This window comes from Gossypium raimondii, chromosome 5 (genome assembly GCF_025698545.1).
Source record: "Gossypium raimondii isolate GPD5lz chromosome 5, ASM2569854v1, whole genome shotgun sequence".
Taxonomy (NCBI): Eukaryota; Viridiplantae; Streptophyta; class Magnoliopsida; order Malvales; family Malvaceae; genus Gossypium; species Gossypium raimondii.
In genome coordinates this window covers 48,190,318-48,262,406 of record NC_068569.1, presented here as the reverse complement: position 1 = coordinate 48,262,406, position 72,089 = coordinate 48,190,318, and the positions used below count along the sequence as shown (strand labels likewise).

Here is a 72,089-nt window from a genome sequence, read left to right as displayed (position 1 = left end):
TTTGATCAGTGATTTGGGGAATCTGCACTTAGCAACCCCTTACATTCAATGAATCTCGGTCTAATCTGTGTGTTCAATCGGGAACCTTATTTTACAACATTTTACCAACTTTTTCAAATTTTACCACATTTTTGTAATCTACATCAAATATTTATTCTATATTCAATCATATCTCAACAATATATTAAATAAAATTAAAACAATGCATTATTCACATACAAACTTATAAACACTCACATTATTCAATCTAGTCCAAAAATCACACTTTGGAAAAATTACATTTTTGCCCCTAGAGTTTCACAAAATTATAATTTTGCCCTTAAGCTTGTAAAATAATTTTTATTCAATTTCCTTACATTTAGGCCTAGTCGAACCATTTTCATAACTATAGCAGTGCACAGTACTCACTTATTCACACACCTGTGACATATTTTATAACTTTTACAAATTAATCCTTTAGGGCATTTTCATTGAAAATCACTTAGTAAAAGACGTTCATCACACCCCAAACATTCATATTCTTCCATAAAACATCAAAATACATGCATATCATTCATGGGTAAATTTTTAAACACAAACCCTAGTTCAAAATAATGGTAGAAATAGCTAGATCTTGTTACGAGGATTTCAAAAACATAAAAATCACTAAAAATAGGGCTAGAACGGACTTACAATCGAGCTTGAAAGCTTGAAAAACCGTAGTCATGGTTTCTTCATGCAAAATTCAGCCCCTAGCTTGAAGATGGACAAAAATTGGCTTTTAATTTTGTTTTTAATTCATTTTAATAACTAAATGACCAAAATGCCCTCAATGAAAAACTTTGGAAACATGCCTAACCATTCCATTTTTGTCCACGAATTTAACCAATGGTCTAATTACCATATAAAGACCTTCAATTTAAAATTTCATAACAATTGGACCCTTCTAACATGTAGAACTCAACTTTTGCACTTTTTATAATTTAGTTCTTTTTACTAAATTGAGTGCCCAAACTTCGAAATTTTCGAACGAAATTTTCACAAAATCATAACGTGAAATTATAGACCATAAAAATATAATAAAAATAATTTTTTTCCTCGTTGAATTTGTGATCCCGAAACCACTGTTTCTACTAGGCCCAAAATTGGGCTGTTACATTTCAAGCCTAACGATAAAGCTAACCGGTATGCAACAGGTCTGATTCTTTCAGTAATTTCGTATGGCCCGATAAATGGTAGACTCAACTTCCCTTTGCAACCGAATTGAAGAACTTTCCTCCAGGACGATAGTTTCAAAAATAATTTGTTGCCGACGTGGAACTCTATGTCTTTATGTTTAAGGTCTGCATACGAATTCTAATTATCTGAAGCTGCTTTCAAACTATCTCGAATCACTTTCATTTTTTCCTCAGTCTCGCGAATCAAATCAACCCTGCGTATCTTTTTCTCACTGAGCTCGGTCAAAAATAATGGAGCACTTACAACCATACAGAGCCTCATACGGTGCCATTTTTATGCTCGATTTAAAATCATTGTTATACACGAATTTGACCAATGGTAAATATTTCTCCCAGTTGCCTTCAAACTCTAGTGCACAACATTGAAGCATATCTTTGAGATTCTAAATCACACACTCAGATTGACCATCAGTCCGAGGGTGAAATCCAGTGCTAAAATGCAATCGTGTATCCTAATATTACTGCAACTTTCTCCAGAATCGCGATGTGAACCGCAGATCTCTATCCCAAATAATACAGACTGGCACTCTATGCAACATGGCAATCTCCGAAACATATAACTCAACTAATCTGTCAAGTGAGAAATCTGTACGTACTGGAATAAAATGTGCGAACTTCGGCAAACGATCGACGATAACCCAAATGGCATCTTTCTTTTTTCTAAGATAGAGGTAACCCTGATACAAAATCCTTAGTAACTCTATCCTATTTCCACGTTGGTATCATAACTGGCTCCAACAGTCTTGAAGGTCCTTGATGTTTAGCTTTAACTTGTTGAAATATCAAGCATCTAGATACAAATTCAGAAATCTCACGTTTCATTCACGGCCACCAGTATATCTGTCTCAATTCACTGTACATTTTATTGCTCCCTGACTGAATAGACTAGCTACCACTATGAGCTTCGAGCAAAATTTTTTGAATGAGCTCTGGATTCTTCGGTACACAAACTCTACCTTTGAATAACAAACAATCATCAAGTCCTATTTAAAATTCTAAATCAGAAGTCGACTCACACTGTACCCGCTAAGCTAACAAATCACTATCACAATTCTGAGCTTCGCAGATCTACCGTAAAACATTGATTTAGCTTTTAACTCGGCTAAGATCGATCCATCATCAGATAACGACAGTCGAGTATTCATCGCTTGCAGAGCAAACAAAGACTTTCTACTTAAAGCATCAACAACTACATTTGCTTTACCCAGGTGATAATCAATAATCAACTCATAATCTTTCAACAGTTCGAGCCATCTGCATTGTCTCAGATTCAGATATTTTTGTGAGATATTTTTCGCCAAACAAATGATGTCGCAAAACTTTTAACGCGAACACAATAGCTGCTAACTCTAAATCATGAGTCGGATAGTTCTTTTCGTGTGGCTTTAACTGTCTAGAAGCATAAGTTATCACTTTGTCTTCTTGCATTAAAACACATCCTAAACCATTTAAAGATGCATGACTGAAACTCACGAATTCTTACTCAATTCAGGCTGAACCAGAACTGGTGTTTCAGTCAACGGTATTTTCAACTGGTTAAAACTTTGCTGACATTTATTAGACCATTCAAACTTCACATATTTTTAGAATAATTGTGTCGTCGATCTATCTATCATTGAAAACCCTTTGATGAATCTCTGATAGTAGCCAGCTAATCCGAGAAAAATTCTGACTTTAGATATGTTTCTCAGTGGTTTCCAGTCAACAATTGCAGAAATCTTACTCGGGCCAACTCTGATTCCTTTAGCCAATACTACGCGTCCCAGAAAACTAACTTCTCTGAGCCAGAACTCACATTTGCTAAATTTAGCAAATAATTGTTTATCTTGTAGAGTTTGCAATACAATTCTCAGATGCTCGACATGTTCAGTCTCGTCTCGGGAATATATTAGAATTTCATCAATAAATACCATAACAAATCTGTCTAAATATGGTCTGAAGATTCTGTTCATCAAATCAATAAATATTGCAGGTGCGTTAGTTAAACAAACAACATCACAAGAAATTCAGAATGTCTGTACCTAGTTCTGAATGTAGTTTTTGGCACATCTGAATCTTTCACTCGTAGCTGATAGTAACCGGAATGGAGATCAATCTTCGAGAATACTGTGGCTGCTTTCAATTGATCGAACAAATCGTCAATTCGAGGCAGTGGATATTTGTTCTTGATTGTAACCTTCTTGAACTGACGGTAATCAATACACAATCTCATCAATTCGTCTTTTTTTAACGAATAGAACCAATGCACCCAAGGTACAAAAAATGGGTCGAGCAAAACCCTATCTGTCAACTCTTGCAACTATGCTTTCAACTCTTTTAACTCTGTAGGAGCCATTCTGTAAGGTGCTACCGATATCGATGATGTTCCTGGTACAAGTTCTATAGCAAATTTGACTTCTCTGACCAATGGTAATCCAGGAAACTCCTCTAGAAACACATTAGGATACTCGTAAAACACTGGAATTGATTCAAGCTTCAATTTTGACACTTTAGTATCCAGTACATATGCAAGGTAAGCATTGCAACCTTTTCTCACATATTTTTACGCTGACATAGCTGATATCACAATAGGCAACCCACTCGAATCATTTGATTCAATACAGAGCGTCTCACCATCTGGTGTTTTAATACGATAAGCTTTCATCTATAATTTACCACAGCATCATGCAGAGTTAACCAATCCATGCCCAAAATCACATTGAATTCATCAAATCAGCCGAAAAATTGTAACCCCGAGTCATCAAAGAACAATTCTTGCAAACTTTATCAACTATTACATATTGACCTAGGGGGTTCGATACTTTAACCATAAATTTAGTGGACTCAATAGGTAAACTCTTACTAGACACTAAATTTGTATAAACATATGAATAGATTGATCCGGGATCAATCAAAGCAATTACACCATTATCATAGAGAGAAAAAGTACCACAAATAACATTTGGCGCAGAAGCATATCATAAGACCTAGCTGGTGCTCGTACCTCGAATCTCATAGTAGAGTCTTTCATCACACAACGACTGACACTCACATTTCTAGGATTACGAGGTGGTTTACCTATCGCAGCTGTGTTGTTCGGCCTCGACGTCTGAACTTTCTCTTTCTCAAATTTCTCAGGACAATATCTAAGATAGTGATTAAAAGAACCACATCTAAAGCACGCTATGCTTTTCATTCGACACTCACCATAATGTGGCCTGTTACTGTGCTTGCACTCGGGTCTGGTGTTTCTAACACTACCCACACTTGCTATAGATGTAGCCTGAGTTTTAGGACTGGAGCGTCTAGTATCTCTATAGTGATGTTCTTTAGATTTCTTCGATGCTAACTAGTAAGATTTTCTCGTCAATCTCTTTCTCGAATCTCTGGCTTCAATCACAGCGTCTCTTTTCTCTTCAATCAGCTCTTCGTCTTTATGTGCCCCGATCAACCAGTACAGTAATTTTTTTCAACTCAAGGATCCCGACTAAGAGATTTATATCATCTTGTAATCCATCTTCAAACCGTTTACACATTGCAGTCTCAGTCAAAATGCACTTTCGAGCATATTTACTCAAACGAGCAAATTCTCACTCATAGTCTAATACGGTCATGCGACCCTGTTTGATCTCTAGGAATTCTTTACATTTTTGATCCAGAATCCTCTGACTAATGTATTTCTTACGAAACTCGATTTGAAAGAACTCCCAAGTGATAAGCTCTCTTGGCACTACAAAAGTTAATGTATTCCACCACTGGCAAGCCTAATCTTTTAGTAGAGATAATGCACACTTCACACATTCAGGTAGTGTATAGGATAACTCGTCAAAAACCTTGATGGTATTCTCTAACCAAAATTTAGCTCTCTCAAGATCATCCTCGATAGTGGCTCGGAATTTTTCAGGCTTGTACTTACTGATCTTATCTATAGGAGGCTTACTAACTCGAATAGGTTTTGTACCTTGAGGAATAACGGGAATTGGCTAGGGAACAAGAAGGGTGGAGGTTGTTGAGTAGCCGAGTTCGTTCGTACAAACTCGGTAAACCATTCATTCATCATCTGGAAGAAGGCTTCCTTAGCCTCTCCTTCCCGGCCCTCAAATACAGGCTTGAGCATTACTCTCTACTTTATCAGAATCTACTCAGTTGGATGTCATTGCTATACGAAAAAACATGTTTCAAAACAGTCAGGAGATATCACACTATCATAGATTATATAATGGCATGTATAGCTAGACTCATATACAATATGTTAGTCCAAGAATCGACTCAATCGTAGCTCTGATACAAATAAAAGTAACACCCGTAACCCAAATCCATCGACAGTGTAGGATTATGGAGCATTACCGGAGTTTACAAATCAAACAAACAAAAAATGCAAACATTTCATATCAAATAGCAATCATGCCAAAACCAATCTAAATCATACTTATTGTCCCTTATATGAGTCCTCGAGGCCCAAATTACGCATTAGAAACAAATCGAGACTAAATTAGAAACTTAGAAAAATTTTTGGAAACATTTAAAATTTTCAACACTACAGGCTTTACACGACCGTGTGGCTAGGCTGTGTGACTCACACGATCAAGTGGCACCCCCGTGTCTCAGGCCGTGTGGACATTCGAATTAGGGACATACGGCCATGTCCCAACCCATTTCTGTGCCAGTGTAACTCAATGACTTGTGCCATACGGCTAAGGCACATGCCTGTGTGCTAGGCCGTGTGAGCATACTGACTTGCACCCTTTAAAAGATACAGAGGACACACGGCCGTATGTCACACACGGCTGAGACACATGCCCGTGTCTCTACCCATGTGCACGAAAATAGGCCATTTTACAAGCCACATTTCTTACCCAATTTGGCACCTACCTAAACTTAACATTTTGCATATACACAAGTCATAAATAGGCATCTAAAACAAGCCAAAATCAAGCCTGAAACATGTAATATCTTCACATACAACCAATATGCCCTTAGGCACCTCAAATGACAGCTTATAACATGTATATCTAAACATTCAACATATCTAATTTTTTAACTAACTTATATGCATATTTGTACTCAAAGGTTACCAAGCTAATGTGCATCATTTCAAACCAAATCACTTACCTTACATATCAAAGTACCGATTCATGATCACTTCATCACATCCTAAAAAACATGTATAAAATGCACGTTTAACTAACATTTTATCTTTCACTATAAAACCATAAACCAACCACACATCAACCATAAAAGGAAAATATGCACAAACCAAAATGTGCCAAAACACAAGACAAACAAGTGGCTAATCTCAACAAAATAAATATAGGCCAACATTAGTCAAAACAACCTATTCATGCCATTATAACCGAAAATAACCAACCAAAAGTTCTGAATGTGCAAATAGATAGTGTGGTATAGCTCCGACAAGCTTCCAGCCAGAACGAGCTTCCAACTCGATCGAGCTTCTGGATCACTATAAAACACATAAAATAACACAGAGTAAGCATATAATCTTAGTAAGTTCATATAACATAGAATTTAACTTAGCTTTAAACATAGCATCTCCCAACCAATTTGACCAAAAGCCTAAACACATGTTCACAAACATATTAGCCAAGTAAATCCCATATAAAATCCAATACACATGGATAAATTCAACAAGTAATAACATTTCATATGCATGTATTATTCATTTCATATATCAATGTATCATGTAACATCACTTTCATGTATTTCATGTAAAAACCTGTAATAGTTCATATCAAAGTCATATAATCTCATAACAGAACTGTGCCCGTTGAACCATTTAGAATATCGTTGGATACGCGGGTAGTACACACGAGGTGTACTAACTGTAATCCATCAATTCCTGCACATGTATGCTTATACGAGCTCTGAATCAGTATGCTCTTACGAGCTTTAAATGGTAAGCTCTTCTGAGCTGAATAACGGTAAGCTCTTTCGAGCAGAATAACGGGAAGCTCATGCGAGCTAAGTATCAGTAAGCTCATACAAGCTAAAATCGGTAACCCTAATGACATGTCATTCGTATCCTACAAATTCCTAAGGTTCAAACAGGGCTCGGTAGTTGTCGTACGTCGTCAGATATGCAATCCGTATTCATTCATGGAAATTACACAATTCACAAACATATAATTCAATTTAAAACATATAAATGTACAATTTAGTTACACGAACTTACCTCGACAGCTGCATGTAAATTTGGAGGCGACTAATTTGAAATTTTCTCTTTCCCCGATCTAACTCTGTACGAGGTGTAACCAGATCTAAACGAATGAATTTAACTCAATTCAATATAATACACATTCAATTTAGTCCAACATATAATTTTGGCAAAATTATCATTTTGCCCCTATGTTTTAATTCCTTTGCAATTTAGTCCCTAGGCTCGAAAAATAAAATTCATGCAATTTAATCCATACCCAAGCCTAGCCGATGTTTATACATATTAATAGCAGCCCATGCATTTCATAAATTCACAATTTTTCCACATAGTATTCTCTATTTTTCAATTTAATCCCTTTTTGACAATTTTACTAAAAATTCCTTTACAAAAGTTGTTTATTTAACAACAACCATTCATTTTCTTTCATACTTCAAAAATAAAGCATGCTCATTAATGGCAAAACCCTAATACTTTAACAGTTTTGCAAATTAGTCCCAGGCTAGCTAGTTTAAGCTACAACGATCCTGAAAATATAGAAATCATCAAAAATGGATAATGGAAGCTTGGCCGAATGTTAATGACAAAAATGGATTTCTTATTCTTCACAATCAGTTGAAGAAACAAAATTAAAGATGACAACTTTAATTGTTTTATTTATTTTATCTTTATTTACTAATTTACTTAATTAACCTATAAAACATTAATAATTACAAAATTACCAAGACATCATAATCCACAAACTCATTAATGGGCTAATTATCATATAAGGACCTCCAATTTTAAGTTCCATAGCTATTTATACATTTAGCTATTAGAACTCAACTTTTGCACTTTACGCGATTTAATCCTTTTTAACAAATTGAACATGTAAACGGTAAAATTTCTTAACGAAACTTTTATATAGTATTTATATCATGCTTTAGGAAATAAAATAATAATAAAATAAATGTTTTAACCTTGGATTTGTGGTCCCGAAATCATTGTTCCGATTTCATTAAAAACGGATTGTTATATTGAAAGATGGTATTTATACCCCCTAATAGCTTTCCAACTGTTAATATTGTTGGTGTAGTTAATATGGCCATTCGGGATGAAAAATCAGAGCATTTATTTCATCTACAACTTTGAGTATCGGTACCTCCAAGAAGGGTATCAATATTTTTTGTCATAAATGTTGATTCAGTGACCGTTGGAATGAAATAATCGATACTTAGAAAATAATTGATCGATACTTCCTAAAATATGTATCGATATTGGATCGATACTTTTCAAGGTTTATGAGAAACAAAATACAATTTTTTTATTTTTTTAAATAAAAGTATCAATTATTTTCAAAAATTATAAATACCAAAAACATGGTATCGATAATTTTTAGGGTTTTTGAAAACAAAATGCCTTTTTGGTCTCGATTTTTCTAAGGGTATCGATATGTCAAAAAATTTTGATACTTGGACAAATGGTATCGATACCTTTTGGCTTGGAGCAATTTTGACTTGTTTGAAAAACATTTTTTTGTGTTAAAATGATTCTAACTTAATTTAGCTCATTTTCACTTGATTTTAAATTTGTTTCAAAATTTTCTAAGAGTTTATTGTAAATATTCAAAGTTTTATCTTTTAGAATTTCAAATTTAAAAATTATTTTTTCAATTTTAGATATTTACTTCTACATTTGTCCAAGTTGGAGATCAAATCAGAGTCATTGTTATCAGAAGTGAACACCCTAATTTCAACAAAAAAAAGGTTGATAATTGTAATAAATAATAGTAATACTATGAGTAATAACATTTGAATATGAGTTTGGCAGCGACGGGAGTGAGGGGACCTTTCATATTTCCTTTCACAACCTTCTCTTATGATTATTCCCATATCGTTTAGCCATTTTGATCTACCTACTCCTTAAATACAAAATTTCCCATTTCTATTATGAACCAAAAAGTTTTCCTGTTTTTTTCAATGTTTCTAAAAAAAATAATGATGGCATTTTAACTTTGATATTAAGAATGATGTGGACCTTGCTCAACTAATCCCTTACTTATGACGTTGGGAGTTGGATCCCTACCCATGGGAATGGAGCACATTCCATGGCCAAGGTTTACTTCTTTGAAGAGAACCTATGACGAAGGGATTAGTCATTACTACCGACAATGAACACCGTGATTTTCTCAATAAAATATTGATAATTGTGAATAATAATATTGTGAGTAGTCAAATTAGAATATATTAAATGGTGTTGGGAGTAGGGACCCTTTCATATTTTCTATTACATTTGTCTATTAAGAGTAAGGGATCCATTGATATTTGCTTCTACATTTGTCCAAGTTGGAGCTCAAATCAGAGTCATTGTTATCAGCAGCGGGCAACTTGATTTAATAGAAATGGTTCATAATTGTAAATAATTATTTTAAAATTGTGAGTAATCAAATTTGAATATGAGTTTAGAAGCGACGGGAGTGAGGGAACCTTTCATATTTTCTTTCATGACCTTCTCTTATGAGAATTCCCATATCGTTTAGCCATTTTCATCAAACTACTCCTTAAATACAAAATTTTCCATTTTTATTATAAAAATAAATAATTTTCTTGTTCTTTTCTTTGTTTGTAAAAATAATAATAATGCCATTTTAAATTTGTTATTAAGAATGATGTGGCCCATGCTCAACTAATCCCTTAACTATGACCTTAGGAGTTGGATTCCAACCCATAGGAATGGAATACATTCCATGGCCACTGTTTACTTCTTTGAGGAGCACCTGCGACGAAGGGAGTAGACATTGCAACTGACAATGAACACCATGATTTTGTCAATAAAATATTGATAATTGTGAATAATAATATTGTGAGTATTCAAATTTGAATATATTAGGCAACATTGGGAGTGGGGACTGTTTCATATTTTCTTTTGCATTTGTCTGTTACGAGTTAGGGATCCATTGATATTTGCTTCCATATTTTTCCAAGTTAGTGGTCAAATCAGAGTCATTGTTATCAGCAAGGGACAACCTGAATTCAAAAAAAAAAAGGTTTAGAAGCGATGAGAGTGAGGGGACCTTTCATATTTGCTTTCACAACCTTCTCTTATGATAATTCCCATATCGTTTAGCTATTTTCATCAAACTACTCCTAAAATACAAAATGTCCCATTTCTATTATAAACCAAAATAATTTTCTTCTTATTTTCTTTGTAACACCCAAACCCAACCTACACGTTATGGCCGAATCTGACGATATCACATGGTAGTGCTTTTCAAAAAATATTTTGTTACTAAATCCTCTTTTCTATTTAACCATTTTTTTATTATCTTATCTTAACCTCAATCTGTTTCGTTCATTTTCAAAACATTTTTCATTTACAAATCGTTATTCAATTTCAAAACGTTTATTTTTATTTTTATTGCAGAAGCTTTTAAACAGTTTTCTTATTCGTGGTATTTGATAAAATATTAATTTCATTTGAAAACTCAAGTTTTACTAACACTAGTATATTTAAATCATAAAACTGTATAAAATCCAAATTTTAAACCAAAATTCATAAAGGCCATAATTACAGCAAAATACTCCTAAATAAAAGTACAATAAAAAACTGGTAGTAAACAGTGTAAAAGAAATCGTGTGGCCACCACTGAGTCCTCCGCTGCACCGATCTACCTATATCTAGGGATTACCTGTACAGATTAAACAGAAGGGGTGAGTTTACGTAAACTCAGTGTGTAATCCCCATACAAATGAACAGACAGTACACAAATAACCACAGTCTGGGCTTAAGCCCTTTTCAGTGTCAGTATTAGTCCAGTTTGGGCCTTAGCCCATCTCAGTACAAAACAATTATGTAGTAGGGCTTTAGCCCATCACAGTATCAGTAGCAATGACAGATATGCAGTCACAAAAATCCTACCCATTCAGCCTCCACACACTATCTTCGTCCAACCCTACACTCCATGTGGGGATATAATCAACCCACCCATCCCTACACTCCAAGTAGTACCAAATGCGGCACTAGACAGTAGTTTCTGGTTGAGCTGTGAGTAAATTAGGCTCAAGGCCTTTCAGTACACTTCCTCCGAACATTATAATCCCCCAACCCAATGCATTGCAATATACAAATATGACATGCTATAACATAATATTATGCATGTAAATAGGGCATACTGTATCAAATCAGTGGGACATCATCATGCTTAATCATATTAGTCATACAGTCATTTCAATCAATTAGGGGTCTAGGTAAACCTACCGACCCTACAGTAGGTTCATAGCTGACTTGGGTGACCCATGCAACCTTATCAGTCAAACAGTGAAAATGGGCCACCAAGCCCATGATGTTCGCCCGTGTGGGCCCACACCCCCGTGGGGCCCACATGACCCAAATTGGCCTTGACCTCGTGATCCATTTTAATGTAACCTGTGCTAGTTAATTAATCATATGTGTTTCCACTATTTGCTTATAAGTTCATTCAAAGCTGTCTACTTGAGTCACTATTACTAAATTATTTCTATCTTAAGCTACAGAATTTCGAATTAAGATCCGCAAATTTTCGCTAAAACTAGATTCACTATCTTCTTAGCATAAAATTTTTAGAATTATTGGTTTAGCAAATAAGTACAGTTTATTCTTTCAAGTTTCTCTATTCTGCTGTCTGACAGTTTCGACCTTTCTGCACTAAAAATTATTTATCTTCTTGCACAGAATTCAGATGATCCCGTTTATTTCTCTTGAAAGTAGACTTATTCAGAATTATAAACATATAAATTCTAACCTATAATTATTTTTATACAATTTATAATAATTTTCCAAATTTAGGATAGGGGATTCCAAAATCATTCTAAACCTGTCTAACTAAAATTCAAATGTCTCATAATATGAAATTCTTTGCTTATTAGTTTCTTCTATAAGAAACTAGACTCAAATATATTTAATATCATATTTTTTTCATCCTCTAATTCAATTTCCACAATTTATGGTGATTTTTTAAATTTAGCCTACTGCTGCTATCCAAACATTAAGCAATTTCGGCTATTCGTCGAATCCCTTAATTTTGTGTTTCGGGTACACACCTGGTTTTGCTTAATGCTAAAATAGTACCTGAGCACTCTGAAGTCTATAATTGAACAAATAAAACCATAATCAGTCTTACCTCGTGATTAATCAAAATCCCGAAACTAAAATACTTACCCATAAAACGATGAACACTTACCGCAAAACTTCAAATCGGTACGTTTACGAAAATCATGAGGAGAGCCTTAACCTTTTCGAAAAGCTGCTGCCAACACCCTGGAATTAGACTATTGAACACAAAATAATATCTTAAAATTATACCCAACAACTTACTAAATTTTCACAAGTGTTGCTTAAGGCTACGAAATCAAGAGGAAAGAATGGCTTAGGGGAAACAAGGGAATTTCGGCAGTAGTAGAGGAATGAAAAGAAAAGATAACCGAGTAAGAAGCAAATAAGAAGAAAATTTTGGTTGAGATGGGGGAGAGAAAACATCAGAAAGATGGAGAGAAAAATGACTTTTTTCGAAAAAGGAAAAAGTGATCAGGTTTTGAATATTCTCCCCCATAATCCCCTAATTCACTCCCAAAATCGCTCCCTCAAGTCCCACTACACATCCACCACTCAGAAACTCAGTTCAGCACAACTCTTGCCGAAGTTAGGAGTAAAAATACAACCCTTACCATCCCAAAGATTCGAACCCATGACCTCCCTCACACCAACACTCCACTTATCCACCAGACCAGCAGGCCCATTCTATTAATTATTTGCCAACTTTTACTTAACAGTCTACTGACCAAAGATAGGGATTATTCATAAAAATACCAAAATTTTCCCAAGTCCTGGTTGAACTTGGACCTCCCAAACACACTCAGAACACATAACCACTAAAGCAGACAGATATTTGTATCGCACATTCATAATAACCAAAATTAAAATTTTGGGGAGTTACAATTCTACCCTCTAAAGAAAATTTCATCCTCAAAATTTACATGATCTGAACAGATGAGGACACCTCGTATCCTTAGGCTCTCATGTGGCCTCCTCAGTTTTATGATTACGCCATAGAACCTTTACCAGTGGAATGAATTTCCTTCTCAGAACCTTAACGTCACAATCCAAAATCTGAACCAACTCTTCCTCAAAGGTCAAATCTGGCCTAACCTCGATCTCTTCAATAGGGAAATATATGTGGGATCAGAGCGGTAGCACCACAACTTGTCCTCCAGCATCTGAATCACCCTCTTAGACTGACCATCGGTCTAAAGATGGAATGCAGTACTGAAGTCTAACCTTGAACACAGATCCTCATGTAACTTTTCCAAAATCGAGACGTGAAACGAGGATCCCTATCAGAGGTGATCAAAACCAGTACTCCATGCAGTCTCACTATCTCAGAAATATAAAACTTTGCCAGCTTTTACAGAGAATAATCAGTACGAACAGGTATGAAGTGGGTAGACTTAGTCAATCGATCCTCAATGACCCATATTGAATTCTTCTTAGTGTGTGTTAGAGGCAACCCATTAACGAAATCCATAGTAAGACGCTCCCATTTCTAAAGAGGAATCTTAACCGGCTGCAGAAAACCCAAAGGTAACTAATGCTCAGCCTTAACCTGCTGGCATCTTCCCACAAAATCAGTAAGCTCAAGTTTCAACCTTGGCTCCCAGTATACTCACGGAGGTCTCGGTGAATCTTATTTTCGCCAGGATGCATAGCATAAGGGCTACTATGCGCCTCTCTCAGTATGGCCTGTCTCAAATCAGTATCATTCGGAACACAGATTCTCCCACGAAAACAGAGTACCCCATCACTATTTAGTCTAAAATCCGTAGTACTACCACCCTTAATTTGCCGAAATCGAAGACCCAACGACTCATCCTCCAACTGCTTACCCTTAATTTGCTCTATCCACGTCGGTTTAACTTGTAATTCAGCCAACAGACTACCATCATCAAATAAACTAAGGCGAGCAAACATCGCCCTCAAGTCAGTCACAACTCTACGGCTCAGTGCATCGGCCACCACATTGGGCTGACCAGGGTGGAATTCAATAGTACAGACATAGTCCTTAAGCAGTTCAATCCATCTACGCTACCTAAGATTCGGCCCTTCTGAAGGAGGAGGTGCTTGAGACTTTTGTGATCAATGTGAATGATACACTTATCACCATACAAGTAATGCCTTCAGATTTTCAGTGCGAACACCACTGCGGCCAAATCCAAGTCATGCGTTGGATAATTTTCCTCATGAGTCTTAAGCTGACGAGACGCATATGGTACCACCTTACCCTCTTGCATCAACACACATCCTAAACCAACATGTGATGCCTTGCTGTAAACAGTAAACTCCTTTTCAGAGTCTAGCTATATTAGAACAGGGGCATCAGTCAATACAGTCTTGAGCTTCTCAAAGCTCTCTTGCTACGCATCAGTCCAGTTAAATTGCACACCCTTACGTAGCAGCTTAGTCAAGGATGTGGCAATCAAAGAAGACCCCTCCACAAATCGTCGATAATATCCTTTCAGTCCCAAAAACCTGCGGATCTTAGACACGTTCCTAAGTTGTTTTCACTCCAACACAGCCTCAATCTTTCGAGGATCAACTTGAATCCCCTCGGTCGAAACTACATGACCCAAAAACATTACTTCACGTAACCAGAACTCACACTTACTAAACTTGGCGTATAGTTGTTTCTCTTACAGAATCTGTAGAACCACTCTGAGGTGTTCATCATGCTCATCCTCATTTTTCAAATACACCAGTATATCATTAATAAATTCCACTATGAATCAATCTAGATAGGGGTGGAACACTCGGTTCATTAGATCCATAAAACCTTCTGGTACATTCGTCAGTCCAAATGGCATCACTAGGAACTCGTAGAGACCATAGCGAGTCCTAAATGTCGTCTTATGCACGTCAACCTCTTTAACTCTCAACTAGTGATACCCTAATCGTAGATCAATCTTAGAGAAAGCCAAAGCCCCTTAGAATCGATCAAAAATGATCATCTATCCTCAGTAAAGGGTACTTATTCTTGATGGTCAGCTTGTTCAGTTGATGGTACTCAATACACATACGCATAGATCCATCATTCTTTTTTACAAACAGTACCAGTGCTCCCCACGGAGACATGCTAAGGCGGATGCTAAATTTGGTGCCTGTCGGTAGGGGGCGATAGACACCGAAACTGTACCAGGAAGGAGTTTTATCCCAAACTCCACTACACGATTTAGAGGTAAACCTGGTAGCTCATCAGGAAAGATGTCTAGAACATCCTTTACCATTCTGATATCCTTAACTGTAGAGTCCCCAGCATCTGAAGCACTTACATAGGCCAAGAATGTCTCATATCCCTTACGAACCAACTTCTCCGCCACCAGTGCATAGATCACATTAGATAAGTAGTTCCAACTATCTTCGATCATGACTACCTCTATATCCTCCTCGGGATTTTTGCCTTCTCGACCAGGGTAGAAAGATCTCTCTCCCCCTACGGGGCTAACAGAACTCTCAAATTATCTCTAAGGCCATCGTCAAAGCGGACACATCGCTTATACTCAGATGCCACCATACCTCGCGCATAACGGCTCAGTCTCAAAAACTCGGCCTCATACTCGACCACATTAGGGCCACCCTAGTGACACCCTTGAAGAGCTTAGCTCCATTGGATCGGGGTTATTTTGTAATGAACCCTCAGCCCCTAAATCCAGTATTGGGCCCAACAACCCTCTCCAAATTCCTTAGCATAGCCTTGGACAATGCATCGTCCCTAGTCATGTGATTTTGAGACCTAGTCTCAGGAGCAGGCGACACTGGCATCTCACTCGTATCCAAATTAGGCAGATTTCTAGATGACGAAGACCCGCTCAAGCACCTCTACCGCCTCTACCACGGCCTATTATACCCCATCCGCGAGTACTTCTGGTGCTCATTGTCTATTTACGTTTTATCGATATTAACAGTTTTATACATCAGTTTATAGTTTCAATGTTTATTAACAGATATTTTATAAAAATAGTATCAGAAATGTAAAGTTTATTTCATCCATCCCAGTGTCAATCAATGTCTATCACTTTTACTACAGTCTCAGTATACACTATTTTAAGGGTTTTTAGTATAGTCCATCTATAGTAGTCTTAGTATATACTACCTATAGCAGTTTCAGGTTATACTATTAAAGACAATTTCAGTTTCAGTTTAAACATTTCACAGTTTCAAAAAACTTACTGGATCGGAGCCAGAGACTCGGTGTACCACACTTTCAGTAAAAATATTTAGAAATTAGTTTTCAGAAATCACGTATTAAAAAACCCATATTCACAGCCAAGTTTTGCAACCTGGCTCTGATAACACTAAATGTAACACCCCAAACCTGGCCTAGACATTATGGCCGAATTTGACGATATCACATGTTAGTGCTTTTCAAAAAAATATGACGTTGCTAAATCCTTTTTTCTATTTAACCATTTTTTATTATCTTCTCTTAACCTCAAATCGTGTCATTCGTTTTCAAAACATTAGTCATTTACAAATCGTTATTCAATTTCAAAATGTTTATTTTTATTTTTATTTTTATTACGAAAGCTTTTAAACAGTTTGCTTATTTGTGGTATTTGATAAACATTAATTTCATTTGAAAATTTTGAGTTTTACCTAACACTAGCAGATTTAAATCATAAAATAGTATAAAATCCAAATTTTAAACCAAAACTAGTAAAGGCCATAGTTACAGCAAAATACTCCCAAATAAAAGTAAAATAAAAAATAGGTAGTAAACAGTGTAAAAGAAGTCGTGTGGCCACCACTGAGTCCTCCGCTGCACCGATCTGCCTATATCTGGGGATTACCTATACAGATTAAACAGAATGGGTGAGTTGACGTAAACTCAGTGTGTAATTCCCATACAAATGAATAGACAGTAAACAAATAACCACAGTCTGGGCTTAAGCCCTTTTTAGTATCAGTATCAGTTCAGTTTGGGCCTTAGCCCATCTCAGTACAAAACAGTCATGCAGTAGGGCTTTAGTCCATCACAATATCAGTAGCAGGAACAAATATGCAGCCACAAAAATCCTACCCATCCAGCCTCTACACACCATCTCCGTCGCAAATACTTTCTGTCGCAAAAAGAGTTGAATCTGAGACAAAGATGATGGATGGAACTTTTAAAAGATTATGATTGTGTTATAGATTATCATCCAGGAAAGGCAAATGTCGTAGTAGACGCATTGAGCAGAAAAGTAGCGGTTGAATTACAGGCAATGTTTGCTCGGCTTAGTATTAATGATGATGGAAGTTTGTTAGCTGAGTTAAGAGTCAAGCTGGTAATGTTTGATCAAATCAGAGCAGCATAACTAGAAGATGAAAAGTTGATGAAGAAAAGAGAAATGGTACAGCATGGTACGGTGGAAAATTTTAGTATTGATAAGTATGATTGTTTCAGATTTCAGAATCGTATTTGTATCCCAGCTACTTTTGAGATTAAAAAGGTGATTCTCTTAGAAGCACATGATAGTACTTTTACTTTACACCCTGGTGGAATGAAGATGTATCATGATCTACGAGAACTGTATTGGTGGCCAGGAATAAGGAAAGATATAGTCGATCATGTTGGTAAATGTCTGACTTGTCAGTAGGTAAAAGCAGAACATCTGGTATCAACAGGTTTGTTACAGCCCATTACTATTCCCGAGTGGAAATGGGATTGCATTACCATGGATTTTGTTACAGGATTGCCATTGTCAGTGAGTAAAAAGAATGCCATTTGGGTAATAGTTGATCGACTCACAAAGTCAGCTTATTTTATAGAAGTTAGAACAGATTGGTCACTATAGAAGCTTGACGAGGTTTATATCCGAGAGATTGTTAGATTACATGGTATTTCGGTATCAATAATTTCAGATAAGGGATCCTTGGTTTACATCAAGATTTTGGAAGCAGTTACATGAGTCATTGGGTACGTGACTTAATTTTAGCACTGCATTTCATCCACAAACTGATGGACAGTCTGAGCTGATAATTCAAATTTTGGAAGATATGTTGAGAGCTTGTATCATCGATTTTGCGTCAAGTTGGGAACGATATTTTCCATTAGCAGAATTTTTTTATAATAATAGTTTCTAATCTAGTATTCAGATGGCTCCATATGAAGCACTATACGGTCGAAGATATCGATCACCAGTATGTTGGACAGAATTAAAAGAAAGAAAAGTGATTGGACCGAAATTGATTCAAGAGACAGAGGAAACAGTTAAAAAGATTAAAGATAGACTGAAAGCCGCACTCGACAGACATAAATCTTACGCAGATTTGAAACGACGAGATATTGAATATTCCTTTGGTGATAAAGTATTCCTCAAAGTTTCGCCATGGAAGAAAATTTTGAGATTTGGTCGGAAAGGAAAATTGAGTCCACGTTTTATTGGGCCGTACGAGATTGTGGAAAGAATTGGGCCTGTTGCGTATCGATTAGCCTTACCTCCAGAATTACAGAAAATTCATGATCTTTTTCATGTTTCGATGCTTCAGAGATATAGATCGGATCCTTCTCATATCCTTCTCACTGAAGAAATTGAAATTCGATCTGATTTAACTTATGAAGAAGAGCCGGTTCAGATACTGGCTCGAGAAGTGAAAGAATTAAGAAATAAACGTGTTCCTTTAGTTAAAGTTTTATGGAGAAGTCATAGTGTGGAAGAAGCGACTTGGGAACTAGAAGAGACAATGAGAGAACAATATCCTCATCTCTTCTCAGGTAAATTTCGAGGACGAAATTTATTAAGGGGGAGAAATGTAATGACCCAAAAATTCACGGGCATCGAAAAAGTATAATATCGGGTCTTTTTCTTAGTAAATTGAGTTTGAAAATAATTATTAGAAGTAATTATGAGTTTAGTTTAGTGTTTAATTAGGTATTAATTAGGTGAATTTAGTGTAATTAAGAGTAATTAGTAAAAGGATTAAATTACAATAGAAGAAAAGTTTAATTATAGATTAAAGGAAAATAATAGGGGCCAAATGGGCAATTATGTCAATTGCCAAATTTGAGGCGGCATAAGCATAAAATCTAAGATTTTATGCGTTAAAATATATTATTAAATTATTATTATTATATTGTGAGATAAATAAGATTAAGACAAATTTATGGTTATGAATATGACATGTGTGGTAAAAGATATTTCTATTAATTATTATATATTATATTATTATAACAAAAATAAAAGAATAGAAAAGAGAAGAAGAATAGAAAAGAAACAGAGAAAGAGACGAAAACAGAGGAAGAAAAAGGAAAGAAAAGAAAGGGGAAAATTGAGAATTTGAAGCTTAAAGTTTAATAGGTAAGCTAAATCAAGTCATTTTCTCATAAATTTGATGTTTTGGAATCCTAGAATGAAATACTCTTGGATTTAAGTTGAAAATTTGAAAGTTAATAGATTTTTAGTAGGGTTTATGTTGAATAAATGATGGAATTGAGCATTTATTTGATAGAAATTTTATTTGGAATTGAATAAAGGATTGAATTGTAAACTAAACTATAAGTTTTGAGTTTTAGGGATTAAATTGAGGAAAATTCAAAATTAGTGAAAATGCTGAAAAATTAGTAGATAAATTTGAGTTTACAAGAACTTTGAATAGAAATAGAGTGTGAATTAAATTAGAAAAGTAGATAAATCTAGTTAGGATTAAATTGGAATTAAAGTATAAAATTTGATAGAAATTTTATTTTTATTGTAAAATTTGTGCTGTAATTAATTATTTAATTATTTAATTTTCGTAGCTAATAAAGAATTCGAGGTATTGGCACAAAAAGGGAAGGAGAAGGTCGTTGAGGAATAATCGAGCAAATCCGGGTTTGTATTACTATAATTCAAATTATTTAATTGTTTGAAAGTTAAATTTAAATTATGTGTATGGTAAGTAAATAATAAGGTAAGTGAAATATAAGATAAGTATTATTATTAAGAGGGAAGAAATTCAATTGAATAATGGATATATGAATAGAACTGAAATGAATATTGAATTGAAAATGGAAAAATAAATTTTGAAATGAATTATGATTGGGAATTGAATTTGGAAAATTGAATTGAATGAGTAAAGTATGTGTTGCTATCGAATTGTGTTTTGATTAGTGAATGAAAAGTATAATTGATATTGAAAATGAATTCTTGAAAATTGGATTGTGAAATAGAAATACCCTATTAACTAGTCGGACTGAGTCGGATATAATTGGCATGCCATAGGATTTGGAAGAGTACGAGATTTATCGGCTTTGCCGATTAGGCACTTTATGTGTCGTATCTCAGGCACTTTATGTGTCGTATCAGGCACCTCGTGTGTCATTTTAGGCACTTATGTTTCGTATACTGATCAGGTACTATGACCGTTTTAGGCACAATTTGCCGTATTGGTGTGTTTGGGTTGGAATCCGTGTATCTGTCATAGTCCAGATTGTTAATAGGGTGAATAATTCAAATGAGAAAATCAATGAATTTGATCGATTGTGGTATTGAATATGAGAAAATTTAAATTTTTCATATTGAAATTGATATTGAAAATAAAAGGCATGAATTTAATGTTTATGTAGTGATTGAAATTGCTACATGTGATATGTGATTGAGATTGAAGAATAGCTAAAAATTGTATTGTTATTGTTAAATAATGAAAATTTATGAATTAATTGATATTTAAGAAATCGGATAGTTACATGCTTCGTAATTATAATTCTTTATTGATATTATAATTTGAATTTTGGTAATACCACTGAGTATAAAATACTCAGCGTACGGTTCTTTCCGTGCGCAGGTTGAAAAAGGGGTCTGAGTCTCGGTTCAGCATCCAGGTCAATCCCGACTCTTGCATAGAGATTTCGGTGATGTTTTCTTCCTTAAATGAAAGTGGCATGTACATAAGAATTATAATAGTTATTTTGGTATGTTATATAGTTTTGTTGTAAAGTAAGATATTATGTGTTTTGATGATTATATTAGTAAAATGGTAAAAGTCCTTTATGGCATTGGTATCAAATTGAAATGACTTGATTAGTTTTATGAGTTAATTAGAAATGATAATAGGATTTTTATTAATTAAGTTGTTATGTCAATATGTCAAGTAAGATTTAAGTATATAAATTCCTTGATTGAAATCTTGGAATTGAAATTTGGTTATGTTTTGAAATTTTGCGGGGTTTTATGTAAAATAAGCGAAATCTTTTAAATTTTTATAAAAAAATGAAATCAATTAGTAAAATTTATATGAATTTACGAATTATTTTAATATGTTGGTTATTTATTTAAGAATTATTTGTAAATTGTTTGATATGTCCGGTAATGCCTCGTAACCCTGTTTCGGTGACGATTTGGGGTTAGGGGTTGTTACAGGAGCACATTCCATGGCCACCGTTTACTTCTTTGAAGAGCACTTACAACGAAAGGATTAGTCATTGCTACTGACAATGAACACCGTGATTTTGTCAATAAAATATTGATAATTGTGAATAATAATTATATTGTGAGTAGTCAAAGTAAAATTTATTAGGCGGCGTTGGGAGTGGAGACTCTTTCATATTTTCTTTTACATTTATCCAGTAGGAGTAGGGGATCCATTGATATTTGCTTCTACATTTGTCTAAGTTGGATGTCAAATCAGAGTGATTGTTATCAGTAGCGGACAGCCTGATTTAAAAAAAATGGTTCATAATTGTAAATAATATTTTTAATACTATGAGTAATCAAACTTAAATGCAAGTTTAGAAGTGACGAGAGTGAAGGGACCTTTCATATTTTCTTTTACAACCTTCTATTATGGTAATTTCAATATTGTTTAGCCAGTTTGATCTAACTACTTCTTAAATACCAAATTTCCCATTTATATTATAAAACAAAACAACTTTCGTGTTCTTTTCTTTGTTTCTAAAAACAATAATAATGGCATTTTAACTTTGTTATTAATAATGATGTGGCCCTTGCTCAACTAATCCCTTAATAATGAGGTTGGGAGTTGGATCCCCACCCCATGGGAATGAAACACATTTAATGGCCATCGTTTCCTTTTTGGAATAACATCTACGACGAAGGGATTAGTCATTGCTACCGATAATGAACACCGTGATTTTGTCAATAAAATATTGATAATTGTAAATAACAATAATATTGTAAGTAATCAAATTTGAATACAATAGGCAGCATTGGGAGTGGGGACCCTTTCATATTTGCTTTTATGTTTGTCCATTAGGAGTAGGGGACCCATTCATATTTCCTTCTACATTTTCCCAAGTTGGAGGTCATATCATATTCCTTATTATTAGCAGCAGACAGCCTGGTTCAAAAAAAATGGTTCACAATTGTAAATAATAATTTTAATATTGTGAGTAATTAAATTTGAATATGAGTTTAGAAGCAACATGTAACGCCCCAAAATTCTTATTTTTGTTATTTTGAAAATGTGACATAATTATGTATTGGCATTTGTGGTTAAGTGCTCTGGTGAGTTTGGGAGGTCTTGAGTTCAAGCCTTGACTTTGGCAAATTCTAGTATTGTTTTTACTTAACCCCTATTTCTCTCTAGTAGGCTTTTAATTAAAAGTTTGTAAGTAATTGCTAGAATGGGCTTGCTGGTCTGGTGGCTAAGGGGAATGTTATTTGGGAGAGGGTTAGGAATTCGAATCCCAGCGCGCATGTAAGGACAAATACATTTTTATTTGCTCGTCAGTTAGAGAGTTTGAGTTGTATTGAAAATCTGAGTAGTGGGAGTTTGGTAGAGAGAATTTAGGGGAGTGGATTTTGGGATTATCAGATTTTCTGAGCATTATCATTTCCTTTTTGTAAAATTTTGATTTTCCCAAAACTCCCCACTTTTTTGACGCCATCTCTTCTTCCTTTCTTCTTCACCTTTTGTCTTTCTGTTGTCAAACCCGAACTTTTTTTCTTTCTATTATTCTTTCTGTTTCCGTCTCTTTTGTTGGCTACCACACCTTCGTTCGGTTGGGTCAATTTTCGTCGCACGTTCTGGTAAGTAGAGTTTTTGCTCTCTTTAACTTACAATTTTATTTATTCAACTTTGATTTGAAGGTTTGTGGCATTTGGCAGTAGCATCTCACGTGGATTAAGGGTCTCATCGTGCTATTGCGTAACCAACTGTTTCGAGGTGCTGGGGTAAGCATTTCATTGCTTAAGGGATGCGTTTCTCGTTTCGGATTTAGTTTTAGTTCGATCAATTAATTGATAAATTGAGTGAAATTGGTCAATTATAGGTTCTGCAGTGCTCGAGGATCGTTGTAGCATCAATCCATACCAGGTGTATACCCGAAACACAAAATAATGGATTTGGCGAAAAGCTAATATTACTTGCTGTTTGGACAGTAGCAGTAGGCTAAATCTAAAAAAACACCATAAATTGTGGGAATCGAGTTAGAGGGTGAAAAAATATGGGATTAAATATATTTTAGTCTAGTTTCTCATAGAAGAAACGAAGTAAGCAACATAATTTCATATTATGAGATAATGGAATTTTAGTGAGACAGGGTCAGAATGATTTCGGAATCCCCTGTCCTGACTTCCAAAAATTATTAAAAATTGTATAAAAATAAGTATGGACTATATTTTATATTTTTAAAATCCTGAATGAGTATACTTTTAAGATATACAAACAAGAACATCATCCAAAATTTGTACGAGAAGATAATTAATTTTTAGTACAGAAAGGTCAAAACTGCCAGACAGCAGAGTAGGGGAAACTTTAAAGAATAAACTGTACTTACTGACTAAACCAAAAATACTAAAAATTTTATCTTAAGAAGATATGTGAGTCTAGTTTTAGGGAAAATTTCAAACTTTAGTTCTAAATTCTGTAGCTTAAGATACAAATAATTTAGTAAAAGTGACTTAATTAGACAACTTTGAAGGATTATACAAGTAAATAGTGGAAACACATATGAATAATTATCTAGCATGGGTTACACTAAAATGGATCATGAGGCTAAGGCCATTTTGGGTTGTGTGGGCCACACGGGCGTGTAGGCGCACAAGGGCATGCAATGTGGGCCGTGGGCCCAATCTCACTGTTTGACTACTAAGGTTGCACGGGTTGCCCGAGACGACTGTGGACCTACTGTAGGGTCAATAAGCTTACCTAGACCCCTAATTGACTAATAATGACTGTATGACTGATATATATACATGTTATCGAGCATGACGATATTTACTATATTGAAATTGTATGCGTTATTGCCATGATATAACATGTCATTACTGGATATTGCATTGCATTGGGTTGGGGGTTTATATTGTTCGGAATAAGTGCACTGAAAGGCCTCGAGCCTAGATTATTGGCAGCTCAGCTGCAAACTACTGTCTAGTGCCGCATTCGATACTTTTTGGAGTGTAGGGATGGGTGGGTTGATTATATCCCCACATGGAGTGTAGGGTTAGACGGAGTTGGAGTGTAGAGGCTGGCAGGGTAGAATTTGATACTGTATATTTGTTTCTTTATTGAATACTGTTACTGTAATGGGCAAAGGCCCAAATACATGACTGCTTCTGTATTGTAATGGGCTAAGGCCTAATTGAAACTAAAACTATTACTGAAATAGGCTTAGGCCCAGACTGTGATTACTTTCTGTCTGTTTGCTTATTATGGGATTACACACTGTGTTTTTTTAAACTTACCCTTCTAATTTGACTGTACAGGGAATCCCCAGACATAGGCGGATCGGTGCGACGGAGGACTCAACGGTGGGCACACGACCTATTTAATTCGACTTAGTACTTAATTATAATTTTTATTTTATTTTGGGGGTATTTTTCTATAATAATGGCCTCTTTGGATTTTTATTTTTAATTTGGGGTTTCTATTGTTTTGATTTACAAATGCTAGTAGTAGGGATAATCGAGTTTTCAAAACGAATCAAATGTATTAACAAAATACACACAAATATGCAAACTGTTTTAAAAAGCTTCTGCAATAAGTGACGTTTTGAAAATTAATAACGTTTTGAAAGAGAATAACTTTGGAATATGAATCACGTTTGAATTTGATAGACACGTATTGGAATTAAGCATAAGAGAGTGCAAAGAAGTGATTAAGATAGAAGGTTTTTGACGACAACTCACATTTTGAAAAATACTACCATGTGACATCGCCAAACTCAGCCATAGCATCTAGGCCGAGTTTGGGGTGTTATACGACAGGAGTGAAAGGACCTTTCATATTTTCTTTTACAAATTTCTCTTATGGTAATTCCCATATCGTTTAGCCATTTTCATCTAACTACTCCTTAAATACAAACTTTCCCATTTCTATTATAAACGAAAAATATTTTCTTATTTTTTTCTTTGTTTCTAGAAAAAATTGGTAATTGTGAATAATAATAATATTGTGAATAGTTAAATATGATTATATTAAGCGACTTTGGGAGTGGGGACCCTTTCATATTTTCTTTTACATTTGTCCATTAGGAGTAGGCGATCCATTGATATTTGCTGCTACGTTTGTCCAAGTTGGAGGCCAAATCAAAGTCATTATTATCAGCAGCAGACACCCTGATTCATAAAAAAAATGGTTGATAATAGTAAATAATAATAGTAATACTGTGAGTAATCAAATTTGAATATGAGTTTAGCAGCGATAGGAGTAAGGGCACCTTTCATATTTTCTTTTAGAACCTTCTATTATGATAATTTGCATATCGTTTAGCCATTTTTATCTAACTACTCCTTAAATACCAAATTTCCCATATCTATTATAAAGCAAAATAGTTTTCATGTTTTTTCTTTGTTTATAAAAAAGTTATTATGGCGTTCTAATAATGTTAATTATTAATAATTGTAATGGTGTGGTTATTGCTCACTTTATTTATTAACTACGAGATTGGAGGTTCGATTCTTTCCCGCGGGAATAAGGCACATGTTATGGCGAACAACTGAGCTCTTTAGGGAGCACTATTGTAACACAACATACCCGACCTAGACATTACGGCTGAATCTTAAGGGACTACATACATTCCTTTGAAAACCACGAACTTAACATTTCAAAAACATTTTGTAAATTAATACTTGATAGTGACATTCTAGTTTTTAGGAAAAAAAATTTTCCTTGCTCGTTTAATTTATTTTAATTTTAGGAAAACACTTATAAAATTACTTAATTTTGCAACGAAAAATCCTATGCTAATTATAGTTTTGAAAAAGAAAAAATAATTGTAATTTGGTTTTGAAATTCATCATGTTGCAGTTCGAATTAAAATAATTTAAACATTAAAGCAATTTAAAACTAAAAATAAAACCCAAACATAAAACAATCCCCAAAAGTCCAAAAACAGTCCAAACCAAATATATGCTTAAACTCCAATCTCCTGCTACATTGATCCGTCCTAAGTCTATTGATTCCGGAAAACAAACAAAAAGTGAGCTTACGAACTCAGTGTGTAACACAACTCAAACAAATCACACACATATAAATTAACAGATAGTATTAAAGATTGATGCTCAGATACAAAACTAGATGTATTGTTATAAAAAAAAATATGTTTAGAAACCAGATACGGAACCAAATATATTTTTATTAACAAAAACATATGTACGATCAGAAAACTTATCATGTTCAGAAACATACACAAAATTAAATGCATGTTTTGATCTACCCCCATCTGCTACACATCATCTTCATCCATCCATACACACCAATTAGGGTATCAAGTACCCATCTAGCCCCACACACCAATAGGTGAGCGTCTGTCACTTTATAAAAGTAGTGCTATCACGCTGCCAGATAATAGTAAGCAGAAAACCGCCAGAAATATAAATACGTGGCTGAGCTACCAAAACAGATATATATGGTTTTATACCACTAGATAAGGTAGATAATTAAACTGCTAGCATTGCCTCGGTCATATCATATCCCAACCCAATACATGTGTACGTACTAATAGATATTCATAATACATATGTCATGCATGCTTTTCATAACAAATCATGCTTTCAGAATTGCCACAACACAGATCATATATATTTCTATATATATCACATACCTTATTCATATCACATAGAAAATCATATAATCAAATATCATGTTTTCAAGTCTTAATTACACAGTATGGTCCCAACGGAGGGTCTAAATACGAACCAGAAATCAAAAAACCCTAGGTGTAAATATTCAAAAAAATGGACTCATACGTGCGTGTGGCCAATACGGCCTAAATGCCCCAACCCATGTGGCCCACATGGCCTACACATGCGTGTATTGCCCATACGCCCGTGTGGCCCACACTACCCGAACAACTTAGACCATGTCGTCCACATGGCCTGCAACACGACTTGGCATATGGTCATGTGACGTCGACAGTAGGGATTTCGGCTTTCTTCAATTCGCTTTTCTTACAGGCTTGATTCACACACTTGGATATTTTCTTATGCGAATTAACCACGAGATTCCTAAAACCTAAAATAAGCATTTACACAACTAATTTTAGTAACGATATGCAAAACTTAATCAAGATTCCAGTCACTAATGCCCATATTCAGTCCTTAAAAAGACATTAGAACACTTACTCCAATCGAAGAAACGATTCTATGATTCCCTAAACGTCGGAGTATGATTCTACGCCTCACGAGATTATCCTAATAAAATATTCAAAATAAAAGAATTAACCCAACAGAACATTCACAGAATGATATAAAAAATTTGCAATTCACCTCCTAACCAAACGAATAGACTTATACTTGCACCAAAATCAATAGTGTAGCAGAAAACTTCAAAACCCACAAGATCGGATACAAAATTCTAGCGACATAACACCAAAGTAACAATGGTAGACGGATAGCAAATTGATAGGGGAAAGAAAGAAAAAGAAGAAAACTTTGGAAAGAAAGAAAAGAAAAGAAACAGTATGTGAAACAAAACCAAAAAAGGGAGTGGGGGAGTGAGAGACGTGAGAGTAGAATTGGGAGAAATTTTGGGGAAAACTAATTAATCTTTTTTTTTCAAAATAAAATAAAATTATAAACCAAATCATAACCAACCACTACCCTACTAATCTGAACAGAATTTCTAAAGTCCAAACTCAACCTAAACACTACTAGATGGGCAGCACACAAAGATATTAATAAAGTAATACTCATTTGCATGCTCACAGACTCGAACACAAGATCAAAGGGTAAGATGAAGCCTTACCACTAAACCAATGGGCTCATTCTTGGCAACAGATGCACACAAATAGTTTTTAAATTAGATACTCAAAGTTAGGGGTTTAGACAAAATTTAACAAAGATACAAAGGAAAGGATTCGGACCCAAAACTTATCACACCGAACCAAATCACTTTACTCATAAATTTCTAACAATTCCAAAAGTTAAAAATTTTTGTGGCATTACAACCATGACAATAGAACTGTAATGCCCACATTTCTTTAGTGTATGGACATTTTATTGAAATGTCCCACATGTGATTGCTACTTATGCTTCATTAAAGTTATGTTTCTAGAGATCTTTTAATATGCATATGTTATATATTGTTTTTCATAGGATAATAGATAGATAGATAGATAGATCAAACTCACTAGATGGTAACTCCATAAGCCAGTCCATACTCGAAACCAGATCAAACACACCGAAAGGTAACTCCATCAGATTAGCCGAAAACATAACACCTTGAATTTCCAACAGACACTGCCTATACGACTTACTAACCTGTACAAACTGACCCAAAGGACTAATCAGTGGTACCATACAGTACCATTTTAAATAGTGGTGCCATACAGTACCGTTTTGAGCAGGGGTTATAGGCATTGAAACGACGTCGTATAGGCCATGACTAGCGCGACCCAACCCAATCCGAAAGGTATTCGCGTGTTTTTGAAGCTTAAGTGGGAAATTTATGGTTTTAGTCCCCTCACTTCTATAATTGATTCAATTTGATTTTTTTTTTAATTTTAATTTTGTCCCCGCAGTTATCTTTTTTGTTTCATTTTAACCCAGATTGCAGCGCCGCATTTTGGAGGAGAAGGGAATATTTTCCATTAAGTCCCCCATGTTATTCGCGTGCCACATTTTGGCCCTCAGTTTTTTTTATTTACATATTTTCCTTTTAATTTGGTTTTAAATTCGATTTAATCCTTATTTAAATTTGCTCATTTCTTTTATAAAAATTTATTTAAATATTTTATTCTGTTGTTTTTAATATATTTATTTTTAAATCTAGTATAATTGTAATAATTAAACTTATTATTATAAATTTATTGTTGTATTATTATTTTAAAAGTTTTTTTATATGTATTATTTTATGTTTTCTTGTATTATTATTTTTAGTTTATCATCATAATTACTCTAAATTTATTATTAATATTATTTTAAATTTTCGCATACTATTATTTTAATTTTTTGCTTTCACTAGCGCCGCAAAAAATGCCGTTTTTGACAACGTCACTAACTTTTGCAGCGTTTATGATAAAAAACGCCGCTAAAGAACATGATCTTTAGCGGCGCTTTACCCACAAACGCCGCTAAAGAACATGGTCTTTAGCGGCGCTTTACCCTCAAACGCCGCTAAAGAACATGATCTTTAGCGGCGCTTTACCCTCAAACGCCGCTAAAGAACATGATCTTTAGCGGCGCTTTACTCACAAACACCGCTAAAGATCAAGACCTTTAGCGACGCTTTCTCACAAACGCTGCTATAGATCACGACCTTTAGCGGCGCTTTTCCACAAACGGCACAAGAGCTCAAGACCTTTTAGCGACGCTTTGGTTACAAACGCCACTAACTTTTTAAAATATTAAATATTAAAATCAAACATTATTAATATCAAAAATTATTTAGTATTAAATATATACTTTTAGTCAAAAAGATGATATTTAATCATATAATAAATTAATTTTTTAGTCAAATATTGAAAAATCATGTTAATATTTAAATAACAAAATTACAAGTTCAAATAATGCAACTAGTTGATTGCAAAAAAAAATGCACAAGTTCAAAATGTACAGTAATAAACTTGAAAATTTATAGACTAAAATGGAAATTCAAAAACCCTTTGAAATTAGACTGAAACGGGTTTACTACATCCATTATTTACTACATGAGTTTATTGCTTCTATAAACTCAAATTAGACATTGTTGAGGAAATATAACACATTCTGATAAAGTAACAGGCTAATGGATATTTTACTTCTGAGTAGTGACTTAATTGATTTAATTCACTCACTGCCACTGAAGGTGGTCTCTCCTCTTCAACAGGTCTTTCATACAAGAACCTACCTCTGAGTAGTGACTGAAAAATTAAGATAAAGAGTGCTACTAGTTTAGCATGGCAACATGTGAAAACAAAAGGATTTTCATAGAGCAAAACCATATATATATATATATATTAACATCAATCATCAAAACATGTGATCACACAACAGTCCAGAAGTGATTTATAAAAGCAATGTTAATAACTTCTTTCTCTCAGCTGAACATTAGAAGAGTTACACTCAAAGGAAAATATCCATTCAACATAGAATTTTTAAGCCAAACTAACCTTTCAAAGTAGACTTGGTTTCTGAGGATAAGTGCCAAGAAAGAGTTTTTGATGCAGGAGTATCTATACTTGAAAAACATTTAATCAGTAGCATGATGTTTACCTTATTCCTTTAAGAAATTATATCACAACAATGCAAAAAACAACTAACATAGAAGAGTTCCTACTTACTAAGAAACACTATACCTGAAGGCTGAAGACAAGATTTAGCATGGAGATAATTTTGCCTAGGATCTGTCTGTAACTGGAGACTAAAATGTACCTTCTTGCTGACAGAATCTGGCTTAGAAAAAATTGCAATAGAAGAGAGGCAAAGAAACAGGACAAAAAGGAAATGGAAATAAGAAAACATACAAAACTTCAACCAAGTTAAATCGAGTTTCTTCAAATTTGTTAAATTGTTCAATCCTATACATATCCACGTCCAATTCAAAAAGTCATTATGTTAATAATTTTAATTCCTACTTAAAATATTAATGAAATAAAATGAAAAAAAAGTAAATCTAAGACTTGAAGTGAAGATGAAAATCCTAAAACGTGAAATGTGAATGTTCAAATTTGAAACAATTATAAAGAAAATTATAGCTTTAGTACCTTCAATATCTAATGGGCCTTGCAAATAGTAGTAACAAAAATATATAAATTGACATGATCTAAAGCTGATGAAAATTAAGAAATTAAAATAAAATGGACACAAATTTAACATACAAACCTGTTATTTTATTTCTTCCTCAGATGCACGTTCTTGTTAGTTATTAATCAAAGAATATGCAAGTATTGTAGCACGCAAAAAAAAAAAATTTCATCAACTTACTACCAAGCAGCTCTATGATGGATAAATCATGTTATGATCTTTAACAGTATGTTTGTTCAAAATGTAAACAATGACAAGGACATCTTAGTGAAAAAGATGCTGGAGCAAAACTCAGTATTGTTTAGAGGAATCAAGTAAAAGGAAAAAGAAAACTGAGCATAGTCACCTGCTTAAGCTTCTACTCTATTTCATAGAAAAGAGAAAGATTGCCAACATATGAATTTCTGCAAAGAACATAATACACGGATGTTAAGAGAAGTGATTTTTTTAATTTGAAAAAAGGAAACCGAACATGTCCTTCAGTGATTTTAAATATGAATAACATAAATGTTATATGAAGCACATGAAAGAGGGTGAATAAGTTAAATATACAAAATACATGCTTATTTTTCTTTGCATTTTTGTCAATCCGGTTGATTATAAACAATCAAACATGAAGAAGAGAAAAACTACTAAAGACCCTATGAAACCCTCAATGAAAAAAACACAAAAAAGAATGCACAAGATAAGAAACATGGAATAAGCTTAACCTTGGATGGTCTCAAATAGTAGCTAATAATTAAGAAAGAATTACAGTCCCTATTGCACTTCTCTCTCTCTCTCTCTATATATATATATCCATATCCATGAACCTTAAAGTTTATTACCATGGTTTACAAAATAGAGTTATGAAATTTTAAAAACACAAATTCCTTCAGCAAAGCAAATCCTTAATTTTCAGGAAGCTTTTAAGATATTTAAGAAAAATAAAAAATCGCAGCAACATTGGCCAACAGAAGGGATAACGTATTCAAACATTAAATTGTTGCCTATTAATCGGGTGTTCACCTTCACCAGGAATCGAATCATTGTTGTACCAAAAAAAGAAGGGTGATGGATGGGGATGAGAGAAGGAACCTGCTAGCTTTCAAGGCTTTCTTTTCACTTCCTACAATAAGAGATATTATTGGACTGGAAATGGCAATTCCAGTCAAAGCACAGAAATCCTCTACTCGGTTCCAAAGTTCTCTTCGACGCCAGGTCTCTCTTTTTGCCACAATAACAGCAGCTGCTAAGTTGTATTTATTTTGTTAGCAAGAAGGCAAATGCTACAATTACATCTGCGGATAAGGCAAAAAGAGAATTCATTTCTAACATTGTACATTACATATTAAACTCCATCTCTTTATTTCCTAGAAGTTAGGGATCATTACTTGAACAGAAATAAATCCTGTTAGTGGTAATAATTAATAATATCAAAATATGATGACAGTCTCTGTACTTTGATAAAGTTTGAGATTTAATTCCTGTACTTGAAAATTAAATACTCAAAACACTTTTTTGATTTGAAAATTTCAGTCCAATCATAGACACAGTATTTTTCTTCAAAATTTGCCTACCATCAAGTATGTTTGGTGAGATCATAATGATTTGCTTTTGAAGTTGGTACTGATTGCATGGATGTATTGATGGCAAATTTTGACAGAAAATACTAACAGTGTCAACGATTATAGTACAAAGATTAAATCTCAAACTCCATTAAAGTATAGGGATTGGCAGCATATTTGGCCACAAGATAAAGAAGAATGTATCTGATTTCACTGAAATCTACTGGTACAATAGTAAGGATAATAACAAAAGGAATAGGTCAAACTGAAATAATGCTGAATTTTACCATGCCCAGCAGTAGCTATAGGAACTGGTGTGGCAGTAGAAAATATGAAAGAACGGCCCCTTGATTGGATAAGTTGTTTCCACCTTTTGCTGTTCACATGGTTTTCAGACTGGCATGACTAAATATGTTACATTCACATAAATCACATGAAACATTCAATCAAGATACATGCTAAAATACAAATGTATTTTGGTGAGCTAGTATATATTAGATATAGATGTGAAGGAATGTTGGAGTCAAAATACATTGTGAGCTAACATATCTTAAAGGGTAACATCATGAACATATCTATGTAATTTTGAATTATGCCAGGGTGTAATTTGAAAGCATATTTCCCCATGAGTGGACACAAAATAAAAGTTTTAAATTAGCATTAAAAAATCTAAATGGACAAAGAATCTAATTCTTAAATGTATATAGTCTATTATTTTTGTGGTTATCATATTATTCTGCAAGCCTACAGATGGGATATTTAAATGCTACAAACGGCATAGACCCAAGAATCATTCATAAATGAATGCAGTTGCAAAAATCTAGTTATATTCATAAACATGTATTTCATTGGTAAGATGCAAAAAATGCAAATTATAGTTATTTGAAAATGTACAATATTCTTGGACATCCAGAAAAAAAAAAGCATGAAAATGCGAAAGAAAGGTTTGCTGTTACTTATCTTTGTAGGATAGAGAAATGACAATGTAATGAACATCTGTAGAAACATGACTAACCTATCGGTCACAACAACCTTTTTCTTCATTTTGCAATTTGATCTGTCAACATCCAAAAAAATTGCCATTATGCAGCATAGTTAGAGAGAAAGTCCTAGAAAGAGAATGATTATCAGAATAATCTATGTGAAAAGTAAAAACCTACAATAGTTCACGGAGATGGGACATGTCGCAGTGTTTATATACAAAGAATTCTACACTTCTTTGTCTTTCAGCAAGACGAATACCATCAATTATTGATGCATGGTTTAGTTCATCAGAGAAAATGGCAATTTTTTCATCCTTCACAGGCACGTTGCCTGCTGCAATGAGGGATGCAAGGTTTCTAAGTGCTACCATCAATGCCATATTGGCTGAAAACCCTGTAAGACAAAGAAGACAGTCCTAAAGCATAAATTCAGAAGAAAAAAACAAGCATCAGTCTTCAGAAAAGTTTAGAATAGAAGAATATTTATGGTTAAAAGAAATTTTTGGTGTGATGCATCGAAGAGAAGTACACTAAGCGTCAACCGTTCTCACTCAAAGTAATGGATCAAAATATAAGTTTATACTAATAACTGATTTGATTCTTTGATTTTTTTATTTTTTATTTTGCAAGAAGAGATAAAGATTTAGACAGATTCAGTGGATTGCCTGATAAAGTTGCTTCAAGAAAACAACTCTCTTCCCCATAAACCTTCCAGCCAACAAAATCAACACAGTCCCTGGTGTAATGTTTGCTCTAAACAAATAAAAAACAAGTAAAAACCCAAAAATAAGGAACATTTCTTCAGAAATCTATAAATAAACGAATAATGGTTTTCAAAAGAAGAACCTGAGTTTGACCCTAAAAATCGAAAGTAAGAAGGGAAAAAAAAGATAGATGAGTACTTGAAATGATTCTTCTTTTTTTAGTCGATATCGGAGTCATCAAAATCGTCTTCGAAGTTGTTGAAGAAATCGGCATAGGCGAGCTTGTTGTCGGAAGCAATGAAGCCTTCGCCGAAGATCTCCGGTGTGTCAACATCGTCGACTTCCATGGCTGAACCTTGGTCGTCTGGGTCCGTCACGAATTCCATAGGCATCGGCTTCATCTTTCCCCCCTTTTCTTTAGACTTCTAGGGCTTTCTTTGTTGGTTTAATTTTAATTATTTTGGTTGAAATATCACGCTGAGCTTATATAGTGTCAAATAAGCCTACATAATTAATTACGGATTTTGCGACGTTTTTAGAAAAAATGCCACTAAAAAAATTAAATTTATGTAGTAAAACAGCACGTTTTGAAAAAATTCAATACATATTTGTGGCGTTTATCGTCCAAATGCCGTTATTGCTTACTTTTTGCGGCGTTTTTATTATAAACGCCACTAATAATTGATTTTTTTTACAATTTTATATTTAATTATTATATAATTTATATCAATTTTAAATAAATAAATTTTGAAAATTTAAGTAATATTTAAAAAATTAGATAAATTTTAAAATTTTTATATAATTTTTATGTAATATCTAATATTTAAAAGAATTAGATAATTTTATAAATTGAATTTTTATAAAATAAAACCAAGTACTCTCAAAATAAATATCGTATATTTTAATAAGAAAAAAATGATTAAATGACTGTAATTAATTATTAAGTTAGAATTATCCAATGTAAGCAATTAATCTCTCACATATCAAATTTCTATTAAAGATTGAGACGTTAATCATGATTTTATATTATTCATTTCCTATCCATATCAATCATTACATTAATTAAACTATAATCATAATTTTAATATATTAAAATTATGATTCTCTCTTTTACAATTATATAATAAATTATTTAATATATAAATTAAAAAATATCAATTAATCTAAACCCTAAACCCCTAACCCTTATCTCTTAAACCCTAAATCATAAAACATAAACCCTAACCCCTAACTTCTAACCCCTAACCCCTAACCCTTAAACCCCAACCCTTAAACCATAAACCATAATCTATAATCCCTAATTATTTAAATACTATAAGAATAAAATTTTAATTATCTCAAAAAAAGAAAATCAAGAATTGTAGATTTAATGTTGATATTATAAATTATTAGTAAATTCAAATAAAAATCTATCTTATCTAAACATTTTAAATATATATATTTTGAAATTGTTAAATTTCAGTCCTATATAAATGAATCACCATCCCGTTTCAACATTCGGCTTTCGAAATTTCAATGGAGTTTACAGAAAATATTTTGTTAGTTTATTTAATAATTGGGTGTTTTTGTGAGATAATAAGTAAGAATGGCGTCGTTGAAGCATTTCATAAGGTTCATCCACATTTACAATCTAAAACTGCACTTACTGTAAAACAACTTCATCGAACTGGGTATCACTTTCAGCCTCCTATGAACAGGATTAACGGTAATGTTTTTTTTTTTTTGGGAGGAGATGGAATTAAATTGTATATTTTAGTATAGTTAAAAATGTAATTTTACCATTTTAATTATATTTTTATAAGGATTAAATAAAATTTTTATCATTTGTAGGGATTAACATGTAATTTTACCATTATTAATTAATTTAAAAGTATATAAGTTATAAAAACGTTTAGGTGAAAATTGTTTTCATTTGAGGCCTTTGCCTTCCATGTTTAGTAAATTTAATAAAGAATAATTTTTCCCATCTATTTTGAGTGATTTAATAAATAATATAAATTTAAGGGTTAAAAGATAAAAATTAAATGAAGGGTTGTAATGATTTTTTGTAAAGTTAGAAGGATAAATAAATTATTGTCATTTTATTTATATAAATTTTAAATAATAATTGAATTAGTTTAACACGTGATGCCGCCTTTATTCCATATAAAAGGTTATGCCATATATTCTGTTTAAAAGAACTTATAGTATTTTAATTTTTCCATTTTTAACAAATATTTTAAATCCCTGAGCATTAGCGGCGCTTTTTAGAAAAACGCCGCTAAAAACAGAGCATTTGCGGCGTTTTTGTGAAAGCGCCGCTAAAGCCCCGACCATTAGCGGCGCTTTTTGAAAAACGCCGCTAAAACCCTGAAAGCTCCGAAAACGGCGTCGTTGGGGCATAGGTTTTTTGCGGCGCTTTTTGGAAAACGCCGCTAGTGCTTATTTTTAGCGGCCTTTTCCATAAGGCGTAGCTAATGTTCGATCTTTAGCGGCGTTTTCCAAAAAGCGCCGCTAATGCTCGATCTTTAGCGGCGTTTTTTATCCAAACGCCACTAAAAATGCCGCTAAAAACCTGTTTTGGTGTAGTGTCAAATTTGACCACTCATGGATTACTATTATTATTATTCACAACTATAATTGTAGAGGCTGATTTCCGCACAAAAGACAGGTGATATCCTTTTCTCTGCCATAAGTATCAACAATTAACCTATTGTCAATAACAAACCCATTGTGAGTGTCCAGAAAAGGCTAGCAAGTTAAATATTTTATTTTTACTTGTCCAAATTCGTTTTAATTGTGGTTTTGGTATATTTATGTTCTTTTATAAAAATCAGTTTTCAGTTATTAATATTTTGAAAATTATATAAATGTAAATTTATAAAAATGCATACAATTACAAATTTATAAAAATCTTATAGGATTTTGAAAAATATATAAAATTTATAAATATATTTAAATATATAAAGGAATAAAATTTCTAAATTTCTAAATAAATATATATAAATATTAAATCACTAAAAATCATGCTTGAACAAAAATAGTAACTACTACATCATGAAAATTTTGACCAAAACATGAAAATTATGTGCTGTCAAAACAAAATATTAATCAATTTACAAATGTTAATGATAAAATTGTAAAATTATTAAAATTAAGTATCTAAATAAATTTTTTTTTAAAAAAATTTGTCAAACGTTTAATTTTCTTTTGTTTAAAAAATTATTTAAAAAATATAATGCTATGTTGACTTTGCCACGTAGTACGTTAAATATAGGTCTTTTTAAAAATCATGTCCTCCTAAAGCTTTTCTATTCTCTTCTTGATAATGGTATATCACTGAAAGAAAATCTCCCGTGAGTTTAAAAGTATGCTCTGTGCTTGCCATACTTTGGATTCTGTACATCAAAAATTAAGCTTAAACCAGGAATACTAAATTCAGCTGAGTTTGAAGTAGTCTAGATTAATGGTCATAACAGCTAAAAGGCAGTGCCTATTAAGTGGCCAAGAGGAGAAGAAGGCCTTGTGTTGACATAGCATACCTGCTGTTATGATCTATTAATTTCAGATATCCCGTCTTCAAGCTCAATTGCCGATTTGGTATCATTTATGTCATTAACTAACAACTAAGTGATTAACATATTCAATTTTATTAATTTTAGAGTTTAAATAAAATCTAATACATTTATGTCATCAACTAACAACCGATGAATAATTTAGTAAGCGTATGTATGATTCGACTTTTTCCTATCAATTATATACCACTAATTAACCAATGGTTTACAACCAATTTTAGTTATGATGGATTATCATTTTACAATTATTGATATTTATAATTATAAAAGTTACTATCAATATTTCTTTTATATTCTATTATTGTTAAATATTTATTCTTTTAAATATGCAATTTAAAAATTTTAACTTAAATTAATTATAAATTAATGAACTATATTTTAATTAAATTGATTTATTTTATTTTAATATACTTAAATTGAGAAAAATTCAATTTTTAATTTTAAAAATTGATTAAATTTTTTATTTAAATTTATTAATTTTGAAGTAGATTAATATAATGTGAATTCTAATTTTAAATATTAATTAATTTTAGTTTAAATAAAATAATAAAATTACTTATTTAGAACTATATTTTGATTAAATTAAACTAATTTATTTTTTATACTTAAATAGATAAACTTTATTAAGTTTGAAATTTTGAAAAATCTAATTAAATTTTTAGATTTAAATTTATTAATTTTGAAGTAAATTATTATATTGTAAATTCTATTTTTAAATATGAATTCATTTAAGTTTAAATTAATAATAAATTACTTATTTAGATAGCATATTTTAGGTGATTCGCTTTTAGTACTTAAAATGAAGTTCACATATTTATATTATATAGATAGATAAAGAGATAGAGAGAAAAAGAAAAAATATAAATTATTTAAAAAATTAATATCAATTTGAGAGACTAATTTCATCAAACACTTTAATAATTTTGGAGTTGCACCTTATAATACATATTATGTAGATATAGATATATAATGTATGATATATGATATTTTTATGACGAGATACTGCATCCAAGAAAATAATAAGAAACCACTCCAAACGAGTTAATATACTTAAGATACAAAGGCATTTCAACAACCTTAAATGGAAGGTTTTTTTTTCAAAACTAACCCAAATAAATTAATTATTTATGAAAATGGCTAAAATGCAAAATTTTATACTAAAATGATATGTTTTTTACAGTGCATATTGGTGTTGGCAATCCCACCGCTGACACCACCCTCCATCATCTTGTAATGATTGCTAGATGATTGGCTAGACAATAAAAAATGATTTTTTTTTGTGTCGGCACTGTGTTTGCCAGCACCGATATGGAATATTTTCAAATACACTTAAAAATACGGGTATTCTGGGATTTAAAAAGAAGAAAAAAATATTTTTTAATAGGTGTTGGTGTTCACGTTGTTGACATTACTTCGAATTAAAAAAATGATTTTTTTATTGGTGTCAACGATCTCTTTGTTGGCACTGGTGTAGTTTTTGATTTTTTTTTGCCTGCATGCTCTGGTTGTCGAACTGTTGACCATTTTTCAAAATAAATCCAACGGCACTTTATTATTGACAAAAGACTGCGGCATTGCCATATTTATTGCCGCTAACCGCACCTCCACCACCAGTGTCTTCTTCCTCTACTTGCTACTATCACCACACAGTGCTTTTTGCCATCTACTTATTGTTCTTGAAGTGACCGACATCGACTTATTCAACATTGTGGCTTGATTAGAAAAAGCTAAAGAAAATGAAAAAAAGAGAGGAAGAGATGAAGGCAAGCCAAATTTGGATGCCCTGCGTAGTCCCTGATTTGAAAGTCACTCAAATGCAGGCAAAAGCACTCCTAAGTCAAGACATCCTGCGTACGGTAAACTCATTCACCCAAATACGCAATGTGCATTCCAGCATGTACACCTTGTCAATATATTGTTCAACATTCAGATTGGCTAACTCACATGTTGCATGGACATGTGCACATGGATATCGAAGCGTCTGGAAACTTCCACACTCGCGCTGCCTTTTTCAAAGATCAATTGCATAAGACCTATCCAGGACCCCTGTGCGACGGTTGATGTACTCTTGGACCCGAAAACTTTCCAAGTTTTGGAAATATAGTTTTGCATTCATCGACCTCGCCCTCTGAGCGTTGACTTCCATGACCTTTCTAACCTTCTCCACATACATGTGTGCCACCTCCATCTACTTCACTTGTTTCAGCCCTATTCTTGGCATCAATGTTGCTAACCTGTAGAACATAGCTGAGAAAATGGCTGAAATTGGCAAATGACGTGTACGTTTCAAGACAGAGTTAATCGTCTTTACGAGGTTAGTCGTCATTTGACCATAGTGATACCTATCATTATAACTTTTAGCCAATTGCCATGGCTCCATCCTACCCAACCACTACTAGAAAGGATTTGTTACCCCTACCATATCAACCTTAAGTCTCGCCAGCCTACGCCTAAATTTACATGGTTCCAACTTGTACTCTACTTATGTATTCTGATATAACACATTACAATTAATTTTAGTAAAGTGATTCAAACTATTTAAAAGTAAAATTCTAAACAGGATTTTTTAGCCATGTTCACGAGTTCTTTGCACCAGTCTTTATTCTTGTACTCTCAGTGAAAGTTGACAGCGATGTGGCAGATGTAGTAAACGAACCTCCACAGAACCCAGAACACCTAATCTTAGCAACTAGTCCCTTCGATCTATCAGAAATAATACAAAATGTTTTCTTGCCTAACAACATACTCCGCAAGTTCATTAGGAAAAATTCCCACGATTTGAAGTTCTTTGACTCCATGATGGCAAAAGCGATTTGTAGTACATTCCGGTTATTATCTAGTGCAACCGCAACTAGGAGTATTTGCGTATATTTTGTTGGAAAGAAAATTTGGTTTGAAAACAGTTTTCTTGCACAACAAAGAAACTAAAATAAGAAAATCGACCCTATTTGTGATATTTATAGCAATAAACCTTAACAAAATTTGTACCTATGTTTTTGGATTAGCAGATCCTTGATGTTTCTGACTTTCAACTAAATGATCTTATCTGCTATTCTCGTACTACAAACTACTTCAAGTATGGGCTCAAACCAATTGAATCAAAACACAGAACTAGAAAAAGTTTTCTCTCCTTTTGGGGTGAAAAAGAAAATTCTCTCTTCTAAATTGAAACTAGTAAAATTGATTTTTTGGAAAAATATATTGACCAATCCCTAATGAATTCTCTCTATTTTTTGGCAGAATAACAATATCTCAAAAGTTCTGTTAATAGCTCTATCGAAGAAGATGAACGTCCCCCTTAGTATTTATACTAAGGTTGTTGCCCCCTTCATGTTATATGGAGGGCTTTGGGCCTCTCTTACATCAGGTCCAATTACGAGTACTTCTTCATACCTCGTATTAGAAGGTGAAACAATATTAGAGAATGCTAGAGAGTTAGTAGCTAAACTTCTCAAACAATATTTGAAGGAGAACAATGATCATCAATATCTTTGGATGCTTGTGGACCATGCCTTGGAGCTACCTCTACATTGGAGGATGCCAAGGTTGGAAGCTAGATGGTTCATAGACGTGTATGAGAAAAACAAGGACAAAAATCCCATTATCTTAGAGCTTGCCATATTGGATTACAATATAGTCCAATCTATACACCAGGAAGATCTTAGATATGCTTCAACGTAAGTATGCCTACTGCATAGTAGTTCAAACTTAACTAGCATATGCTTTAACACAAGTATGATTTCGTTTTTCTTTTTACTTTTATTATTTAGATGGTGGGAGGAACTTGGTCTTGGCAAGAGGTTTAACTTTGCTAGAGATAGGCTGATGGAAAACTTTTTATGGAGTGCGGGAATGATAATTGCTCCTGAGGATGGAAAAAGTAGAATATTTCATACAATGGTCAATGCGCTAATAACAGTTATAGATGATGTTTATGATGTTTATGGAACCTGGAGCTCTTCACGAATGTTGTTGAAAGGTTTGCACATCTAATTTTATCTTCTCTTGGTAATTTTTACCAATGTTTAATAAGCTTAAATATATATGCTGGTGTAATTTCAGATGGGATATAAATGAAATACATAGGCTTCCAGACTATATGAAGATATATTATCATGCTCTTTACAATTCCGTAAATGAAATGGCATTTGACACTCTTAAGGAACAAGGGATAGATGTCATTCCCTTCCTCAAGAAACTGGTATTAAACCAATTTCTACCAATTTCTACTCTCTTTCTTGCTTTTCCTCATCAGCTCTATTTGATTTGTTTTATTCATTTAGTGGACAGATCTTTGTAAAGCATATTTGGTGGAGGCAAAATGGTATTACCACTACACCAAAACAGGTTTTTAGTGGCGTTTTTTTAAGCTTTTAGCGGCACTTATTAGCGCCAATAAAAGTATTTGTGGCGCTTCCTAAAGCGCCGCTAAAATTGCCGCTATTGACAACGCCACAAACATTTGCGGCGTTTATCTTTAAAAACGCCGCTAAAGGTCATGTTCTTTAGCGGCGCTTTATACACAAACGCCACTAAAAATCATGTTCTTTAGCGGCGCTACTTCCACAAACGTCGCTAAAGATCATGTTCTTTAGCGGCGCTTTATACACAAACGCCGCTAAAGATCATGTTCTTTAGTGGCAATTTTTCACAAACGCAGCTATTTGTTTGGTTGCTTTTAGCGGCGCTTTTTTAAAAAACGCCACTAATTTTGGGGTTTTTGAAAAATTAAAATTTTTTTCAGCCCTCCTGTAGCAACAAATCAAAAGCAATCAAATCCAAACCAGCCAATAGCAATAAATATTTATATAATATTTCAAATTAAACGAATATTATAATATTAATATCAATATTTTATTATTTTCACAAAAATGTTAAAATGATAAAAATATTTATACAATACACTATGACGACGGAGGTTGGGAGTGCTGAAACATCTTCATCATACTCTGAAGCTGTTGTTGGAGTTCGTCGTACTTTCTGTTTTGCTCTGCTTCTCTCGCTGCAGCCTCTGCTTCTCTGGATGCCGCATCAGCTTTAAGTTGTCGCTGGAGTTCTTCATATTTCTTTTGAACCTCTGCTTCTCTCGCTGTCGCATCTGCTTTTGAGTTGTAGCTGGAGTTCTTCATATTTCTTTTGAACCTCAACTGTGGTCGCTTGCATTTGAGCCATCTGGTCTTTTAACCTATGAACGTCAGCTTGAGCCTGACTCCCCGAAGGCATGTATTGCTGCGAGCTGGATCCAAAATATTGGGTTGGGCTAACAAAAGATCCTTGAAATCGAACCCGGCCATACCTTTCAGGACCCATAACTTCAGTAATAATCCAGTTATCAATGTCTTCAAGATGAACAGAACTATCACTAGAAGCAATCGCTTCGTACTCTGTCTTTTTATTCTTTAGTTTCTCCTAATAAATAAATCACATATTTAAGAACACAATATATATGAAAAAAAACAAATGCAACACAAGTTAACAATAGTAGCATTACAAGCAATGAATTAAACTATTAGAAAATCGTATTAAGTAAACGTACCATTATTTCTGCAGCTTCAAGAGTCATAGGAGATCCATCTTTCTTCTTATGTGTAATCTCAAAAAGTTGAAGGCGTCCACCATAATACCACCATAATACCACCATATCAATTAGTCCCAATATTTGAAAGGAAATCCAGCAATTAAATCTATACATAATCGGAGCCCCAAGAGATTAAATTTTCAGAAATCATCATGATAAAACTATTATTGAATAGAATTTTGAACTAAAAGGTACCTTAATAATTTCAACAACCTGGTCTACTCCACTCTCACTAGAAAATAGAGGCTGCAGTCAGAAAAATGGTATTTGTTAAGTAATTTAAAGGGAAAATGCATATAAATAAGCAAATAAATTTTGCAACGAATCATGTACCTGCCCAAGCAATATTAATTCAGGTGTATTCGGTTGCACCAAATATTAATTCAGGTGCTCGATAGTACCTAGAACAGATGTAAGATTATAAGATTAGGACCAAATATTATGTAAGTCAATTGAACCAAATATAAAAACTTTATCAATATCACTACCATATATTAACTCGAAGATTAAATGGCAGCTTCAGTTGAACCAATATAGTTGCAGGAGGAGCAGGAAGCAGTAACTGATTAAATGCAGTAGAGGGCTGCCGACAATTCCACAAGTCAGAATATATACAAGAATAAAAATAATATAGAGGATAAAACTTAGTCAAATCTAAGGGTAGAAAACTACTAAGATAAAACTTTGGCTTTAGCATATGAACCAAAATAGTATTTGTTTTCGTTAGTTCAGTGCATCAACAACTGCAACTTCAATAATAATTCCCATTAACATATAAAATAGACATACATACGAATGGCTCTAGTTTTATGATATACTTAGACCTACACATGTTAAATAACAATAACAAATAACAAATAACAAAAACAATGAGAAATAACAATAACAAATAAACAGTTCTACGATTTCCAAAATACAAAATACAATTAGAATATATAAACAGAAGTTTTTAAAAGATGGAATCCAAATTCATAGTTTATCATTATGGCAACCCAAAGCCGCACTCCTGCAATAACTGTTGACTGTTCTTTTTTATAAATAGAACCAACAATTTCCTTAAACATCAGCAAAATAATTACATTAAAGCAGAAAGCAAGGCACCATGCTCTCACTACTTGAACCTTTCTTATTTGTCATTTTACCAAAAATTAAATATAAAAAGGTTGACTTTTGTCCTCAAATGCTTATAAGTGTTTATAAGGTGTTTTTAAAATTAAAAAAAAATCAAATTACAATTAAACTTTTAAGTCGTAAAAGTATTAGGTTTTTGATAAAATTTACTCAAAATTGATCTACGTCTTAACCTGCTCTAAAGTTATAATATTAGATGAACTATATTTTTCAATGCAATAAAATAAACTTTTAATATGAAAGGATTGTTGTAGATAATAATTTAATTAAGTACAACATTTAACTAATTAACGCAACCAATATTTATAACAGAGAAGGGATTATTATAATGATAATACTAATTCAACAAAAAATTTAATTTAAAATTCTACACTATCGGGAAAAAGAAGGAAGAACACTTACACCCCAAAATCGAGAATACGCAAGGGGTCGAATGCTCTTGCAGGAACTAGAATAGAGTAACGGCGTTGTTCCTGTCTTGTATGCGACGCAGTTCCAACACCTTCGGGTTAAAAATCGAGCTTTACGGCGGATTGAGAGCTTCAATTTTGAAAGGAAACAGTTTCAGTTTGGGAGAAAATGGAAGTAGCATGGACGAACCGGACAAGAAATAATGGGATTTGGGAAATTGGGGGTTTGGATCACAATGGGATTGCAAGTTTCGAGATTGGGGAAAAAAATTGGGGAAGAATAACCTAGGGAAATTTAGGGAAAACAGCTGCAGTCGATCGGGGAAATCTCACATGAGGGAAAGTAAAGGAATTCGGGGTTAATAAAACGACGTCGTTTAGGTTAGTTTAATTAAATTTTGTGGCGTTTCTTAATAAGCGCCACTAAAGCATAGGAAAAAACGGCACCGTTTAGAAAACTATTAAAACCTATTTGTGGCGTTTTCTGCTAAAGCGCCACTAAAGCATAGTCCTTTTACGGCGTTTTACAAAAAACGCCACTAAAATTTTGCATCAAACGCGTCTGTTTAGTTAAATATCAAGACAAATTTTGCGGCGCAATATAAAAAAACGCCACTAATTTCTATCCTTTTGCGACATTTTGTAAAAACGCCACTAAGAACACAGATCAAAACGCAGTGTTTTTGCCATTTCTGAAACAAAGTTGCGGCGTTTTTTATAAACGCCACTAGTAACAAAAAATAAAACGTCTTCGTTTTGCATACTGTGACATATTTGTGGCATTTTTTACTAAAACGCCACTAATGCATAAACACTAAAATAAAATCAATTCCACATGTCATTTTTATAAACACTAAAATTAATTTATTTCGAAAAAAAGGGAAATTATAAAAATACGTATATAAATTGGTTTTTCTGTAGAAATTCAAATAATTCCTTGTGAAATCTAAAAATTTCTCATTTTACTGGAAAAAACTAAAAGTAATCCCAAGAAAGGAAAAGAAATGAAAATGTTTTCATTTTAAACTTAAACTTAAACTAGATTCATCCTATTAAATTATTATTTTCATTTCATTTTATATTATAAAAGTATACATATATAAATACAAAACAACTTTTAAAATTACTCTCCATATATTCAAACAAGCAGTGAACTTTCAAAATCGGGGAAATCTGACATGGGGGAAACTAAAGGAAATTTGGGGTTAATAAAACGACGCCGTTTATGTTAGTTTTAATTAAATTTTGTGGCGTTTCTTAATAAGCGCCACTAAAAGCATAGGAAAAAAATGGCACCGTTTGAGAAACTATTAAAACCTATTTGTGGCGTTTTCTACTAAATCGCCACTAAAGCATAGTCCTTGTACGGTGTTTTACAAAAAACGCCACTAAAATTTTGCATCAAAACGTACCGTTTTGTAGTATCAGGCACAATTTTTGTGGCGCAATTTAAAAAAACGCCACTAATTTCTATCCTTTTGCGACGTTTGGTAGAAAACGCCACTAAGAACACAGATCAAAACGCAACGTTTTGCCATTTCTGAAACAAAATTGCGGCGTTTTTTATAAACGCCACTAGAAACACAAAATAAAACGTCATCGTTTTGTATACTGTGACATATTTGTGGCATTTTTTACTAAAACGCCACTAATGCATAAACACTAAAATAAAATGAATTTGTCATTTTTTATAAACCTTAAACCGTTAGAGCCATAAACAATAAGACACAAACAATTAAAAACAATACCATAAACCAAACCCTAAATCGTAAACCCTAAATCCAAATAACAAACATTAACCACTAAACCTAAAATACTAAACATTAAATGTACCCTAACACCCTAAACTTTAAACCATAAATATATATTATAAGTTACAATTAAAAGTAATTAAAAAGAATCTTATTGCTTGTTTGAACCCTAAAATAACTTTATATTTTTTATCAAAATCCCTAACCCTTAAACCCTAATACCATAACCGGCCGTTAAAACCATAATTAAACACTAAGACTCTGACTATAAAAACTAAACTCCAAACAACAAACTTTAAAACACTAAATCACAAACCCAATATAACAAACCCTAAACCATAAACTTAAAATTATAGTATATATTAAACCTTAAACTATAAAACCCTCAAACTACATACTATAGTCCTTAAACCACCAATTAAACCCTAAACCCCAAATTTTTAATCAATATTAAGTACTACTTCCACAATTTTTATAAACATATATAACCTTTTACATTAATATATATATCTATGTATATACATGTACATCATGTTTATAAACATATATAAGCTTTTACATTAATATATTTTTTTGAAATTTTTAGGGGTTTAGGGTTTTAAAAATTATAAATTTAGGGTTAAAGGGTTTTGAGAAAGCCATATGGCCGGCGTCGATTTTAACAGCTTAATGGTAACTTAAATGAAAACTTCGAATTTTAATTAATATAAATAAATCAATTAAATAATAAATAGGTAAATAATTTTTTGCGGCGCTTTTTAAAAAATGCCACTAAATGAAGAGCATTAGCGGTGTTTTTAAAAAAGCGCCGCTAAAGGCCTGAGAATTAGCGCCACATCCATAAAAACGCCACTAAATCCCAGAATATTAGCGGCGCATAAATAAAAACGCCGCTAAAGCTCAGAACATTAGCGGCGCTTACATAAAAACGCCGCTAAAGCACATAACATTAGCGGCGCTTACATAAAAACGCCGCTAAAGCCCAGAACATTAGCGGCGCTTCCATAAAATCACCGCTAAAGCCCCCGAAAAGTCAGAAAACGGCGTCGTTGGGTTTCAATTTTTGCGGCGTTGTTTTGAAAAACGCCAGTAATTATCTTTTTTGCGGCGTTTTATCTAAAGCACCGTTAATTCTCGATTTTTAGTGGCATTTTCTCTCTAAACGCCGCAAAATGTGCCGCTAAAAGCCTATTTTGGTGTAGTGTACACTGGATATACGCCAACCTTACAAGAGTACATTGATAATGCTTGGATTTCAGTAGGGGGTTCTTTAATGCTTGCTCATTCTTATTTGGTAACTGACCATATAACCGAAGAGGGATTGCACAACATCCAAGAAAATTAAGCTGATATAATATATGGGTCCTCCTTAATTATACGATTAACAAACGATTTAGGGACATCACCGGTAAGCAATATATAGTTGTAAACTTGACATTTCCATGAATTAATTACTCTAGTACTGATATGCTTGCCGTATTTTTTTTTGGGGGGGGGCTAGCATGAGCTAAAAAGAGGTGATATTCCTAAATCAGTCCAATGTTATATGTACGAAAGTGGAGTATCTGAAGAAGAAGCTCATGAACACATAAGGAAGTTAATTGACGCAACATGGAAAAAGATAAATGAGGATCAAATGGCGAAACTTCCTTTCTCTCGAAAGTTTATTGAAATTAGTAAGAACATTGCTAGAGTGTCTTTATTGATGTACCAAAATGGCGATGGCCATGGTATTGAAGATAAGGAAACCAAAGATAGAGTGTTATCTTTATTTGTCCACCCAATTTCTTTGCCCAAATGATTAAGAACATTAGAGTCATTTCCATACAGGGTCAAGAAAATTGTTAGCTTTTAGTGTAATATGTCAAATCATTTTATGATCTTTTACTATGGTTTACAATAAACTTATGGTAGTGTAAGGACTATCCTAGTACATGTTGTTTCCCTTTGCTTTTGATGGTTTCTACTTCTCTACATTGTTCTGTTTATGAGTCTTTTAAGCCTTTGTTTGGAACTGTGTTCTTATAAAATGAATGCTACATGTTTTCTAAAACAAAATAAAAAGAGAGAGGAAAGAAAAGAAAATGTCAAACATACTACATGATCCCATGACAAAAAATATTATTATGTAATTTTTATTAATTTATTTTTAGATTTTAAATTATTGTTAATAAATAATAAAATAATTATATATAATTTAAAATTTTGCATAAACTATTAATATAAATTATTTCAAATCACACTATTCAAGTAACCAATTTAAGCAGAAAAACTAAACATGTTAAAAAATTCATTATTCGTGTTTTTGTTACTATTTATTAAATAAAATGATAATGTAACAACATCTACCATATGTTAAATGCTATTTTCACAATGTTTAACATGACACATATCTGCATAGCATTACTACTTTTAAAATGTTTTTTTTCTTAAAATTTAAATTACAATTTTATCATTTATCTTTAAAAAATTCTATTTAGGTCATCTAACTTTGAAAAGTTTACAATTTGGTTACTAAATTTTTTAAGTGATGAGTTCTTTATTTTGACATTATAAAATTCTCATATTTCGATTAGAATTTCTTAGTTGGCTAATGTAGTCTATAATAAACACTTAAATATATGATGATTTGGATATCAGATAAATACATGTATCATAACACTGTTACACCATCCAATCATTAGTCTCTAATAACAGTTATGTGAACAAAATTTTTATGTCCCTAATGTTAATGTCCAAATTAATATTTTTAACAGTTTAATGATTGAGTCTAAACTCCTCGAATCAGTAAATTGTTATCAATATAACTTATACATAAAATATAGTAAACTTCTTAACAAAAAAAAGCAAATATAAAATAGTAGCATATGATAAAATAATAAATAATTGATAAATGGTTGTAATTCTTAATAGCATAACAGTAGCTATTAAAATTGTACGTAGTAGAAATACTATAACAGTACATGATAGATATTTAATGGTATAAAAATAAATTATTGATTATATACCATAATTTTATAATATCAAAGTGTTTTAGGATTATAATGTAATATTTAATAGATTAATTGATTAAATTACATGTGTTTAGATTTTAAAATTATTAATTAATACGTTAATTCAAAATTATTTTAAAGTTTAAATTAAATTAGGATGATACTAAAAGTTATTTTTTAGACATCCAATAATAGTTTGGGCAAATTATTAAAATTGTCACTTTTGTTTGTCTCAAGTTACATTTTAATCATTTATGTTTGAAATGTTACGTTTTTGTCAATTACGTTATCGTGTTGTAATAGTTTAGTCACTGAGCCGTTAATTGTCGTTAACGGTGTAACAATAAGCTGACCTGACACATTAAATCATCATTTTAAACGAAAATTTTAGGTTAAATTCTACAATTGGTCTCTATATTTTTTTTCATTCTGAGCAATTTAATTTTTTTCTTTTATGGTTTTTTAACTTTCCTTTTTTTTTCTTTTTTTTCCATTCTCTTCTACTTCTCCCTCTATTTTTCTCCCTTCTTTATTTCTTTTAACGTTGTTTTTCTATGTTTTGTATTTGTTAAAACTAGTCCACAAGCTCGCCTCACTCGAAAAAATTAAATTGTTCAAAAAAATAAAAATATAGGGACTAGTTTTAACAAATATAAAACATAGAAAAACTATGCTAAAAGAAATGGAGAAGGAAGGAAAACAGAGAGAGAAGCAGAAGAGAATGGAAAAAAAGAAGAAGAAAGTTAAAAGAAAATAAATGAAAAATTAAGTTGCTCAAAATGAAAAAAATATAGGGACCAATTGTATAAATTAATCTAAAATTTTTATTTGGAATGATGATTTAACGTGTCACATTAACTTACTGTTGCACCGTTAATGGCAATTAACAGCTCAGTGACTAAAATATTACAACACGATAGCGTAAGTGACTAAAATGTAATCTGAGATAAACAACAGCGACTATTTTAGTAGTTTACCCTAATAGTTTATTGTTTTATATCTTTTTAAAAAGAATTTTTAATTAATATAATATATTTTCTAACATTAGATTAATTCTCCTTAATAATATTTAAATCATAATTAGTGTTGATTAATTGGATAAAATTAATATAAAACTTTTAATAAATTTACTAAGAGTTTAAATTATATTAGACCAATTTTAGGCCTCTAATAATAATGTGTCACTTTTTATTTTTAATGGAATTTCTAATCAATATATACTTTCTAACATTAGATTAATTCTCTTTTAACAATATTTAAATCTGTGTTAATTAATTAGATAAAATTAGAGTAAAACTTTTAATAAAATTAATAATAATAGTAATGTAACGTTTATCAGTTTTTTTTCAATTAGATTTATAATTTAGGAAAGGGTTAGATTAGGAAATAAGCTTTAAATGTGTTTAGAATTTAGGGTTTTACATTTTATTTAAAATAATTTAATTTTAAAGTAAAAATAGTAATAAGAGTTAACTTGATGTTTCTTGATGTATTATATTATTTATGCACCCTAAAAGAATATAATGTTACATGTTACTATTGGATGCTTAAAATGTTATTTTTAATATCATCCTAATTTAAATTAAACTTATAATTTGGTGCTTATGTTCTTTTTTTTATGCTGAAAATTTTAAACAATATTATTAGTAGTAGAGTTATATATTTATATATATCTTCTTCTTTATAATATTATTTTATATATAATGATTTTATGAGACAGACCTATCTTTTTCATAAATAAATAAAAATTGTGAATACCAATATAAGGAGCGAAACGAAATTTTGAAAAATTAACTAATACCAATTAAAAGAGGGAAACACAAGTTCAAATCTCACACATCTAATATCAAATTTTATTGATATTAAATTAGACTGAACGATTAGAAAATAACAATGGAAAAAATTATAAAAGAAATCTTTTAATTAAGAAATTGACAAAAGAAAACTAACAAAAAGGTCTAAATTTGTAAATACTCGAAGGTTAGTGGTGTTAAAAATTGTAGTTTCCGAACCTCGCTTTTTTAAACCGAGCTCGTAGATATTTTTATTAAATACTTATGTAGCTATGCTAGGAATGAATTGAAATTTGGATTAGTAATTTTAATGATTAGTGATAAATTAGGGTACAAAGACTAAATCGTAAAAATCGCAAAAGTTAATTTTATTAATTTCTAATAGTTATGAAATTTAAATATTAATGGTTGGAGGATTAAAATGGAAATTGGACCCTCCTAGGTTTTAATGGACGGCAATTGCATGATGTAAGGTAGAATTTTAGTTAGATTTTATATATTATAATAAGATTTAAGTTAGTAAAAGTGGAAGGAAAGAGAAATGTTGGTCATTCTCTTCTTCCTTAACCGATTCCACCATTGAAGAAGTGGGGGAGAAGCTTCAAAATTCCTTCACACATTCGACCCTTGTATGTGGAGGAATTTAACGTACGTTCGTAATTTTTTATGTTTTTTAGATTATTGTAGCTCAGTTTAGTTAATCCATGTATTTGTTTTCAAAAATGTTATGTAACATCCCAGAATCAGGGGTTAGAAGGATTTAGGTTTAACACCCCAAAACTCAGCCTAGAAGTTAGACCGAATCTCGAATGTTACATTGGTCACCCAAAGTGGCAGAAATAAAACTCTGTTATAAACATAGAAAATTCTTTGCTACACCATTATGCTTTGTAATTTTAGTGAGTGAAATGAAACGTAGTTATCTTTTGAAACAACATTCAATAGGCATTTAAAAACAGTTAGGAGTAAATTAAATTGGCGTTCTTGAACAATTTCAAAGTAACACAAAAGTCCCCATACTACAGTGAACTTAGACTTATGTGCAAAACAAAAGTGCATAATTTGAATAATTTATCACAATATTATTTGAAATCAAACCGATCAGGGAACTTCGAGACTTCCACTATGCTGAGTCCAGCTTCCGAATATGGAAAGTGCCTAAAATAAAGAAATACTAAAGGGGGGTGCGCTACGCGAGCTCAGTGTGAGTCTGAAATAAAAAAAAATCGACAAAATGGAGTAACACATCGAATATTCCAAATGAGCAAATGCACACAAAACACATACAAAGAAACTCAACCTAGTAATCCAGTATACAAAAATGTATTCAAAGCATTCCAAACACATATTAATTAACACACTTATTATAATATATTAACCATTTCGCCAATATTCCAATGCTCACATAATTTGATATATGATCAGATGCGTAACAAATGTAATGAGTCGAAAATCCCATCCCACCAACCAAACACCACTTCGTCCACCCTACACACCACATAAGGGCTACAGTAGGCCCGTCCACCTTGTACACCACATAGAACCATAATAGGTTCATCCACCCTACACACTACAATGTGAAACTAAGCCACTCAAGTAAATTTATACAGTTGAGCTGGTATACGTATAGTATAGTGCGGTAAACCGCTGTAAAGAAGTGTTGTAGTTGAACTGCTAAATCAGTCTTCCTTTTCTTCACAACCAAAAGCCCCAGTTTTATGCAAATGTATGAATGCATACCAAACACTAACAATCTCACATATACAGAAACTCATATTCAGTCGGTCAATTTCAAAATCAGTTTTACTTGTATCATAACTAATATATAACGATAACAAAAATACCTCAAATTCATTTATTATATCACTTAAGCACATAAACAAACAATTAACTTAAATCCTGCAATCATAAATACAAACTCGTATCTAAGAAGAAAACAAAGTCCCAACACATTTACAGAGGCCTCAACGAACGTTGGACTACACTGGAATTGAAACGGGTCAACTTATGACACAGAACAAAAATCTACGAAATAGGGCCACACGAGCGTGTGGAAAGGTCTAGACCGTCTGAAGATCAACATGGCCGTGCGGAGAAGCCACACGCCCATGTACAAGTAGCACATGCCCGTGTGTCTGAGTTATATGGCCGTGTGAGTAGCTCGTGTAACTCACTGTCTAAAAGTGCTAAAATAAGGAGTAGAGTAGACACGACTGAGTGGAAATCATACATGCTCATATGGCTAAGGGACACGGCTGTGTGTCCAAGGCACACGCCTGTGTGAAAATCAAAAAAAATCCTTAAACAGTAGCCACACGGACACGTGGCACCAAAAATCATCAAAAACCCTAATTTCCCAGTTGCACACGGCTGTGTGGACCGCCCGTGTGCAGCACACACCTATGTGTCCACTCTTGTGATCACGAAACCACCCAAAACAATCTAAAAATTGTGCTTTTGATATCGAAACGGTCCCCAACCCTTTGTAACTCAGAAATATCCCAAAATATACAGAATTTCATGGTATTTAATAGCAATACAATACTTCAATTAATAAATTTCTAAAACACACAAGAAATTTCCAAATTCTATAGAATCCAATAGTAATTCGATACCGAAGTTAAACAATTTCAGAACACACACCTGATATACGCTTCCTGCGAACTAACAATCGACCAACGTGCCTCAACTTATCGTTATGAACTTGATTCTGAAAAGCTCAACAATACTTCTACTCGAATCCAAATTGAAACAAGAATAAAAAAAACACGCTAACCTCTAACAAGACAGAAATCAACAACGAAATTGGAGCAAAAAAATAAAATCGAAGAAAAAAATAAAAGAATTTAATAACAAATGAAAAGAGAAGTGAAAGAAACCTCAAAGAATCCGAAATAAAAAATTTAAGAGTTAGAGGGAGGGACAAACCTAAGGGAGGAAGAAAGTGAGAAAGAAAACCTCATCTTTCCAATTAAAAAAATAAAATAAAAACAAATAAGTTTTTAAAACTAAACAAAAATAAAAGTATAATAAAATTAATTCCTCAAAGTACACGTGAGGACCCGAACCCAGGACCCAAAGGTAAACAAACACACCTACTACCACCAAACTAGTAGGCTCATTCTGACATTAAAGCGTGAAAATAACTTCAACTGCTCAACCTACTCATTGACCCTAACTACAAACCTCGAAACTTCTAACCTTAAATTTTGGAGTGTTACATTAGGTTTCCTAATAAGTTAATGGTTTCGTATAGATTTTATATTTTTCCTTAGAATTTGGGAGTAGAATGAGCCTGCTGATTTAGTGGTAGTGGTTGTGTTAGTTTACCTTTGGGTCTTAGGTTTGAGTCCTCCTGTGTGTTAAAAGTGGAATTAATTTTATTCTAGTTTTGGTTTAAGTTTTATTTTGTTTTGTTTTAAAGTTTTAATTATTTATTTATTTTATTTTGAAAGTATGAAGTTATCCCAAAATTTCTTTTACATTCTCCCTCTTCTATTTTTTTCTGTTTTCCCCAATTTTTAGTTTTTGCTTGTTTTCTCTTTGCTTCTTTAGTTTCTACATTTTTGTTATTGTCCATTGGTCAAGGGTTGATTGTTCTCGTATTTTCCATCTAATTAGATGTTGAATCCAGTAGGTTTTGTCTCTTGGGATTTAGGAAAGATTTGATTTTGTTTCTTTTATGTTGTTTAATTGAAGTTCTTATAGTTTAGTTCATCTGTGAAATTAAGTTTCAGAAAGATTTTGTGGAGGTGAATCGGTCAGTTCTTGGTGCTTGAGATCTCGATTATCAGGTGTGTTTCTAAATAATTAATGGTTAAGGATCGTTTTGCTGTCAAAATATATGATTTTCAGCCTTATTCGGTTCGATTTTGTGACCACACGAGTAGCCACACGGGCGTGTGTCGCATATGGGCGGTCCACACAGCCATGTGTCAAGGTAGAAATTAGGGTATTTTTTAGTCACACGGTCTGGAGTGTTCCACATGGGCTAGCCACACAGTCATGCGGCCCCTATTTGGGGATTTTATCATTTTTCACACGGGCATGTGCCTTAGACACACGCCTGTGTTCCTCAGCCGTACGGGAGTGTGAACTAGCCATACGGTCGTGTCTACCCTACTTCCCAAATTATGCTAAAATTTGTACAATTGCGCAGTGAGTTACATGAGCTGGCCACACGGCTATGTAACTCTACCACACGAGCATGTACCTCAGCCACACGGTCATGTGCCTCCATCACACGGTCATGTAGACTCCTCACATGGTCTGGTTCCTCAACATGGCCTGGGCACACGGCTGTGTGGCTCAGTTTTGCAGAATTTGTTCTGTGTTGGAAAATTGACTCGGTTTAGTTCTTGTGTAATTTGACCCTTATTCAAGCCTCTGCAATTGTGTTTGGGACTCCGTTACAGCTTGGATTCATGTATGTATTATTCTTATGGGTGTTAAGTTTAGTTGATTGGAAGAAAAGAATTGACGTGATATGATTAGTGTGCTTTAGTTATTTTCTAGCTATTGTTACTTAGCAAGTGTATACAAGTGTCATTGATTCTAAATTTGTTCAACTGAATATGTATTTATGTTTCTGTGAGTCTGTTAGTGAATTGTGTGTATTCCTGCATTTGCATAAAAATCTTAGATTTTGGTTGTGAAGAGAAGAAAGAGTGATTTGGCCGTTTAATTGCAATATTTCTGTACAGCGGTTTACCGCATTATATTATGCATATGTCATCTTAGATGCATATTTTTATTCGAGTGGCTTAGTTCCACATTTGTGGTGTGTAGGGTGGATGGGCCTATTACGATCCTATGTGGTGTGCAGGGTGGATGGCCTACTGTAGCCTTAATGTTGTGTGCAAGGTGGACGAAGTGGTGTTTGGTTGGTTGGGTGGGTGGGTTTTAATGTTCATTGCTACTCATCCGAGCATGATTTTTTGTGTTTATATTTGAATATGAATGTTAGATCATTAGTAATTAAGTTGTTAAGTTATTGTGGTAAGGTAATATGCATGTTATGAATTTCTGTAGTTTTGTGTGTTTTCAGTTCGCATATTTGTTATGAATGCTGATATTGCGAGTAAGTTAATTCAGTGGAGATTCCAATTTACAAACAATTCTATTACTTTGTTTACAATCGTTAATTTATGTTCTAAATTGTTCTAATTACTTAGTCTTAAGACTCACATTGAGCTCTCGTAGCTCACTCCCTTTTAGTTTCTTCCTTTCAGGTAATTCGCGTGGTTAAGCTCTAAACTCAGCACATCAGAGGTCTCAAAAAGTTTTGGTGTTGGTCGGTTTAAGTAAAATTTCCATAAGTTTAGTATGGTTGGTTTTAAAATTTTTTGTAAGGCGATTATACAAACTGTGGTATGGGTTTGGGTGTGGGCTTTTCATTAAACTACGTGTTTTCGGTTTTGAATGACATTTTGAAAGTTTCACGCACAGTTTTTAATTAAGTTTTCTGTTCTTGTTCAAAAGTTCATATATTTTTGAGAAATGACCTATGGTCTTCTATTATAAAGAAAACAACATATTTTCGGCTGTATTTCTGATTCAAAATTTTGGGTTACAATTGGAAAATTTTGGTGTATTTTGAAACTGTTCAAGAAACATCAATTTGATTTATTTCTAACTTGTTTTTAATTCCAATTAAATTCTATTTCAAAATATAAATAAGTTTTATCTAATTTTGTAAATTTAAAAAGCATAATGGTTTAGCAAAGAGTTTTCTATGTTTGAAACAGAGTTTTTGTTTCGCCACTTTGGGTGGCCAATGTAACCTTCGGAATCCGATTAAAACTTCTGAGCCAGGTTTTGGGGTGTTATATGTTAAAGTTTAGAAAATTTACCATTGAAGAATGCTTGAGCTTTTTATGTTTGATGATGTGTTTCAAAGCTTAGTATTGGAAAAATGACTAAATTTTGAAGCAATTGGTAGTTATGTACAATAGGGAGTAAATATTGTAATTTTTATAGTAGATTCGATTAGAAGGGTATAATTGAAATCATATTGAAAAATAAAGTTTGCTTTTGGAAGTTATGCTAGCATCGATTTTAGGTACTAAATTGACCAACTTCCAAAAGTTTTATAAATTTTTAATTGAGTTTAAATTTGATTGTGTATTGTTGAATCGTTGTGTTGTGTTAATCTATAGCTAACATCAACCTAGATTCTTTTAAAAAGAAAGGAAAAGACAAAGCCGTCGACGAATAGCTCGAAAATTTTGATTTGTGTCTCTATAATCCAAACTACTTTGAATTGTTGCATTGAGAATTGTTTTTGATTGGTAAGATCATATGGTGAGCTAGTATTGATAAAAACATGAGTTGAATTGATTAAATTTTGATTACTTGATACTTAAGGGGTAATTTGAATAAATGTGAAAATATTGTATATTGTATATTGTTATTAATGAAAAATTGAAGCTATATTGTAATGAAGAATATTTCCACATGTATGAATCAATGTTATGATTATGAGATTGTGATATGAACTAAGATATTGAATACAAAATGGAAATGAGAAATTGATACCCTATTAATTGTTTGGGCTAAGTCAGTTATAGTTGGCATGCGATAGGATAGGAAGAGTTTAAGGTTACTTCGACTACCTGTCGATGAGGCACTGAGTGCCAAATTACTTCGGTTATACCAGTGAGTGTTGGGCACAACATATTGCTTCAGATTTATCCTATGAGCTACTAAGTGTCAAACTAGTCTGATTGGTTGGATCTGTGTATCCATCCGAATCCAAGTTAGGTTAATAAGAGGTTCAAAATGTGAAATGGAATAACAAGATTTGAAAGAAATCAATATAAAAATGAGATGATATTCATTGAAATTAAAAGTCCGAAATTAAATGAGAAATGTGACATTTTATTTTCGAAAATATATGTATTAGAAGTTATGATGGTAATGATACTTAAATGATGGTATGAATTGATATTAAATTGATATAGACACATTATGATTCTAAACTCATGTTTTGTATAATTTATAATATGTTTTAAATTTGGATTATAGAAATACCATTAAGTTCATACTCAGGGTATGATTTTATTTCTCGTACACAGGTTTGGTTTTGCTTGTGAACGATCTCAAGCATCAGCATCCAATAAGAAAATCCAAGACTCAACAAACGTGGAGAATTTTCCTTTTTGTCAGAGCACATGACATGTACCTAAGTGTGTCATTTGGCTATTTGTGATGTTTGAGTTAGTAAATGTCACATCCCAAAAATCGAGTTAGTAGAAATTGAGTTAGTGAAATCAAGAGTGGTCTCGCATTGATTTTGAGTTAAGATTGTGAAAATTTTGTGAAGTAAATTGATTTGGTTCAGTGGTTAATTGTTGTGCTTGTGTGTGAGAGGTTCTATGTTTCAATATTTTTTCCTTGTATTTTTCTATTCTTGCCTAAACCCCTATCTTTGAATATCTGGCTTATATTTAATTTTCTTTCAATTGTTGACAAGAACGGGCCTGCTAGTTCAGTGGTAAGGCTGCAACTTACCATTTGGTCTTGTATTAAAATATTGGTGTTTGTGAAACAAAAATACTTATGCTCCCCTTTGTTGTGTCGCTTATTCTATCAAAAATTTAATCAAATTTAAACTCTAAGGGAAAATCTGATAGGTTAGGATTTTGTTTTATTATATTATATTATATTTTAAATTTTTGAAAAATTGGTTTCCAAAAATCTCTCTCACCTTCTCACATTACTCTCCCACACCCTCACTTTTGCCTTTTGTTTTTTTATTTTTTTCTATTCTATTCTCCCTAACTCCAGTGTTCTACTCTTTCCTTGTTTCTATTTCTTTTTCTTTTACATTTTTTCCTTCTTTGTTTTTTTACATATCTGATGTTCCCTTTTTTGGAAACAACCAATGCTTTATCATTTTGCTGCCTTTTATTTTCAAATTAAATTGACGAGGGTTGGTGCCATCACATTTGAAGTGATATTTTCTATTTTATTTTATTTTGAGTGTTTTGAAATCCTTCGTTTAGGCAAAGCAAGGTTGGCATCTTTTAAATAATCCAAATTCGTTATTGGTGAGAGTTCTAAAAGTTAAATACTATTCGTAGAGTGATTTTTTGGAAGCTAGGTTTGGGAATCTACCTTCGTATACCTGGCAGAGCATTTAGGCTGTTAAGGGCCCTCTTGAGAAGGGACAAAATTAATGTTATGGAGGACGCTTGGATCCCAGGCTATGAAAATTACAACATCAGTGGAACAGTCAATGCAAATGGCATTTCTAAAGTATCAAATTTAATCGACAGCTCGAATATGAATTGGAGAGTTAAGTTGATGCAGGATACCTTTTCTGATAAAGGATCGCACACAGACCAAGATCGAGTTGTCAAGTCATGGAAAAAGTCCAACTAGAGCTATAAACACTTGGGCTGAAACGGAACAGAAAACAGAAAATTAACCTCAAAGATCAAGAAACCCAAATCAAGATAGAAAATAGAATACTTGGGCTGCAAGAAATCTGGAAAATATGAATAAAGGACGTTTCTTGATGCCAAAGAATGTTGCAAAAATAGATATTGAAGTTTAGAATGGCTGAAACGCAACAAGAACAATAAAACAAGTTAACCAATAATTCGGCACAAGTAGAAAAAAATTAAAGAGGAATAAACAGCAAGAAAGATAAAGAAAGTCCTAAGAAGCCTTGAAATCAAGAAAGATTTCACAACTCCCTTCAATCGGCTCCAATCTACCCTCCAATGTAGAAACACGACAAGAAGAAGGCTGAAGATGGCTCCCACAATCTAAAAGATTGTTAAAACTACTTTTAAAGAAAACTCAAGAGAAAATTCTTGGAGAAACTCAAAGAGAATTCTCATTCAACAAAAATCTGATTTCATTCTAATTGATTACTAAGGGTGGCCAGCCAAACCATATTATAGGCCTTTTAACTATTTTCCTAACCCTACTAGGAAAACTAAAAAAAAAACCCTAATTATTAGCTTTAAGGAAAATTTGGCCAAGGCTTTTAATGGGCCTCTTGGGCTAAATTTTTACATAGGAATTTATTCATAAAGTCTAAAAATTAAAACTAAGTATTTAAAGAATTAAAATCTTACAAATTGGGCCACTTTGACAATTTGGCCTGATTTTCAACTTAGTCTAATTTAAACTTCTTAGTTGGGCTTGGAACATCTTATTGGGTCGTATCTTCAAGAACTTGGGCTTGTAATCTGTTCTCTCCCGAAATTGGCTCGTTGATGCTCGTAACTGAGATCCAATGCGCTTTAGCTGCAAGATTCAGTTTCTTGGGCCAAGATTTCTAAGATTTGAAATCTTGATTTTCTTGATTCTTGAAATCGCTCAAAACAGAAAAATTGGACCAAGATTCAGTTTCTTGATTTTCTTGAAAACAAGAAAGTGAATCGTGATTTTCTTTTTCCTTTGTGTACGTATCTAGGGCTTGCTAATGAAGTCTTGAACGGTTCCATTTAGTTTCATACGCATTTGCTTGGCCTTTGACCTCGTTATTAGGCCTTGTGGTAATTTGAGTCCATCACGTTCTTGAGCTTGAATTGGGCCTTTGTGACTCCTATCATTCCCCCCTTCCTCAAAAACATTCGTCCTCGAATCTAAAAAATCAAATAGAGATAAGTTAGCCACATTGAAAGTAGAACTTACATTGTACTCACCGGGTTGGTCAATTTTGTATGCATGATCATTGATCCGCTCGAGTACTTGGAAAGGCCCATCGCCTCTTGGGTCCAACTTGGTCTTTCTTTTTGTAGGAAATCGTTCTTTCCTCATATGGACCCAAACCCAATCTCCGGGTTCAAGGACAACCCGTTTGCACCCCTTATTTGCTTTGTTGGTGTTGATGTCATTTGTTTTGACTATTCGTTGCCTAGCCTTCTCGTGTAAGGATTTCACCAGCTCAGCTTTCTATTTGCCATCCAAATTAACAATATGTTCAAGTGGTAATGGTGCAAGGTCAAGTACTGTTAGTGGGTTAAAACCATAAACAAGTTCAAATGGTGAATAACTAGTTGTAGAATGAATAGATCTATTATATGCAAATTCAACAAATGGCAAACATTCTTCCCAATTTTTAATGTTCTTTCCCACAACAAATCGTAATAAGGCTCCTAAAATTTGATTGACTACCTTAGTTTGGCCATCGGTTTGAGGGTGACATGTAGTTGAATACAGTAATTTCGTACCAAGCTTACCCCACAATACCTTCCAAAAGTGGCTAAGGACTTTGACATCTCTGTCGGAAACAATTGTTTTAGGGATGCCATGAAGTCTTACCACATCTTTAAAAAATAATTCTGCCACATTTGTAGCATCATTTGTTTTGTGACAAGGAATAAAATGTGCCATCTTGAAAAACCTGTCAACAACAACAAATATACTATCTCTTCCTTTTTTAGTTCGTGGCAAACCTAGAATAAAATCCATGGATAAGTCTACCCATGGTGAAGTAGGAATTGGCAAAAGTGTGTAAAGGTCGTGAGGCATTACCTTAGATTTCGCTTGTTTACATGTGATGCACTTAGAACATACCTTTGCAACATCCTTCTTCATATGTGGCCAATGGAAGTGTTCTTACAAGATGTCAAGTGTTTTGGTCACTCCAAAATGTCCCATTAAACCCCCACTATGGGCCTCATGAATCAATAAGTCTCGCATGGAACAATTTGGTATGCACAACCTATTTACGCGAAAAAGAAATCCATCTACAAGGTAAAACTTCTCAAAAGTAGTATTTCCACAATTACTATAGATATGATCGAAATTAGCATCATCAGTATATAACTCTTTAATATGTTCAAACCCTAATACTTTAGCATTTAATGTAGTTATTAAAGCATATCGTCTAGACAAAGCATCCGCAACTACATTATATTTACCTGTTTTATATTTTATCACATAAGGGAATGTTTCAATGAATTCCACCCATCGGGCATGCCGTTTACTTAACTTACCTTGTCCCTTTAACCATTTAAGGGATTCATGGTCAGTATGAATTACAAATTCATTAGGCAGCAAGTAATGTTGCCATACTTGAAGTGCACAAACCAATGCCAAAAGTTCTTTATCATAAGTTGAGTAATTTAATTGTGCACCATTCAACTTTTCACTAAAATAAGCAATTGGTTGCTTATCTTGCATTAAAACGGCGCTAATGCCAATTCTTGAAGCATCACACTCAAGTTCAAATGTGTTAGTAAAATCAGGTAATTTAAGAAGATGAGCAGAACATAACATAGCTTTTAGGGTTTGAAAAGCCTTTTCTTGAGTTTCACCCCATTTGAAACCCACGGATTTTTTAATAACTTCTGTTAATGGGCCAGCAATAGTGGAGAAATCTTTCACAAATCGTCTATAAAAACTAGCTAAACCATGGAAAGATCTCACATTAGTTATCGATTTAGGAGTTGGTCACTCCTGGATTGCCTTAACTTTGTCCTCATCGACATGAATACCTTGAGCATTAACTAAGAAACCTAAAAATATTAGCTTATCACAGCAAAATGTACATTTATCAAGGTTGGCAAACAATTTTTCAGCTCTTAGAATGTCTAAAACCGTTCTAACATGGAAAACATGATCATTTAATGTTGTTGAGTAAATTAAAATGTCATCAAAGTAAACTACCACAAATTTACCCAAATGAGGCCTTAAAACGTGATTCATTAATCTCATGAATGTACTCGATGCATTAGTAAGGCCGAAAGGCATAACTAACCATTCATATAATCCAAATTTTGTTTTAAAGGTTGTTTTCCATTCACCCCCTTCCCTCATTCGAATTTGATGATAACTGATTTTTAAATCAATTTTAGTGAATATAGTTGAACCATGTAATTCATCAAGCATGTCATCAAGTCGAGGAATATGATGTCTATACTTTACCGTTATTTTGTTGATTGGACGACAATCAACACACATTCGATACGTACCATCTTTCTTAGGTACCAGTAAGACAGGAATGGCACAAGGGCTTAAGCTTTCACGAATGTACCCTTTGTCTAATAAATCTTCAACTTGCTTTTCCCATTCCTTTGTCTCCTTGGGATTGCTTCTATAGGCTGGTCGATTTGGAATTGAAGCTCCAAGTACTAAGTCAATTTGGTGTTCTATCCCACGTAAAGGTGGTAAACCGTTAGGGGCCTCACTAAAAACATCATCATAATCCTGCAAAAGACATTGAAACACACTAGGAAAATTTTCATTAATGTTAGATAGAGATAAATAATTTTGCCTAAACCTCACAAGGATACAAGACTGTTTATTGAGTAGGGCTCTCCGCACATCTTTTTTTGTTGCAAATTAGTTTTTCACTCTAGTTTTACTACTTGCGGATTCACTCACCTTTGGGCCATTTAAATTTTGACTTTTTTCACTACTAGCCTTTTTTCTCACTGTCTTTTTTATTTGTCCTTTCTCCCTCACCCCCTCACAAAATTTCATCATTTTTAATTGACCTTTATATACATCATTGGGATTTAAAGGAGCAAAAGTGAATTTTCGGCCTTTAAACACAAGAGAGTATCTATTGATATTGTCTTGGTGTGTAACATCACGATCAAATTGCCAAGGCCGTCCAAGGAGCAAGTGTGCCGCATGCATTGGGACCACATCACACCATACCTCATCCTCATAATTCCCGAGCTTAAAAGTGATCAATGATTATTTTGTAACTTTAACTTCTGAGCATTCATTAAGCCACTAAAAGTGATACGGCGTAGGGTGCTTGGTACAAGGTAACTTTAAGGAATCCACCAAATAACTGCTAACTACATTCGAACAACTCCCACTATCAATAATAAGTGAACATAACTTACCTTTTATAAAACACCTAGAATGGAAAATATTGGTCCTTTGGTTATCCAAATCGTCTCTCATTTGGATGTTAAGGGTGCGGCAGACTACAAGGCATTTAAAATCGGAAAAGTCCCCTTCTTTTGGTGGTTCAACCAACTCTTCTTCATTAGCACTATCATCCACAAGTTCGGGCATTTTCGGATCTGTTTTATTGGAGTCGGAAGTGTACTCACCATTATCTTTCATACGAAGAAATCTCGTGTCAGGGCATTCTCTACTATAATGACCACGCCCTTTGCACTTAAAACATTCAATCTCACGAGTCTTCTTTACATTCGAGTCACCTAAATTGGGCTGCTTAGAAGGTGTTTGCGTTTTAATAGGAGCCCCTTTCTTCCAATCTGATTGCTTATTACCACTACTCAAAGAAGACTTATTAGTAACAAAAGGTGGTTTCGAACATTTAAAATCAGAATTGGAAGTGTTACCTCGATAATATTGTGAAGTAGAGAAGGAATTAGCCCTTTGTTCCTTTAATTGTTGCTTGATCTCAATGGCTTTATGAACTGTTTCTTCTAAATCAATGTATGTTTGTAGCCTTAATGTATTAGCCATTGGCATATTTAAACCATCAATAAATCGAACCATAGTTGTTTCATCCTCCTCCTCTACATTAGCTCTCTGAATGAGCATTTCCATCTCCTTAAAGTATTCATCTACCGTCCTACTACCTTGAACAAGTCGTCTAAGTTTTGTTTTAACCTTTCTATAGTAATGAGGCAGAATAAATCTTTTACGCATGACTTGTTTCAACTCATCCCATGTCGTAATCTCACGTTCATAATTCTTATGACTATTTACCCCAAGTTGAGTCCACCAACTTAATGCATAATCTGAAAATTCCAGTGTTGCTAACGATACTTTTTCATCATCTGGACATTTATAATAGCGAAACATAAGCTCAATTTTAGATTCCCATTCACAATAAGCTTCTGGATCATTCTTACCACGAAATTAAGGAATTGTGAATTTTGGTTTTGCCAAAGAGGGTTGTCCGCGATCATGACATTCATAGTCAGCTCTAGGGCCACGTCTAGGAGCGTGCCTATGAGCACGAGGCTGGCTATCCACGTTATCTTTAATTGGACCCCGATACTGAGGCTTTTGATCCAATCGCATCTCATTGATAGTAGCACTCAATGTTCGAAGTATGGCATTTGTTTGTTTGAGTACAGCAGCCTGTTCGTCTAACTGTTGTTGGATCTCTTTAAATTTATCATGGACATCATTATGGTCATCATAAACTAGACCAATTCTAGACATTTTTTTTTCTTTTGGAATACCTGCAAAACAAACACTTAACACTCAAAAAGGAAAATTAAATTCTCAAAGAGGTAGAATTCAGTCTTGTGAGTTCTTTAGTAGAGTCTATATCAATCAATTAGAAAGTGTATGAACCGTAACTACCAAAGAATCCTAATTTGCACTAGGAGTCCAAAAAGTAACGAGACACCAATTGATTTGTGTCGCACCAAGGAAGAATTGTGCACACTTTTAAATCCTACTAAAACAAGAAACAAGAAGGTGTTAGATAGTGTAAAGGAAGAATAAAAGCAAAACAAATGAAATCCTACAGCTAAGAATCAATAAAAATTGCTGATAGCCAAAAACTTAAAAAATTGCGGAGTAACTTGACAACTTTGTTCAAGGCATTCCCGATCTACAAAAATCACGAAATTTAAACTGGAATGTCCTTAAATATTATATATTTGATCTGGAAAGTTTCTGCACTAAACTCAACCCGCTGAATATTTTTTTTAATTTTTATTTGATTTCATTGTTTTCTATTTTTTTGACTTTTTCTACTGATTTTTTTGAGGGAGATATTTTTTAATATTCTATCACAGTGCCACAAATATGCATATAAAATTTCAGACCAATCGGACAACGTTTACCCACTCAAATGAATTTTTTTTCAAAAATTTTTCTAGGTAAAAACTGCTATATGCTATTTTTTAAAGGAAATCAGTTTAGAAATCAACCAAGAACACCCAAAATCAGATACCAAATGATAGAGGGTTGCGCGCGGACCAAGATCGAGTTGTCAAGTCACGAAAAAAGTCCAACGAGAGCTATAAAAACTTGGGCTAAAACGGAATAGAAAACAGAAAATTAACCTCAAAGATCAAGAAACCCAAATCGAGATAGAAAATAGAATACTTGGGCGGTAAGAAATCTGGAAAATATGAATAAAGAACGTTTCTTGATGCCAAAGAATGTTGCAAAAACAGATCTTGAAGTTTGGAATGGCTAAAACGCAACAAGAACAATAAAACAAGTTAACCAATAATTCGGCACAAGCAGAAAAAAATTAAAGAGGAATAAACAGCAAGAAAGATAAAGAAAGTCCTAAGAAGCCTTGAAATCAAGAAAGATTTCACAACTCCCTTCAATCGACTCCAATCTATCCTCTAATGTAGAAACACGGCAAGAAGAAGGCTGAAGATGGCTCCCACAATCTAAAAAATTGTTAAAACTACTTCTAAAGAAAACTCAAGAGAAAATTCTTGGAGAAACTCAAAGAGAATTCTCATTCAACAAAAATCTGATTTCATTCTAATTGATTGCTAAGGGTGGCCGGCCAAGCCATATTATAGGCCTTTTAACTATTTTCCTAACCCTACTAGGAAAACTAAAAAAAACAAAAACCCTAATTATTAACTTCAAGGGAAATTCAGCCAAGGTTTTTAATGAGCCTCTTGGGCTGAATTTTTACATAGGAATTTATTCATAAAGTCTAAAAATTAAAACTAAGTATTTAAAGAATTAAAATCTTACAAATTGGGCCACTTTGACAATTTGGCCTGATTTTCAACTTAGTTTAATTTAAACTTCTTGATTGGACTTGGAACATCTTATTGGGTCGTATCTTCAAGAACTTGGGCTTGTAATCCGTTCTCTTCCGAAATTGGCTCGTTGATGCTCGTAACTGAGATCCAATGCGCTTTAGCTGCAAGATTCGGTTTCTTGGGCCAAGATTTCCAAGATTTGAAATCTTAATTTTCTTGATTCTTGAAATCGCTCAAAACAGCAAAATTGGACCAAGATTCAGTTTCTTGATTTTCTTGAAAACAAGAAAGTGAATTGATTTTCTTTTTCCTTTGTGTACCCATCTAAGGCTTTGCTAATGAAGTTTTGAACGGTTCTATTTAGCTTCATACGCATTTGCTTGGCCTTTGACCTCGTTATTGGGCCTTGTAGTAATTTGAGTCCATCACGTTCTTGAGCTTGAATTGGGCCTTTATGACTCGTATCATTTTATGTGGAGAACGCAGACAGAATCCCGCGAATCCCTTTGGCCACAATGGAACACGACGATATGCTAGTGTGGAAAGGAGAATCTTTGGGTGAATTTACAGTTAGGAGTGCGTACAAACTATTGCTCGACAGCCCTACTGTTTCTAATGCTAATGAGATATAGGATGAAAGGAAACTTTTTTACAAAAAAATTATGGAGCTTAATCTCCTAGCAAAACAAAAAATTAAAACTTGGAAATTCTCTTGGGACTTTTTGCCTACCTTAGGATGAGTTTGGATGGGCGGTGCTTTTACCTACGGTTAGTGTAAAAACGGCGGTAGCGATGAGATTAGACACTGTAGCGATACTGTAACGTGAGAGAAAAAGTAAATTAAATGCATCGCACTGCACCCAATCGCCCATCCAAACTCACCCTTAGTCAATCTACAGTACAAACGACTCAGATCTAGTACATTATGCCCAATGTGTGGTATGGGAGTGAAAATCTCTGGGCATGTATTTCGAGAATGTCTTGTTTCAACAGTAGTGTGGACATATTTAAATCTTGCATGGGTGATATCTAAACCCAATTTGGGAAACTAGGAGTGGCTCACCTAGGTGTTTGGAGATGGTTCGAACAGACAATGTCGATTATTTTGCTATGCACTTTGGGTTATCTGGAACGAGAGAAACAAAAAAAACCCATGAAGGGCAAAATGGTTCTGGAAAGGAAATCGCGAACAAAATAATGAGTTGTGTAGGAGACTGAAGCCCTTAGTAATAGAAGCCTTACCAAACACCTTTCCTCTTCGGAATGGAGGCCCCTAGAGAATCATATGGTTCCTATTAATTTTGATGCGGCTTTTAGCCAACAACACTTTAGATCTACTTCGGGGTTGGTGTTTAGGAATGAAAGGGGGGAGGTGATAGTCTCCAAGTCGATTCTGACAAATCGGATAGCGTCTCCGTTTGCTGCGGAGGCTTTTGCATGCTTCCAAGCAGTGAGGTTGGGGATGGGTGTGGATGCAGTCGAAATTGAAAGAGATGCATTGGCAGTTATCAAAAAATGTCATTCCAATGTTGAAGATAAATGAAAAATAGGAGCTTATATTAGAGATATTCACCAAAACAAGATTCATTTCCACGAGATTTGTTTTAGACACATACCAAGACGCGCAAACCAAATGGCACATTTAATGCCACAAAAAGCCTTAAGAGAGGCGAGGAGCTTTACTTGGAACGGGCTGTGCTGCCTTGTCGTTCTTTCGTTGGGATCGAGATGGCAGTGGGAACGAGAACCCAACTGAAGAGACGAAGTAACTTTTTCACAACCGGAGAGGATGTTAGATGGTTTTTCTAAACAGCGTCAGCAAAAAGTATATTTTCGGAAGTGGGGGTGGCAGTCTATTAATTTGACAGGATAGGGGGACGTTTTAGTTTTCCTTTTTTCTTTTATTTTCTGTTGTTTCATTTCTGCCTAGTGGGCCTCGCTGCTGGGTTTTGTCTTTTTGTTTCTGTTGGGTTCTATTGTTTGGGCTCAGTTTTAATTTTAATAATAATAAATAAATAAAAAACAATACTTTTTCATAACTTAAAAAGTACAATTTCCATAATTTTTTAAAAACACTTTTGCACTACAATGATAATACGTAACTCACCTAAATAAATCTTTAATAAACATGAACCTATTAATTTGTACTATAATAAGCTCGTCGTAGGATTAACTTATATCTAAATTATATTATCTTTTAATTTAGACCTAAATAAGCCTCTAACATAAATTAGATCCTTACACAAAATAAAAGTTTAATAACTTTGGTAATTAGAGATTAGAGGTGCTCAAATTTTGGGCTTAAATATTTCAACCTTAAGTTGGTCCGATTCTAACTCATTTCAATATTTAGAAATAATAAAACAGAAAAATATTTTTATATTAATATTTATATAATTTTATAATTAAATTTGAATAAAAACTATTTATTACTGTATAAAATTTCGAGCTTCAAAATGTTTGATGTAAAGAAAATATAAAAGTTTAGGCATAATAATTTATTTGACTTTTAATTTTATCAAAAAATTATTTTACTTTTTCATTTAATTTTAACCCTCTATTTAATTTAATTTTAAGCTTAAATAATAAAAGAACTCTTAAAATAATTTAATAATTAATAAGCCCTCAAAATTATACTTTTCTGTTGAAGCTTCTAATATCGTTAATTTTGTACTAATTGGGTGGCAATTGAAAAAATTCGAAAATTCTTAAAAGTTATAAAATAAATTTAAAATATATAATAAATATAAACTATAAAATTTCAAAAATAAAAATAAAAACATGTTTAACTCAAAATTTATAATTGTAGCTTGACTAGTAAACTGCAAATCAATGTTTAAGTTGTTGCAATTTTCGGTTGCGACGTTTAATCCTAATCATTTCATTCAAAATTTGTAAACAATTATTTTTATATAATTTTTATAATTTAGCAATTATTTTTTATATATTTGTATCCTGAAAACATTTTTTTTGGATGTTAGTTACATGCAACATAAAATTTTTAAAAAATATCAAAAAGATAAAAAAAAATTTTTAAAAAAATCTAAAAGTTTCTAAATATCAATTTTTTATATTATTATTTTTAAAAATCATAAAAGATATAAATTATTAAAAATACTCGCCTAGAGTGAATTAAGATAAATAGACATCTAAGTTCAGTTGTATTTAGACCTGTCCATAGGCCGAGCCACCCGACCAACCTGAAAGCCCGTCCGAAAAGTGGGAGAGTTTGGGTAAAAATATAGGCCCGAAAAATAGGCTTGAGCAAAAAAAAAAGCCCGCTTAAAAAACGTGTTGGACCTCAAGTAAGGCTTTTTTGGCCAAGCCCAGCCCAGCCTGGCTCGAAAATGAAAAAAAAAAGTGTTGCTTTTCCTTGCTTTTTTTACTTTTTTTGCTATTTTCTTGTTATTTTTTCACTATTTTGCTACCATTTCACTGTTATGTTGGTACTATTTTGTTATTATTATTTGGATATTGTATAACTATTATTTTATTGTTAATTTTGTTACTATTTTAAAGACATTTGCTTATTAAATTGCACATATCTTAGTGTTATTTAACTATACATATATTTATTTATTTTCTATTTGTTGGGAAACATTTATTTTAACATTTTAGTATTTTTTATGTTTTTTAAATTATATAATAAATAATATAAAAAATTTAATACATGCGGGCCAAGTCAGGCCAAGTTGGGGTTTTAACATTTTTATCTGGATCGGACTTGAGCAAAATATTAGGCCTATTATTCGAGTTAGACCTAGGCCTAACAATTTTGGTTGGGCCCAACCTAAACTCGGCCAAACTCATGGACACCTCTAGTTGTATCTAGACATTTATTTATCCAAGTTTATTCTAGATGTGAAGTCAAAACATAAAAAATCTTTAAAACTATAATATGCCAAATTGCAGTGGGATTCAAGGCCGGGATATCAAGATTTAATAAGCTTAATAGCAGGTATGTTATGCCACAAAACAAAGCCCTTCTCTTTGGCCATCAAACAGGCACTACCTTTTAGCTGTTAATCCATTAAACTCGACTACTTCTTCAAATCCAACTGAAATTAGTACCCCTGGTCTAAGCTTAGTTTTCTAATGTGCAGGATCTATCATATGGCAAGCACAGAGCATACTACTAAACTCACGGGAGATTTTCTTTCACATATCAACCATCATTGAAAAGAAAGAGAAAAAGGAAAGTTTTAGCAAGACATGGTTTATAAAACACACTGATATTTTTATTTAAGAAACTTGATCTACTTACAACTGAGAATGTCTTTTCCTTATATAGAGGTTCCTTCAGATCTTAAAGATAAGAATGAATCTGATGACTTATTTACCACATTAAAGTTACAGACACTAGAGATAAGAACAATTATTAAAGTGACCAACAATACAGACACACAGATGACTCATAGTACAATGACTCATGCTAAAGTAAAAGCAACATTAAAGTAGATATGGACATACAGATAAAT

General features: G+C 33.1%; 2 protein-coding genes, 1 long non-coding RNA gene and 1 pseudogene across 14 annotated transcripts; 3 read left to right on the top strand and 1 right to left on the bottom strand.

Moving 5' to 3' along the window:
- Nucleotides 1-17,240: 17,240 nt before the first annotated feature.
- Nucleotides 17,241-19,432, top strand: LOC128041097 (uncharacterized). Its single transcript, XM_052630425.1, has 7 exons — nucleotides 17,241-17,244; nucleotides 17,566-17,699; nucleotides 17,826-17,988; nucleotides 18,040-18,143; nucleotides 18,511-18,723; nucleotides 18,904-19,129; nucleotides 19,386-19,432. Exons 1-7 carry the CDS (start codon nucleotides 17,241-17,243, stop codon nucleotides 19,430-19,432), a joined length of 891 nt encoding a protein of 296 aa, XP_052486385.1.
- A 171-nt stretch (nucleotides 19,433-19,603) lies between these two features.
- On the top strand, nucleotides 19,604-25,286 carry LOC128040940 (uncharacterized). The gene is made up of 6 exons (XR_008195698.1): nucleotides 19,604-19,712; nucleotides 20,153-20,225; nucleotides 21,178-21,244; nucleotides 23,442-23,525; nucleotides 23,624-23,667; nucleotides 25,059-25,286. It is a non-coding gene; the product is annotated as an uncharacterized LOC128040940 (long non-coding RNA).
- A 2,067-nt stretch (nucleotides 25,287-27,353) lies between these two features.
- LOC105766309 (8-amino-7-oxononanoate synthase) lies at nucleotides 27,354-35,202 on the bottom strand. Of its 12 annotated transcripts, none has more exons than XM_052629962.1 (10): nucleotides 34,950-35,202; nucleotides 34,225-34,441; nucleotides 34,080-34,121; nucleotides 33,352-33,440; nucleotides 32,526-32,745; nucleotides 31,864-31,921; nucleotides 31,070-31,162; nucleotides 30,884-30,946; nucleotides 27,918-27,986; nucleotides 27,354-27,807 (listed from the first exon to the last, which is right to left on the bottom strand). In XM_052629962.1, exons 1-5 carry the CDS (start codon nucleotides 35,083-35,085, stop codon nucleotides 32,543-32,545), a joined length of 687 nt encoding a protein of 228 aa, XP_052485922.1. In that variant the 5' UTR covers nucleotides 35,086-35,202; the 3' UTR covers nucleotides 27,354-27,807; nucleotides 27,918-27,986; nucleotides 30,884-30,946; nucleotides 31,070-31,162; nucleotides 31,864-31,921; nucleotides 32,526-32,542. The 12 variants fall into 12 exon arrangements, 11 of the variants coding, with proteins under 11 accessions (XP_052485922.1, XP_052485925.1, XP_052485921.1 ...); XM_052629965.1 differs by lacking the exons at nucleotides 27,354-27,807; nucleotides 27,918-27,986 and adding exons at nucleotides 30,380-30,634; nucleotides 34,713-34,800 and having other exon boundaries at nucleotides 34,225-34,463; nucleotides 34,950-35,099; XM_052629961.1 differs by lacking the exons at nucleotides 27,354-27,807; nucleotides 27,918-27,986 and adding an exon at nucleotides 30,380-30,634.
- A 6,388-nt stretch (nucleotides 35,203-41,590) lies between these two features.
- On the top strand, nucleotides 41,591-48,976 carry LOC105767120 (terpene synthase 10-like; annotated as a pseudogene).
- Nucleotides 48,977-72,089: the final 23,113 nt, after the last annotated feature.

Excerpts from the sequence above, each read along its gene's own strand:
- LOC128041097 (XM_052630425.1), top strand. Across the intron at positions 18,724-18,903 it reads AATATTCCTTTGGTGATAAA|AGATATAGATCGGATCCTTC; the intron begins GTATTCCTCAAA and ends TCGATGCTTCAG. Across the intron at positions 19,130-19,385 it reads ATATCCTCATCTCTTCTCAG|GGGCCAAATGGGCAATTATG; the intron begins GTAAATTTCGAG and ends GGAAAATAATAG.
- LOC105766309 (XM_052629962.1), bottom strand. The coding sequence starts at position 35,085 with ATGTTGACACACCGGAGATCTTCGGCGAAGGCTTCATTGCTTCCGACA. Across the intron at positions 34,122-34,224 it reads TCCCATCTCCGTGAACTATT|ATCAAATTGCAAAATGAAGA; the intron begins GTAGGTTTTTAC and ends GGATGTTGACAG. Across the intron at positions 32,746-33,351 it reads TATAGCTACTGCTGGGCATG|CTGCTGTTATTGTGGCAAAA; the intron begins GTAAAATTCAGC and ends ACAACTTAGCAG.